The sequence below is a fragment of the Panicum virgatum genome, chromosome 1K (assembly GCF_016808335.1).
Source record: "Panicum virgatum strain AP13 chromosome 1K, P.virgatum_v5, whole genome shotgun sequence".
In the NCBI taxonomy this organism is placed as follows: domain Eukaryota; kingdom Viridiplantae; phylum Streptophyta; class Magnoliopsida; order Poales; family Poaceae; genus Panicum; species Panicum virgatum.
The window spans coordinates 55,424,389-55,494,108 of record NC_053136.1 but is presented as its reverse complement, the minus strand read 5'-3'; the positions used below and the strand labels follow the sequence as shown (position 1 = coordinate 55,494,108).

The 69,720-nt window shown below is 45.7% G+C and overlaps 6 protein-coding genes across 13 annotated transcripts in view; 5 read left to right on the top strand and 1 right to left on the bottom strand.

Annotated features, from left to right (window-relative positions):
* LOC120646095 overlaps positions 1-3,269 on the top strand; it is an 8,137-nt gene extending 4,868 nt beyond the window's left edge. Inside the window, exons 9-16 of one of the 6 annotated variants that reach the window (XM_039922817.1) lie at positions 1-1,050; positions 1,150-1,539; positions 1,752-1,960; positions 2,109-2,185; positions 2,269-2,308; positions 2,398-2,452; positions 2,678-2,747; positions 2,856-3,269. The exon at positions 1-1,050 is cut by the window's left edge and continues 1,232 nt beyond it. The gene's annotated coding sequence lies outside the window, so the exon portion shown is untranslated. Of the gene's footprint in view, positions 1,540-1,751; positions 1,961-2,108; positions 2,186-2,268; positions 2,309-2,394; positions 2,453-2,677; positions 2,748-2,855 lie in introns of all 6 variants that reach the window. The other 5 variants (XM_039922840.1, XM_039922827.1, XM_039922823.1 and 2 more) reach the window with 5 other exon arrangements.
* Positions 3,270-3,321: 52 nt separating this feature from the next.
* Positions 3,322-4,272, bottom strand: LOC120646174 (cytochrome c1 2, heme protein, mitochondrial-like). Its single transcript, XM_039922869.1, has 3 exons — positions 3,995-4,272; positions 3,714-3,924; positions 3,322-3,608 (listed from the first exon to the last, which is right to left on the bottom strand). The coding sequence occupies exons 1-3, from the start codon at positions 4,171-4,173 to the stop codon at positions 3,492-3,494; spliced, it is 507 nt and encodes a 168-aa protein (XP_039778803.1). The 5' UTR covers positions 4,174-4,272; the 3' UTR covers positions 3,322-3,491.
* A 36,458-nt stretch (positions 4,273-40,730) lies between these two features.
* LOC120646073 (very-long-chain aldehyde decarbonylase GL1-6-like) lies at positions 40,731-44,458 on the top strand. Its single transcript, XM_039922795.1, has 7 exons — positions 40,731-40,965; positions 41,180-42,241; positions 42,445-42,552; positions 42,930-43,130; positions 43,240-43,338; positions 43,789-43,962; positions 44,072-44,458. Exons 1-7 carry the CDS (start codon positions 40,906-40,908, stop codon positions 44,249-44,251), a joined length of 1,884 nt encoding a protein of 627 aa, XP_039778729.1. The 5' UTR covers positions 40,731-40,905; the 3' UTR covers positions 44,252-44,458.
* A 384-nt stretch (positions 44,459-44,842) lies between these two features.
* LOC120646067 (phospholipid--sterol O-acyltransferase-like) lies at positions 44,843-52,821 on the top strand. Of its 2 annotated transcripts, none has more exons than XR_005664267.1 (16): positions 44,843-45,136; positions 47,214-47,349; positions 48,202-48,346; positions 48,866-49,035; positions 49,131-49,207; positions 49,594-49,807; positions 49,908-50,082; positions 50,267-50,366; positions 50,465-50,559; positions 51,065-51,116; positions 51,198-51,269; positions 51,441-51,605; positions 51,913-52,017; positions 52,108-52,192; positions 52,265-52,347; positions 52,424-52,821. XR_005664267.1 is itself a non-coding variant. In XM_039922777.1 (16 exons), the coding sequence occupies exons 1-15, from the start codon at positions 44,894-44,896 to the stop codon at positions 52,344-52,346; spliced, it is 1,920 nt and encodes a 639-aa protein (XP_039778711.1). In that variant the 5' UTR covers positions 44,848-44,893; the 3' UTR covers position 52,347; positions 52,424-52,821. The 2 variants fall into 2 exon arrangements, 1 of the variants encoding a protein (XP_039778711.1); XM_039922777.1 differs by having other exon boundaries at positions 44,848-45,136; positions 51,437-51,605.
* A 425-nt stretch (positions 52,822-53,246) lies between these two features.
* LOC120646084 (desumoylating isopeptidase 1-like) lies at positions 53,247-54,713 on the top strand. The gene is made up of 3 exons (XM_039922804.1): positions 53,247-53,502; positions 53,597-53,694; positions 53,782-54,713. The coding sequence occupies exons 1-3, from the start codon at positions 53,494-53,496 to the stop codon at positions 54,461-54,463; spliced, it is 789 nt and encodes a 262-aa protein (XP_039778738.1). The 5' UTR covers positions 53,247-53,493; the 3' UTR covers positions 54,464-54,713.
* Positions 54,714-60,248: 5,535 nt separating this feature from the next.
* On the top strand, positions 60,249-68,563 carry LOC120646051 (transcriptional corepressor LEUNIG_HOMOLOG-like). 2 transcript variants are annotated; one of them, XM_039922761.1, is made up of 18 exons: positions 60,249-60,463; positions 60,637-60,669; positions 60,756-60,853; positions 62,101-62,210; positions 62,293-62,588; positions 62,698-62,773; positions 62,870-62,981; positions 63,566-63,615; positions 63,701-64,003; positions 64,118-64,228; positions 65,274-65,492; positions 65,573-65,714; positions 65,786-65,895; positions 65,996-66,145; positions 66,515-66,670; positions 66,772-66,888; positions 67,109-67,306; positions 68,060-68,563. In XM_039922761.1, exons 2-18 carry the CDS (start codon positions 60,638-60,640, stop codon positions 68,201-68,203), a joined length of 2,424 nt encoding a protein of 807 aa, XP_039778695.1. In that variant the 5' UTR covers positions 60,249-60,463; position 60,637; the 3' UTR covers positions 68,204-68,563. The 2 variants fall into 2 exon arrangements, with proteins under 2 accessions (XP_039778695.1, XP_039778702.1); XM_039922768.1 differs by having other exon boundaries at positions 60,266-60,463; positions 64,130-64,228.
* The last annotated feature ends 1,157 nt before the right edge of the window (positions 68,564-69,720 follow it).

Genomic DNA, 69,720 nt, shown 5'->3' with positions numbered 1-69,720 from the left:
GAATATGTTGTTCAAGTTGCTGCAATATGGGATGGCTGTGGACTATTAGTTTAGTGACCATATAAAACAAGGGTACATGTAGCAGTTCCAGAACCATGGTCCCCGCCCTAGACCTCTAAAAGGAAAAACAATTCATGATTCTTGATGATGGCAATCTAAAGTTTTGCAACACCTCTTCATCGATTCCATTACTTGAAGAAACAAGTAAGCAGTAACCCAGGTGCCAATTCCAGCTTACTCTTCTTGCAGATTTCATGTCTGATTTCTCTCTTCTGATCTCTTTCTTTGATGTTATATTTCCTTGTATTCTTCATGGCATTTACATATATTTTAAGAAACTGCTTTAATAGGTGGATCTTGTTCTAATAAGTTGTTCGACGTATCTTTTCCTTTTGTCTTTATTGTTAAGGAGTGGTTTAACTCCACAGTTCATATCAGATGTTGATAGGAATTGGATCCCTACCAAGGCGTGGGCGCATGTTGTAGGCGTGGGAAGGAGGAGGACGGAGGATGATGCGCGCCCGACGGCTTCTGGGCGCCGTGGTCGCGCAAGGGGGAGGAGGCAGGTGGCGGCTAGGGTTTGGGGGTCTCCCGGCTCCCTGAGGGAAGCCGAGCGATATGATTGCTCTTGCTTAATCCAAACAAAGTATGTTACAGTGTTTATAAAGAAACGAGGTAAATAACTGGGCCAAGCCCATCTAATCTCCTGCGCCTAGCCACTAATGGGCCTCCTCCTGGTGTACTGGACACCGGTCATAACAGATGTGTTCCTCAATCCTTTGCAGTTTGTTCTCTCTTACATCATGATTACAATCTTTAGCTTTCCTGCAGTCACTAGAAGTAATTTTTTTTTCTCTCCAATGATTTTCTTCACAAGATTGATGCAATACATCTCTGCAATTGGCGAATGATATGACTGAAGCTTCACTTCAACAGATTCAACTGATGGGTACTGCATGCAGCCATACATCAACCATGAATAGGCTTTACAATGGAACAGTTCCTCCATGTCTTTCATCAGCTATAATAGTAGCGCAAGCACTCTCAGAGGTGTCATTTCCTAGTTTTCCAGAGCAGAGATCATCTTATGGTGAAAGCGAACTGCCTATTAGTCCTGTCACCTCATTTGGTAATTCTATGGCTGCACAGGACGCCATGTCAACATGTATATTAGCTTCCAACTTCACCTCAGGCCTTCATGCCAACAATAAATCATCAGATGGGAAGCTTTGTTCTGGACCATATGTTACTGAGCCATCTGATCCTGATACTCGATTGTCGTCAACACATTCATCACTCCTGCATATTTCAAGGCCTTTAATGATGGATTTTCCAGAAGTATCTGAACAGATAAGTTCGAATCAAGAACAACTCCAAGGTTTATTTGATTATGTAGCAAGTGCTGATTTTCCCAATCCACAAAACGTGACTGCCTTTGGCCAACAAGTTCAAGCCACCATGACAATCAATCCTATCACTAATGTTGCACTGCAAAATGAGTGGTTTTCATCTAGGAGTTCCATGCAGCATCACAAAAATGTAGGTTCTGCTGAATCTGTGCTGAAAGTATCTGGATATAATAATGTTTTGCTCATTCCATGGCCTGACCATCTCTGGATTTCTTCCTCTCCTTTTTTCTGTTTTCTTTTGCCTGTTCTGCCATGGAACAATAGTGAAATTCATTGTGCAAATTGAATCAGTGGACTTTATCCTGCATGCTGAATGTAGCTAGAAATATTCCTTGTTTGTAGACAGTTGATGCCATAAGTGCAACACGAGCCGCACCTAAAAGTTATCCATACTGCTGTACTCAGAGAAGTACACCAAATCCTGTCCACTGATGAAATTTGCTCTGACAACCTGCCTTCTTCAAATACTGCTCCAAAGTGAAGGATACGCTGGACACCTGAGCTCCACGAGCGGTTTGTTGATGCTATTAACAAGCTGGGTGGGAGCGAAAGTAAGTTGCTAAAGCTTTTTCTTTAAGATTTGTTTTATAGTTATCATACTTTTGTCACTCAAGTGCAAGTCTCAATTTTATCTGTCATATTGCGACTTGTCTTGCCCTTGTTGCCAGATAACTTCATTCTTTTTCTTTGTTCCTGCAGAAGCAACTCCAAAAGCAGTCCAGAAGGTTATGAAGGTCGAAGGATTAACTATATACCATGTAAAAAGTCATCTGCAGGTATTTATTTATTTCTTCACGTTTTCAAAGCTTTTGTACCACACTTCTCCTTTTACTGACAGCCATGTGTTATTGTTCTACAGAAGTACCGTACAGTGCAACGTCAACCTGAATCATCCAATGGTCAGTCTGAAGCGAATAGGATTATGCAGTCAAACTATTATTTTAGGAATTGAATAAATTACAATTTTGCCTTTTATTCTTCCTAGCAGGTGTGCCTGGACGGAGAAGCAGCCAAATGGATGAAGCATCCACTCTGCAGTTAAAGTGAGATGGATTTACTAGCCTTTCCTGCTGTTACAAAGTAGACCATATCTTGTCCTATTTTGTAGACAGTAATGCATAAGATTTCACCTATTTGCCTGCGTGAATGAGTTTTTAGTTACCCTTTTTAGGTCCATGATATATATTTTCAATATGCTACGCACGCCAACTGATAGTGAAGTTCTATGTAAGATTCAGTCAACATATATAATTCTATGCCTACTGCAGAGGCACAGGGAATGTTGAAGGATTGATGGCGCAGATTAGCTTGCAGAAACAACTTCACGAACAACTTGAGGTATGCATATTCTTTAAAAATCAGATGCTAATTAAAAACGAAAATGGAACTCCCACAAGAAAGAGAAGGCATGCAGCTGGGCGCGCACTTATATTTTCCTTTACACAGATCCAAAGAAAGCTGCAGTTGCAAGTAGAGGGACACAGCAAGTACCTTGAAGTGATAATTGCAAAGCAAAGTGAGAGCCTTAAAAAGCTTGGAGCGTTTCCAGGGTTTCAAGATCGATTCCTTCAGGTTTTGGATGACAACAAAGAACGTGAAGAATGGACAGTATGCACACATTCAGCGGAACACAGATAAAATTATTCGCAGCTCACAGGCTGCAGATATCATTGTTGCGGGAAAGGGAGAATCAGAGCCTAGAGTATGTACGAGTCATCATTTTAACTAGTTGCTTTCTTGCTGGAGTATGTATGAGTTGCCTTCGGGACACAGATTTTCACGTTGCTGGAGTATATGGTTCACCCCTTTAACAATTATTATGGTTGTGCTGTAGACAGTGTGAGAGCAAGTTATGGTTCATCGATTACAGAGTCAATCCGGGTTGATCTGCATAGCGTAGACCACAATACAGTTTGACGCGATATGGTTTACTGTTTCTTTCAGTATTAAGACAGGATCCAACACGGTCCCAATGTTATTTTTACACATGACAGTTGCCAGAAATACAAACACACTGCAGCAGAGCACGTAGGTCGCTAGAATGTGGCGGCATTCAGGCTGCCTGGGAATTCCTCGATATCCTCATGTACGGTGCGGCTGAAGGAACTGCAGCCAGACTGGGTTAGGCAGCGGCAGCGCCATCCTCTTCTTCAGCTCTTCGGCGTTGAAGAGGTTGTTGTGGCGCAGCCCTTCCAGCATCTGATTTTGCATGAACAGAACAGAGCAACTTGTATGAGCAATGGAGTGGTAGGTAGCAGCACTAGAGGTACGGTGGTTGGAGGAGAACAGAATATGCCCGTTTACTTTCGTGATGACGGAGAGGTCCGGCGGGCAGGCGCCGCCGTGGAGCGTCGCCGCCGCTGCCGGCTCCGAGCGCGCCGCCTCGTGGACGACCACGATCTCGGCCACCACCTCGCCGCGTCCCGCCGCGGCCTTGGCGAGGCCAGCGTACGGGAGCATGGAGTGGCACGCCGCGCAGTCGTGCTGCATGAACACCTTGTGCCCGCCCCGCGCCCTGCTCGGACAGGAAAGTCGTGAGCAATTAGAACTGGTCAACGGCGAGCCGCCGGTGCAGGTGAGCTTACCCGTCGTGCGGCCACGGGTAGGCCGGGCAGGCGTTGTTGCCCCCGTCGGACGCCGACGCGACGGCTGCGGCGCTGAAGAAGCCGGCGAACGCGCCGACGGCCATGCCGGGGAGCCGGTGGGCGCTCGTGTTCCCCTGCTGCCGCAGGAGCTTGCTCGCGAGGGCCCTCGCCGCAGCCATTGGAGGAGATTCTTCAGTTGCGACACGAGCTGAGCTCCACCTCCAATGGCTGGTGGTCACTGACGCATGTGGTTGGTCTGTGGAAGGCCTGCAGCTGCCGATTAGGGGCCGTTGGCATGTGGGCTGCATTGGCTCGGGCTCTGGATCTGGTGACGTGGACACGGTACCAGCGAGTGATGATCCACGGGAAGCTACACGACGAGGGGGCGGCCTGCCGGGCCTAAAGCGAATGTGAGGCCGACTTGCACTGCTTTGAACTCTTGGCGAGCTCGTGGGCTTATGGGCCGCTGAAGACACGGGCGTACAGAGCCCTGGAGGCCTGGAGGATGAGTATTTACTAGAGCAAACCTTTACTGCCAGGTGCAGGCGTGCAGCTAACGGTGGTTCCGACGGGACGGGCACCCTACTACTTGCAGTGCTGCTCGGATCGTCGCCTGAGGACCTGTGATTTGGTGCACGCAGCACGCTAGCTACAGGTCAGTTCGTCTGCTGCAGCTGCAAGCACACTGCAAGCAAACCGCGGGCGCCGGAGTTTACCGGAAGTACAATGGGCGCGGCGCCGCGCCGCCCACAAACCGCTCTACGCCAGCCGCCGGGCGCCAGCCCGTGCCCGGCCTGCTGCTGCTGCTCGATCGATCGGCATGCGACGACTCGGTCTCTGTGGCTCTGTGCGGCTGCGAGGACCACGCCGCTAGCTGTGCGCTAGCACAGTAGCCTGCCAGCCGCGGTGAGACGGTGAAGCTGCATCGGCCGTGTTTAAACCCCAAATGACAAAACGCAAAATTTTTATAAATCGCTTGTATAGTGTACTAAATGTAGTCAAAAAATAAATCGCATTACACAAATGGACTGTAAATCACGAGACGAATCTAATGAGCCTAATTAGGACATGATTAAACACTAAATTACTACAATAATACTATAATAAACATGCTCTAATATCCTCTAATTAGGCTCATTAGATTCGTCTCATAGTTTACAGACGAGATCTGTAATTAATTTTGTAATTAGTTTACATTTAATATTTCAAATCTTAAAAATTTTATTATAAAAACGTAAAAACATAAAATGCAAAGTAAACTAAACAGACCCGAGTCTTGTCGTGATCAGGATTGATGATGATCCCGAGGCCACGAGGGGCGCGCCCGGAGAGGCGCCGGGCCGGGTCCCGCAGCAGCCCAGGCGGCGAGACAGCGCGCGCAGACCACCACCAGTGGGCTGTGGGGGCGGCCCTGCCGACCTGCCGTGCATGGCCCCAGCGTCCACCTCCCCGGGAGGCAATGCCGTGTCGTCGATCTGCGGCGCGGCCCCTAGCTACCGGCGGCGTCGTACGTCAACCTAGCCCGGGTCCGGCCGCCGATGGCAGCCGCTCTCGATCGGGGACCGCGCGCGATCGAGGGGACCTGTTGATGGATGCTGTAGATATTTTTCGTAGTGTGACGTGCTGCCCAGTAATCGGTACGACGGCTGCTTCAACAGCTCCTAGCTCCACCAGCTTCTTTTTTTTTTTCTTGAAACACCGGCTCCACCAGCTTCTAGCTGTACCAACGGTGATTCTCAAAACAGCTTCTACAGGGGCTCTTTGTTGGGGTTGGAGCCGAAAATTAACTGGTTGACGGAGCGACCTGCAGCTCTCCTTCGGCTCCGGCTTCGACTCCCGGCTCACCTGCAGTACGTAGCGCGGCGGGCATTAGTATGATGCTTCAGAACCCGGAGGATGATGCTCATAATATGCTGACGAAATTCATTCAGCAGCACCGCAGCATGGCAAGAATTGAGCGCATGCATGCATGCATCCGTGCTTGAGCGGATCCAAATTAAAGGCTCGATCGCCCGATCTCTCTCCCCGCGACGTCAACGGACTCCGGCGGCTGCTAGCTGGCTAGCAGGCCGGGTACACACGGTGATGCATGGTCGGGTGGGGTACGGTGCCAGCCGGGGACGGAAGAGTGAGATGAGGCAGTCGGCGCATATATGGACTTAAATTTGTAACACTTGCAGTTACTTTGTGCAAAGTAGCGTGAGTAGAATTATACGTGGGCTCCACATCAAAAGCCGGACTCTGGAATTAAAACTTCGCATTCACACTATAAAAATTTATCGAAATTAACTGAAATTTGTTAGAGATGACTCAGTACAACTAGAAGTTACTCTGTGTAAAGCAGCGTGGCTAGAACTACATGTGGGCTCCACATCAAGAGTTGCGTTCACACTATAAAATTTTATCGAAATTGACTGAAATTTTTGGAGATGAGTCAATATGACTGGCAGATACCCTGTATAAAATATTGTGGCTAGACATATATGTGGCCCCATATCAAATGTAGAGCCACTAAATTTCAATACATAGTAGAACTCATAGATTTTTATGGGTTACCCGCTTGTAATGAGACAGGTTGATTAGAGTTGACAAATTAACTAATTGAATTAGGTGGGGTTGAATAACTAAATATATTAATTTTGAGTTGGGTTAGGGGGACGCAAAACTGGAGCAGCCGGCGGGAGCGGTGCCGCTAGGGATGGCAACGGGTATATACCCGTCGGGTAGTGGCCACCCATACCCGTACCCGTTAGGATTAAATTTTACCCATCGGGTTACCCGTACCCGCATACGGGTAAGAAAATGATTCCATACCCGTACCCGCACGGGTAATTTTTACCCGTCGGGTAACCCACACCCGAAATCATACCTGAGTATTACATATAAATATTAGACATTCACATGAAAAATAAATCATTACAAGCTTCATTTCAACAAGTTAATGGCTCATATGGGTTAACATGAGTTAGAGAGGGTTCAACAATATATATACTAGGAGGGTTTAATTGGATTTGAGCTAAATTCATAGGTCATATGGGCTAAAATGAGTTAGATACTTAGGCTCATTTGTTTTTCCTGCGGGTATTTCTTACCCACGGGTAGGCGGGTATGGGTAGTATAAACCTGCACCCGTACCCGCCATACCCGATGGGTATAGTATTTTGTCCAATAATGTACCCACGGGTAGAAAAATCATTCCATACCCGCCTTCTTATCGGGTAAAAACCGTCGGGTACTCGGATTTCGGGTACCCATTGCCATCCCTAGGTGCCGCTGTGCGCATGTGCGGAAGCAGCCAGACATGCCTTTTCTTTTCGTTTTTATTATATTTTTTGTGCCGCTGTGCGCATGTGCGGAAGCAGCCAGACATGCCTTTTCTTTTCGTTTTTATTATATTTTTTGTGCCTTAATATTTTTCCTTCGTAACTTTTTGTAAATATTTTTGAACAACTTATGAATATAATTTTGTTTCATACAATGTGTGCATACAATTTATGTTTTTTTGCATATATAACTTATGAACAGGAATCTATATGCATAATTTTTGCGGTACAACTTATACACATAATTTTTGTGTCATATAATTTATGCAAATATTTTATACTTTCATGCATAACTTATGAGCAGATTATTTATGCATAAAATTTTTTTGTATATAATTTATTAAAAAATAATTTATGCTGTCATAGTTTGGTTTTATATTTTTCTCGTTTTTTTCAAAATGATAAAAGAGAACCATGTGAATGGACAGTGCCTTTAGCTTGACGAGGTCCTGGGAGTCGGACGGACATGCAGTACGGTGGGAAGTGTGCGCCTGTGCGGACTGTGCCTGGGAGTCGGACGGACATGCAGTACGGTGACCAGGGGCGGAGCAGGATTTGATCATTGGAGGTTAAGCAGTGATTGGGGGTTAATAGTCTTGCCGCATGCTGCCGCTGGAGTAAATTCCACTTTTGATAATGGTGCTATAATGGTGCTACGGGATCATTAGGGGGCCAGGCCCCTGCTCGACCCCCTTGTCTCCGCCCCTGACGGTGAGTTTTGTCTGATCAATCGCCAGAAGTTGTGCTGGCGCGCGGTCGCGAATTAAAAAGCCCGAGCATGAAGGACTAAGAGCAACTCCAGCCCAAGCCCTCGTTTAGGCCCCTACTCTATTTTTTAGAAGTTTATGAGGAATTTCAACTCCAGCAGAACCTCAAATGGGCTCTCATTTTAGATGGGCTCTCAAACTACGGTGGCAGGCCCCTAGGAAAAGGAGGGCCCGATCCTCCCTCCCATCTCTCTCTGCCCTCCCCCGACGCATCACCGCCCCGCCTCGCCGGCGCGCCATCCGCCACCCCGCTGCCCTTGGCCCGGCACTCCTCCACCCCGTCGCCCTCATCCTATCACCTCCCCGCCCCGCCTCGCCGGCGCACCGGATGCCACCCCGCCGGCCTCGGCCCGGCACGCCTCTACCCGGCCGCCGCCTCTCCCTACGGCCGCCGCAGCCGCATTGCCCAGCGCTGGCGACTTGGCGGACCCGGCTGACGAGGACGAGGACGACAGTGTGGCCGCGGCCGGGGCGCAGGTGCAGCGGCGAGATCGGCGAGCCCAGATCCGCGAAGATCTGCCTTCCGGTCTGTTGGCGCTCCTTAAGTACCCATTTTATCCCTTGTTTATCCTTGATAATGGCATGAATTTAATATCAAAATCACTAACTGTCCTAACCCCCGGCATAATTATTGGTCATTTTCACATTTGCACATATATTTTGGAGTAACTTCGTTTTTGAAGGTTTTTGGCCTATTTTGGAGCATGAAATGACGAGGCCCATAATCGAGCGCTAACACGGAGAAAGACGAAGGTCAAAGCCCAAAGGAAGGACCAAAGCCCATGTTGATTCGAAGCCCATTCATACACATCCATTCTTCAAGAGAGCCCAAAGGACCAAGCCCACGAAGATGAGATCAAGATACTTCGGAATTAAGCAAAACAAATGAAGATTTCAGGAAGGATTCCCTATCCTATCTTTTCCTCGAATATATCTCCAAGATAACGATGTCCAAAGGGGAGCAATCGAGAATGACATAAACTCTAGAAGATGCGAGGAGTCTACACGAGAAAGATGAGACCGAGGCGGGCCCGAAAGAGGGTAGGCCGGCCGGCCTAGTCCGTTTCCGAGGCGGTTCGGCCTCCCCTTCGACCGGTGGCTTCGTCGGCTCATAAATAACTTGCACCTTATTCAACTCGCGGCATTCATCCACCCAGAACTCGACGAAAACCTAGGGCCAAGACTGGAGGGAGACAACGGCCGCCGCAAGTCTTCGAAGTTGTCTAGGAGATGGCTTAGGCCGCCCCTAGCCGCCATGGCCTCCCTGCGTGGTTGTGCCATGGCGGAGTTCATGAGCTAGTTGGATTCGTCGATGGTGTGCACACGGCGGTGATGATCCAAACACATCTATTATGTGAGTAATGATAATCATGTCTCTCCTTTTTTATTTCGTTCTTGCCTTGGGTGCGCTTATTCCTAGATCTATTCTCGAGATAGATTGCATGGGGGTGGTCTTGTAGCTATGGTGGCTAGGAGTTCATACCGGATCTACCCAAGGGGGTTCGACACGTCTAGCGTGCTTCAGGGTGCTTTTGTCCAAAGGGAGCGTCGTGACAGGGCGTGGCCTTAGTAGGGGGGTTCTCGAGGGGTTGGATTGGAGGTTTTGATTTAAAGATGCTATTGATTGAGATGCATGATTTATTTGCTCGTTAGCTTGAACTACAACTAGATGACGATAGGCCTAGTCATGTCTTTGGTTTTGCTATGGTTACGCCTATGTTCATGGATGAGATCAACCTTTACACAACACTCATATCTATCAAATGTTTACTCTATATCTGCAATTCATGCTTTATGTTAGGATAGATCCGTTAGATTAGATGGAAAAGATCCGTTAGATTAGATGGAAAACCTTAGATAGTTCTTTGTCGATCCACGGATTGATAAATCTTGGGGGAGTACTCTAAGGGAAAAGCTACCACAATCCGTGCGCTTGCGGTACATAAATTAGGGCGCTAAGGAGCGTCAACACGGCCCGGCGAGACCGGCTTGTCCCTGGCGCCCTCGTCGTCGTGGAGCGCTGTAGCAGCACCGTCCAAATTAAACCGGCTTAAATGCACTAACCATCATCTTAATACTTAATCCAGTTACTGTGCACTTAAAACGGTGTAACCTGATAGGCTGTCGGGTAAAATCCCGATTAAACTACTGTACTCCAGGATCACAATTGCACTTAGACCCGTACGAAGACGAGCACAGGTGTTACCAGCAAACAAAAAAAAAATCTTCAAATTAATTTACAACACAGGTTTTACATAAAAGTCTTAAATACAAACAACAGAGTTTAAACGCACAGCGGAAGTTTAAAACTGAGTTCGAAATACAATACGATAGCTACGACGACGATAAAAGGTGAGCTCCACATCCTGCCCACCGATGTGACGCCAACCTGCCCAATCTTCACGGGGAAGACGGGGCCCACTCGACGGTCCAACCTGGAGGAAGCGGCTGTCCAATCCAGGACGCACAGATCTCCTCGAAGTCCGCAGGGACACAACCTGCTCAGAAGGGTTACAACAACAACCCTGAGTATACTAATACTCAGCAAGGCTTACCCGACTCTGGGTATACTTAGCCCATTACCTAGACATGCAAAGCTTTCTGACTCTGGAGTTCTTTTGCTGAAAAGCTGCTAGAAGTGAATCCTTACTTTCAATATTTTAGCTCCATTTAGTATACCAAGTATTACTAAGTTCGCCTATTCATCTAAAACACACATGGTGGATCAGATTATCTTTTAGCAACTTCCAAACCAGTCTTTTCCATTCCGTTTTTATTCCACTTTCTTACTACGATGTGACAAAGAGATCAAGGCTCTCATAACCGCGAGTCACGGCGAATCGATCCGATTTAACCTTGCAAGGTGGACCTAACTCACACGACACATGTAAGCCCCGTCGGGCCACGCGCGTCAACTGTTTCCACATTACCACGGCATCTGAACTACGCCTGCTAAAACCCAGGTGATGGGCCCCTCGCAGTGAACTCCCGGAGAACCTGGAGGCGGCATCCTATCCAACACCCGCCAACTCCCACGCCCAGCGTAGCATGGCGGAATTCAAATCACCGCTGTAAGGTGGTACACAGCTTACCGGTTTCGACTACCTCCTACTTCCGGTATGTGGTTAGTACTGTTCAATCCTCGATCAGCACTGCCAACAACGGAACGGTCCTCAATCGACACAGGCGGAGATTTCTTTCCATCCATTCTATTCCAAAACCAACTCATTTCCGCCCGGTCTCCATTTCTCTTTACTCAACAATTCATTTCAAGCCAAAACTAAGGGATCAAGATCCTAAACTCGCGAGTGACAGTAATCACTCGACTTCTACCGAAATCCTATTTAGCAAAGCATTTCTATCGACACCTGCATACTAGTATAGGCCCACGGTACCTAGGGAAACATGCATACTATGGTTCCATTCAACTCCTAGAACATAAATGCACAATACTTAAATAAACATTGAATAAATTAAAATAAGGTTATGCTCCGGGGCTTGCCTTGCAGGTCAGCGGGGTTAACAAAGTCTGCTGGAGCGTGCTCAACGGCGTCCTCCTGCTGCGCTCCTGCTCGTGGCTCCTGGACCGGCTCAGCAACTAGCTCGTGGACAGCGTCGTTCGTGGCGTCTACACGAATAAAATATGTCATGCAACAATTAGAACACAGTGCAATGCATGAGCACATAATGCGATGAAACGATTAACTCAAATTAGCTTGAAGTGTTTCCTTTCAAAAACAACTACTGACTTTGCTTAGAGCAGCAAGGATTAAAACCGGAGTTTATTTTGTTAAGGTACACATGCATGAAACAAATTAACTACCACACTAAATAAGGAAAAGAGCATAGCTAGGGCAACTATAAGCAAAACCCTAACTTGCCTACAAGCTCTAGCACAAGAATTTACCAGCTTAACTTGAAAGCAGTAAGCATGCCACCCAAATTTTTCTAACGTTTAAAGATATAGAAACACATTTCCTTTAGCCCTAGAAAAGGAAAAACAAACACTAACAGGTGCACAACCAAGCACATAGGCTAAGCATCTGAAAATTTTACAGTGGATTACACATGCAAGGATAAGGCCACTGCAAATTTTTCATAATTTTTAGAGTTATAGAACAAGTGGTACAAAATAGACTAGGTTAAACACAATTTGAATTTTCACCAGAGCAAAAGTGATAAAAAGCATGCTTAAGTATTTTTCCTCTGAAGAACATGATTTCAGAAATCTAACAAAATTTGTTTGGCATTTTTCGCATTTTTCTATGAATTTCTAAGCAATTATAAACTTTCAGCCGAAAATAAGAAATATAAACTGGAAACAATAAAGTGGGGGCGCTGACAGCCGGGCCCCACTAGTCAGTGGCCCAGCCCGCCCCCTCCTCCTCTGTTTTGCGCTGGGCGGCCAGCGCGGCGGCCAGGCAGCCCGCGGCGGCACGGCACCGGCCCCTGCCGGGGCTGGCCGGCCGGCGACGCGACTGGCCGAGCCGCGGCCGCGGTGCGGGCAGGCGGCGGCCGAGCGGGGCACGCACAGCGCGGCCCAGAGGCACGCGCATGGCGGCCCGCGGCGGCGCCAGGGCAAGGGCGCGCGGCGGCGGCGTTGTTCCGGCCCGGATAGGGCCGGTCGGCGGCGGCGGCGGGCAGCACCCCGTCCAGCGGGTCCCGACGGCCCTAGGGCGCGCGGAGTCGGCGCACGGGGAGGCGCAGAGAGAGCCGGCGGCGGGCGCAGTGGGGCGGCGGCGCGTTCCGTGGTGGCGCGGCGGCGATTCGGCGGCGGCGGCCGCGGATTTGGGTGGGGAAAAGGCCGGTGAGCGAGCGAAGGTCGTAGGGGTGCTCACCGCGGTTCAATTTGAAGCGGAGGATGGCCGGGAGAGGGAGCTCGGCGTAGAGGTCGAAGCTCGGCGACGAACGTCAATGGTGGCCGTGGCGGGGGTGCCTGATTCGGTCGTGGTGGAGCTCCAACGGGCTCGGGGTGAAGTGGAGACGGTGGACGGCAAGGCTGCTGGGCTCTGGGCGCGGCGAATCGAGACGGAGTGGTGAGGGATGGTCGGCGGAACGGACGGCGGCGAGCTCGAGCTCGTGCTCTGCGCAGCAGCTCGGGAAAGGGATAGGGATGGACTGAACGGAAGTTTCCAGGCCAGTGCAAGGTGAAGAGCGGTGTCGGGGCGCGATTGCCGACGCGTGGCGTCGCTCGCCGGCGACCAGACGCCGGTATGGCGTCGGGGCGGCACAGTACGAACACTGGAGAAGCACAGGGAACGCATTTAAGGATTTTGACTCGCTTTTGGTTAACTGAAACTCCAAATTTCATGTAGCAACTTGAAATTTGGCCAAAATAAAAGTGGTAGAGAATTAAAAGATCTACAACTTTCGTTTTGGGCGGAAGTTGATTTGGAGCTCGGATCAAGGACAAAAACGAGATCGAACACAGCTAAGTAGATGTTTATTAAGCGAACGCGATTAGCGTTAACGACGAATTTGAGTCCACGATTAGCGAGTTAATTCAAGATTAACGAGACGATTAACACAGGGGTGTTACAGCCTTCCCCCCTTAAAGGAATCTCGTCCCGAGATTCACGCACGAGAGAATTTAAACAGGCGGAAAGGGTTCGAAGATGTAGTACCTGGATGAGCGTTTAAAAACTCCGGATACTTGGATCTCAGAAATTCCTCCTTCTCCCAAGTAGCTTCATCTTCGGAGTGATTACTCCATTGTACTTTGTAGAATCGGTTGGTTGTGCGACGAGTAACTCGATCCTTGCGATCAATAATCTTGATAGGATGCTCAGAATAAGTGAGATCAGACTCTAATTGAATCGAGTCACTTTCAACAGCTTCCGTCGGAACTCTAAGGCACAGTCTGAGTTGTGACACATGGAAGATGTTATGAACTGCAGAAAGATTCGCTGGAAGATCCAACCGATAAGCCACAGGACCGCATCGTTCCACAATTTGATATGGACTGATGTAGCGGGGAGCTAACTTCCCTTTTATTCCGAATCTTTGCACGCCTTTCCAAGGTGATACTTTTAAATAGACATGGTCACCGACCTTAAAGACGAGCGGATCCCTTCTTTTATCCGCATAGCTCTTCTGTCGAGTTTGTGCAATCTTTAAGTTGGCTTGGATAAGGCGGACTTGTTCATCGGCCTCTTGAACCATGTCGGGCCCAAAGATCGTTCTTTCTCCGATTTCAGACCAATTGAGAGGTGTACGACATCGACGACCATACAGTGCTTCGAATGGTGCCATTTTGATGCTCTCTTGATAACTATTGTTATAAGAGAATTCAGCTAACGACAAGCATTGATCCCATTTCTGTGGATAGGTCAAGACGCAAGCACGGAGCATATCTTCCAAAATTTGATTTATCCTCTCGGTTTGGCCGTCTGTTTGAGGGTGATATGCAGAGCTGCGAATAAGATGCGTTCCCAAGCAAGCATGTAATTGCTCCCAAAAACGAGCAACGAACTGAGTTCCTCGATCGGAAATGATAGTCTTTGGCACACCATGTAAACATAGTATACGATCCATGTACAATTCCGCATATTGCTTGGTCAAGTACGTCGTCTTAACTGGGAGGAAATGTGCCGATTTAGTTAGCCTATCGACCACAACCCAAATAGAGTCATAACCCTTTTGAGTTCGAGGTAAGCCGACGATGAAATCCATACTTATATCTTTCCATTTCCATTCTGGAATATTCAAGGGCTGGAGAGTCCCAGCTGGTCTGAGATGACTGGCTTTAACCCTCCGACAGATATCACACTCCGACACATACTTGGCTATTTCCCTTTTCATCCGAGTCCACCAAAATCGTTGCTTCAGGTCTTGGTACATCTTGTTGCTACCCGGATGAATTGATAGTCGTGAAGTATGGGCTTCATCAAGGATCTGTTTTCTGAGCTCAAAATTCTTAGGCACCATTAATCGGTTCTTGAACCATAACACATTCTTATTATCCTGGTGGAAGCAATTCACTTTAGGGTCTCCTTCTGATAGTCTTCTCTGAATTTCCTTCACCCCCTTATCTTGCTTTTGTGCCGCTATGATTAGATCGCGAAGAGTAGGAGTAAGCTCTAGATGAGCCAATGAGCCATGTGGTACAATGCTTAAATTCAGCTTTTCCATTTCAAAGCAAAGAGATTCGCTTAATGGTATAGCTGAGATGCAATGACAGTGGGCTTTGCGACTTAGCGCATCGGCCACTACATTTGCCTTGCCAGGATGATAATGCACTTCGAGTTCATAATCTTTAATCAACTCAAGCCATCTTCTTTGACGCGTGTTCAAATCAGCTTGAGTGAAAAGGTATTTGAGACTCTTGTGATCCGTATAGATGTTGCATAATGAACCTAAAAGATAGTGTCGCCAGATCTTCAGAGCATGAACCACAGCTGCTAATTCAAGGTCATGCGTGGGATAGTTTTCTTCATGACGCTTGAGTGATCGAGATGCATAAGCAATCACTCGGTTCTCCTGCATCAGAACACAGCCAAGCCCTGTGCCTGAGGCATCACAGTAGACATCGAATGGTTTTGTAGTGTCGGGCTGGGCCAAGATTGGAGCTGAAGTGAGAAGTGTTTTCAATTTCTGGAAAGCTTCCTCACATTGGGCACTCCAATAGAATTTGACACCCTTCTTAAGAAGTTCAGTCATCGGCTTCGCAATTCTGGAGAATTCTGGGATAAACCGTCGATAATACCCAGCTAAACCCAAGAAACTGCGGATTTCAGGAACTGAAGTGGGAGCTTCCCAATCGAGTACATCCTGTACTTTACTGGGATCCACAGAGATGCCCTCAGCAGATATGACGTGACAGAGGAATGGTACTTCCTTCAGCCAGAAGTCACACTTGCTGAATTTGGCATAAAGCTTGTGCTCTCTCAGACGCTGAAGTACTGTGTGAAGATGATGAGCGTGTTCTTCCTCATTCTTGGAGTAGATCAAGATGTCATCAATGAAGACCACGACGAACTTGTCTAACTCCGGCATGAATATCGAATTCATGAGGTACATGAAATATGCTGGAGCATTGGTTAATCCAAAGGACATCACCAAATACTCGTATAACCCATAACGAGTAGAGAAGGCTGTTTTTGGTATATCCACCGGTCTGATTTTGATTTGATGATAACCAGATCGTAGATCTATTTTTGAGAATACCTTAGCTCCGGCTAGTTGATCAAAAAGAATATCAATACGAGGAAGTGGATATTTGTTTTTGATGGTGACTGCATTCAGCGGTCGATAATCCACACATAGCCTCAGTCCGTGATCTTTCTTCTTTACGAACAGAGCCGGGCAACCCCAAGGTGAGGTGCTCGGTCGGATATAGCCTTTATCCAGCAACTCTTGTAACTGGATTTTTAATTCAGCTAACTCACTGGGAGTCATTCTATATGGCCTTCGAGATATGGGCGCTGTGCCAGGCTGTAACTCAATGACAAACTCAATATCCCGATCGGGAGGCATGCCAGGCAAGTCCTCCGGAAACACATCGGGGTATTCACAAACCACCGGAATTATTTCTAGAACTTTCCCCTCCAGATGGTATATGACAGTGGCTGGAATTGCATGCTGGGAAAGATGATTGTCCATAGAACCATACATGGAAGAGTTGAACTAAAGAATACGAGAAGAGGTATTGATGATAACGCCATGCTTCTTCATCCAATTCATTCCAAGTATGATATCTATCCCTTGACTTGGAAGAATAATGGGAGTGAGTGGAAAATTTTTCCCACCCAAGGTAAGGGGAACATTTCGAACTACTTGGCCAGCATTTAACCGGGTGCCAGGTGTCTGAATAATGTAGGGTCTCTCTAGGCATGTTACTTGTAAGTGAAGTCGTGCCACACATGCTTCACTGATAAAATTATGAGATGCTCCAGAATCAAATAGCACAGTAATAGGGCAGTGATTAACGGAGAACGTACCCGCCATCACTTGGGTGCCCTCCGGAACTTCCTCCAGAGTAGTGTAGTTCACACGACCAGTCTTGGCAGGTACAACCTTCTTTTTCTGATCCTTCTGGCTAGAACCTTGACTCAGCGCAGGAGTCTTGTAGTTATTCTGCCGAGGTGGCAGACGACAGTCACGCGCAAAGTGCCCCAGGTTACCACAATTATAACAGGGGTAGTTGTTGGGGCGTGGAGCTTGTAGTATTAGGGGCCTCTGCTGCTGTGTCGGGAAACGAGGTACCCACGGTTGCTGTTGCTGGGGTGGCCTAGCGACCCAACGGCCCTGCTGTGGAGGACGGTTTGAAGCCTGCTGATTCCCGGTCTGAACCAACTTGTACCTCTGGGGTGCATTGCTGGAGGATCCAGCAGGTGCTTTTCTCTTCTTATCAGCTTTGTGTGCCAGTGTGGCATCTTCCTGAGTGATAGCTTTATTAACCAGATCGGTAAAGTTGTTGCAAGTAGTGAGAGCCAGTTTGTCCTGGAGCTTTGTACTAAGTCCCCTTCTAAAGCAATCTTGTTTCTTCTCATCAGTGTCCACATGAAAACCACCATACTGGGATAGCTGGTTAAAGGTCTGGGCATATTGGAGCACAGTGTTGGTCCCTTGCTTCAGGGCTAGGAACTCTGCCATCTTTCGCCTCATTAAGCTCGTAGGGATGTGGTGAGCTTTAAACGCTGCCACAAACTCATCCCAAGTGAGACGTGTACCAGCGGGAAGGAGAGCCTTGTAATTGACCCACCATATTTTCGCAGGTCCTCGCAGCTGTTGCGCTGCAAAGGCGGCTTTGTCCATCTCTGTGCAGTTGAGGATGCTGAACTTATCCTCAATGGTGTGAATCCAGGCATCAGCCTCAAGGGGATCATCGGCCTTATAGAACAGAGGTGGCTGGGTGGCCAGAAAACCGACATAGTCAGTTTCTGCGGGTGCTAGCGGGGGAGCATGTCGACCTCTGCCGGCATTGACTTGGGCTCGCACCAGTTGCCTTATCAACTCCGTCTGCTCGTTGCGGTCTGCGATAAGAGCTGCAACAGCTTGAGCCAAAGAGGGAGGTTGTTGGGGCAGTGCCTCGTGATTGTCATTGTCATGGTTATCACCCATCTGCAAAATAATCATTCCCCTGGTTAGCCATTCCGCTGCTAGGACTAATTCATGCAATTTAAAGAATGTGCATATATAATATGAACACACGGCATGAATCCTTCCCCTCGCGATATGGTTCACCAAGGGAAGATAAATTTACTTGCTTCGGTTGAAACCGTCTCAACTCAACAATTTCCGTCCAAAGTAGTTCTAACGTATACAAAACTAAACATCGCTCACAAATTTTCAGTTTTGAAGACGATCAAAGCGCAACTCAAAGCTGAAATTCCACACACTGACAGAAAAGCTCATCACGGGAGTAAAATTTACATTAAGCAGCCACGCTGCTTCAGCTGGAACAAGGTTCAGTACAAACCAAGCCGTGCTACGGCAACAAACTAACATGGGAGAAGGGTTCACAAACGACCCTACAACACACCACTACGGGGTCTTACACGACCCGGCTACACACCACACTAGCGGGGGGTTATCCTACATGACTCGAACTACTGAGCCACAAAAGAATTCTCAACCCAAGGTTAGCCTAGAGCACTATGTTGGTGATCCTACCCAACTATCCTACAGTTAGGCTACACTGCAAGGGGAGAATCAACACTATCCATCCACGTCCTCACGGAGTCCCAGGTCCCGACTCGACTCCAGACACTCCCTCGATCTCCTCAGGGTCCTCCTCCTCTTCTTCCTCTTCTTCTGGCTCCTCCTCGGCTGCCTCGGCCTCCATCTCAGCTGCTGCCTGCACCTGAGCCTGAGCGTCCTCAATCCACTCCTGGGCCTGCTGAAGCTGCCCCTCAAGGTGCTGCACCATCTGAGTCCTGTTCTCCAGCTCCTCTTGCAACTCCTGAATCCTGATCTTCCTCGCTCTGGACTTGGCCTTCAGGGTCTTGATCTTGTCCTGGGTACCAATCATGTGCTGCTCATGGAGGTGAGCCTCTCGAGCCTTGCTCCTGCATATTGCATTTTCCTCACGAAGCTGCTCATACATGTTGCTCAAAGCTGAGGAGTAGCTGAACGAGAGTGCTGTCCTGACATTGTAGTCGGGCATCATGTAGTTCAGGTTGCGGTTCACCCGATCTGTATAGGCCTGAGTAGTCTCATCCCTCAGAGGAAACACACTGTAAGGAGTATCTATCACCTCTGCATTATGCTTCTCTGAGAACTCCTCAATAGCCTTCCTAGCTGCAATCTCCCAGGAGTCTGCCAGCTTCCTACCATAGACAGTGAGCTGCCACGAGTCCCATTCCAAGCGAGCGGGGCAAGCAGGAATCTTCACGATCATCTGACAGCGCTCGGTGCCCAGCAAGCTAGACTCGTGTCCGGAGTACTGTGGGGGCTCAGTGTAGTCAAACGCCCTGAGCATCTGCCACAGCAGACGAGGAAAGTGGCCGGTGTGGAGGGCACTGGAATGCGCCCAACCCTCAGCGTCCACGATCACGTGCGTGAAGCTAGCCATCTATAAGAACACATAGCGCTAACGTAAGTCACAGTTTTCAAAAGAACAAATTTAATTTGGCAACGCAACACAAATAAATTTTTAAGAACACATAGTAAAAACATGGTGATCCAAATAAATTTTTGTGAAGCGCAACCGAAGGTAACAAAACAAACCCACAACTCAGGAATGCAAGATGCAAGATGCATGCCACGTTCTAGCGTTTCTCACCCAAACAAGTACCAATATATGGTATACGAGAACAATCGGTGGCACAATTACGTACTCTCCCTATATATAGACTAGTCGTTCCTACGATCAAGGATTTTATAACGCGCTTACGTGGTTAGTTTCCTGCAGAAGAACACAGAGACAGATATAAATATTCATTTCTGGACCCTTCGTGCCAGCACACACGAACGGCCCCCATGTGTCCTACGCCACACGGGTAACGCATATGCAGTTTCCCACATATTCACACATACATTACCATCCACTATAGAGATGGCACCCAGACGTTCGACGCTGAATGGGCAGCGCTGCATACGTCATAACAACGTATTCACTTCCCGTACACTCGCCTTACGGGACATCCAAGGGTAGACGTGTCCCAAGGGTCACGGTCATGGCCAACCGCATGACAGGTTTACATCTCGTAACATTGCCTTACGAAATGGCCGTGATCACAATCACACGGCATGAAATCCGCATTCCATATCAGGCGGCAGATAGCGACAGGCTCATTTGAATTGAGCCTTATCACCTCCTCGTATGCTCATCATACGGGACCCGCGCACGTATGAAACACGTGGGCTATTCTAAGGACTACTAGAATGCTTACCTTGCTTACCTCAACGTAGGTGCGTCGTTACAGAAGTAAGGTTTAACAAAAAGTAAAAGCTGAAAGTGCTGGAATAAAATAGATACTTAGTTGCCACCTAACTTATATAACATAATTAGGGCATACAAACTATCTATTCTATTCCTTAGCGCATCTAGCATCAACTTTTCGAAAAACCCGAAATCGTTGCAAGGTAATCACCCCAGTGCAATTTAGAGCTCTGATGCCAGCTGTAGCAGCACCGTCCAAATTAAACCGGCTTAAATGCACTAACCATCATCTTAATACTTAATCCAGTTACTGTGCACTTAAAACGGTGTAACCTGACAGGCTGTCGGGTAAAATCCCGATTAAACTACTGTACTCCAGGATCACAATTGCACTTAGACCCGTACGAAGACGAGCACAGGTGTTACCAGCAAACAAAAAAAAATCTTCAAATTAATTTACAACACAGGTTTTACATAAAAGTCTTAAATACAAACAACAGAGTTTAAACGCACAGCGGAAGTTTAAAACTGAGTTCGAAATACAATACGATAGCTACGACGACGATAAAAGGTGAGCTCCACATCCTGCCCACCGATGTGACGCCAACCTGCCCAATCTTCACGGGGAAGACGGGGCCCACTCGACGGTCCAACCTGGAGGAAGCGGCTGTCCAATCCAGGACGCACAGATCTCCTCGAAGTCCGCAGGGACACAACCTGCTCAGAAGGGTTACAACAACAACCCTGAGTATACTAATACTCAGCAAGGCTTACCCGATTCTGGGTATACTTAGCCCATTACCTAGACATGCAAAGCTTTCTGGCTCTGGAGTTCTTTTGCTGAAAAGCTGCTAGAAGTGAATCCTTACTTTCAATATTTTAGCTCCATTTAGTATACCAAGTATTACTAAGTTCGCCTATTCATCTAAAACACACATGGTGGATCAGATTATCTTTTAGCAACTTCCAAACCAGTCTTTTCCATTCCGTTTTTATTCCACTTTCTTACTACGATGTGACAAAGAGATCAAGGCTCTCATAACCGCGAGTCACGGCGAATCGATCCGATTTAACCTTGCAAGGTGGACCTAACTCACACGACACATGTAAGCCCCGTCGGGCCACGCGCGTCAACTGTTTCCACATTACCACGGCATCTGAACTACGCCTGCTAAAACCCAGGTGATGGGCCCCTCGCAGTGAACTCCCGGAGAACCTGGAGGCGGCATCCTATCCAACACCCGCCAACTCCCACGCCCAGCGTAGCATGGCGGAATTCAAATCACCGCTGTAAGGTGGTACACAGCTTACCGGTTTCGACTACCTCCTACTTCCGGTATGTGGTTAGTACTGTTCAATCCTCGATCAGCACTGCCAACAACGGAACGGTCCTCAATCGACACAGGCGGAGATTTCTTTCCATCCATTCTATTCCAAAACCAACTCATTTCCGCCCGGTCTCCATTTCTCTTTACTCAACAATTCATTTCAAGCCAAAACTAAGGGATCAAGATCCTAAACTCGCGAGTGACAGTAATCACTCGACTTCTACCGAAATCCTATTTAGCAAAGCATTTCTATCGACACCTGCATACTAGTATAGGCCCACGGTACCTAGGGAAACATGCATACTATGGTTCCATTCAACTCCTAGAACATAAATGCACAATACTTAAATAAACATTGAATAAATTAAAATAAGGTTATGCTCCGGGGCTTGCCTTGCAGGTCAGCGGGGTTAACAAAGTCTGCTGGAGCGTGCTCAACGGCGTCCTCCTGCTGCGCTCCTGCTCGTGGCTCCTGGACCGGCTCAGCAACTAGCTCGTGGACAGCGTCGTTCGTGGCGTCTACACGAATAAAATATGTCATGCAACAATTAGAACACAGTGCAATGCATGAGCACATAATGCGATGAAACGATTAACTCAAATTAGCCTGAAGTGTTTCCTTTCAAAAACAACTACTGACTTTGCTTAGAGCAGCAAGGATTAAAACCGGAGTTTATTTTGTTAAGGTACACATGCATGAAACAAATTAACTACCACACTAAATAAGGAAAAGAGCATAGCTAGGGCAACTATAAGCAAAACCCTAACTTGCCTACAAGCTCTAGCACAAGAATTTACCAGCTTAACTTGAAAGCAGTAAGCATGCCACCCAAATTTTTCTAACGTTTAAAGATATAGAAACACATTTCCTTTAGCCCTAGAAAAGGAAAAACAAACACTAACAGGTGCACAACCAAGCACATAGGCTAAGCATCTGAAAATTTTACAGTGGATTACACATGCAAGGATAAGGCCACTGCAAATTTTTCATAATTTTTAGAGTTATAGAACAAGTGGTACAAAATAGACTAGGTTAAACACAATTTGAATTTTCACCAGAGCAAAACTGATAAAAAGCATGCTTAAGTATTTTTCCTCTGAAGAACATGATTTTAAAAATCTAACAAAATTTGTTTGGCATTTTTCGCATTTTTCTATGAATTTCTAAGCAATTATAAACTTTCAGCCGAAAATAAGAAATATAAACTGGAAACAATAAAAGGGGGGGGGCTGACAGCCGGGCCCCACTAGTCAGTGGCCCAGCCCGCCCCCTCCTCCTCTGTTTTGCGCTGGGCGGCCGGCGCGGCGGCCAGGCAGCCCGCGGCGGCACGGCACCGGCCCCTGCCGGGGCTGCCCGGCCGGCGACGCGACTGGCCGAGCCGCGGCCGCGGTGCGGGCAGGCGACGGCCGAGCGGGGCACGCACAGCGCGGCCCAGAGGCACACGCATGGCGGCCCGCGGCGGCGCCAGGGCAAGGGCGCGCGGCGGCGGCGTTGTTCCGGCCCGGATAGGGCCGGTCGGCGGCGGCGGCGGGCGGCACCCCATCCAGCGGGTCCCGACGGCCCTAGGGCGCGCGGAGTCGGCGCACGGGGAGGCGCAGAGAGAGCCGGCGGCGGGCGCCGTGGGGCGGCGGCGCGTTCCGTGGCGGCGCGGCGGCGATTCGGCGGCGGCGGCCGCGGATTTGGGTGGGGAAAAGGCCGGTGAGCGAGAGAAGGTCGTAGGGGTGCTCACCGCGGTTCAATTTGAAGCGGAGGATGGCCGGGAGAGGGAGCTCGGCGTAGAGGTCGAAGCTCGGCGACGAACGTCAATGGTGGCTGTGGCGGGGGTGCCTGATTCGGTCGTGGTGGAGCTCCAACGGGCTCGGGGTGAAGTGGAGACGGTGGACGGCAAGGCTGCTGGGCTCTGGGCGCGGCGAATCGAGACGGAGTGGTGAGGGATGGTCGGCGGAACGGACGGCGGCGAGCTCGAGCTCGTGCTCTGCGCAGCAGCTCGGGAAAAGGATAGGGATGGACTGAACGGAAGCTTCCAGGCCAGTGCAAGGTGAAGGGCGGTGTCGGGGCGCGATTGCCGACGCGTGGCGTCGCTCGCCGGCGACCAGACGCCGGTATGGCGTCGGGGCGGCACAGTACGAACACTGGAGAAGCACAGTGAACGCATTTAAGGATTTTGACTCGCTTTTGGTTAACTGAAACTCCAAATTTCATGTAGCAACTTGAAATTTGGCCAAAATAAAAGTGGTAGAGAATTAAAAGATCTACAACTTTCGTTTTGGGCGGAAGTTGATTTGGAGCTCGGATCAAGGACAAAAACGAGATCGAACACAGCTAAGTAGATGTTTACTAAGCGAACGCGATTAGCGTTAACGACGAATTTGAGTCCACGATTAGCGAGTTAATTCAAGATTAACGAGACGATTAACACAGGGGTGTTACAAGCGCGAGTGCCGTAACGCGCAGGTGCATCCGGTCAGCCTTGGCCATCCCCGGAGCTCGGCCATAGCGCATCGGCCGACACGAGCAGCAGAATGGAGCAGCCACCTCCTCCTCCACACGAGAGCATCTCCAGCTGGCATCTTCCTAATCTCATGGAGCAGAGGTCTTCCGGATCTCATGGAGGCACCTCCGGCGGTGTGCGCCCACCACTGCCAACGGCGGGTACCCCGGCGAAGGCCCATCGTCAAACCTTCGTCGTGCCAGCTTCACTCCCTACTGCCAATCCTTCCAACTCCGGCCTTCCTCGTCGCCAAGAAGTGCACAACTCCGGCTTTCCTCGTCGCCAAGAAGTGCCCAACTCCTGCCTTCCTCGCCACCACGAACTGCTCTATCCTGGTGGTGCTCCTCGACACAACCCTCTCACGGCGACCTTCACAGAACCTGCTTCATCACCACCCGGTGCCACCACCTGCTGGGACACCCGCAGCACGTCATCACCCCCAGCGCTGATGGAATACGATGCCGCCGGCACCTCGGAGCCGATCTTTGATTCGACACTGGACTGCTCGGCAGATGTATGTATATTCCTCAATTTTTTGCTTAGTTATTTCATGCTACTTCATATATCTGAATAAATGTGCCATTGGAATATGTTAATCCAAGTCCCTGACCCAGGATGATCCTTGCACAAAATTCAGTGAGTACTGATCAACCAACCACCCATTGAATTGATATTTTTTACCTATGTTGTTTTAGTCGATACTTGCACAAATTGATCCTTGCACAAACTGGCCTGATGGTGATATGTATTAACCATTCAAGCTAACAATATTATCATTTCTAGAATATACATCTTCTGATACCTATGTTGTTTTAGTCGAATTGCACTGAAAGAAAAAAAATTACCCCCTTTCACTAACTTTTCTTTTGATAATCAGTGAAGTTAATGAAAGTGCATTTGGCCCCCTATGTTGGTTTTGGTGTTAATGACACGCACAATTAAGGAGCTAATGCATTTATCAAGTGATGAGCAGGTTCAAAAATCATTGAAATGAGAAAGAGCATGTAACAGCATCACATTCGCTAACGAGACGGTGTTTTGAGCTCCATGGAAAATCTTTTATGAATTTCTATTTTGAATTTGAGTATAGGAAACACCGTACTATTAAGAGGGATGCGAAAAGATGGCCTAGAGATGCAAAAGTGCTTAACTGCATGTAAAAGATATGTTAAAGAAGTTTGACATGGCCGATGCAAAGCCCATCAAGACACTCATGGCGCTAAATGGTCATCTTGATCTAAATGAAGAAGGAAAGACGGTTGATCAAAAGGTATATCGCTCCATAATAGGCTCCCTCCTTTATCTTTGTGCATCTAGGCCCGATATCATACTTAGTGTGTGCATGTGTGCAAGATTTCAAGCCAATCCTAAGGAATGTCATTTAATGGCTGTTAAGAGAATTTTGAGGTACCTAGTACACACTCCTAACCTTGGCTTGTGGTATCCCAAAGGCTCCACTTTCGATCTACTTGGCTATTCCGATTCGGATTATGCCGGTTGCAAAGTAGATAGAAAGAGTACAACGGGAATGTGTCAATTTCTTGGTCGTTCTCTAGTATCTTGGAGTTCAAAGAAACAAAATTTGGTTGCTTTATCCACCGCTGAGGCGGAATATATTGCAGCGGGTGCTTGTTGTGCCCAACTCTTGTGGATGAAGCAAACCTTGAGTGACTTCGGTTGTGAATTTAGTAAGATTTCACTCTTGTGTGACAATGAGAGTGCCATCAAGCTAGCTAACAATCCGGTGCAACACTCTAGAACAAAGCACATAGATATAAGACATCATTTCTTAAAGGATCATGAGGCAAAGGGAGATATCGCTCTACGTCATGTGAGCACCGAACGACAACTTGCCGATATTTTCACTAAGCCACTAGATGAGCAAAGGTTTTGTGCTTTGAGGAGTGAACTAAATATCTTGGATTCTCGTAACTTGGCTTGACTTATTGCATACACTTGCTTGTTGCCTAGATAGGATAAAAAGAATTTATTTGTGTGAGTCATTTTGAAAAAAAAAATTGGATTTTGATATTTGGATCAAGGCTTGATTCTTGTGATCATGGTTATGTATTGTTGTTTGTGGCTGATCACTGTGAATCAAGTTATCTTATATGTCTACAAGCTAATTCTATCAAAAACTCCAAATCACTCCTACCGAGATGGCTTTGTCGGGGACTCTCCTTTTTGGTGCTTGATGCCAAAGGGGGAGAGAGTTCACCATGGCCATGGGACGGCTTCATAGTTTATCTATCTCATCGGGATCTATCTATGTTAGGCTTGTAGTTGATGAACTTTTATCTATCCTAGTTTGTGGACCTTATTCCTAGCTTGTGGACATGTAAGACTTGTGTTATGGTTGTGATTTGTGTGGTGATGTGCCAAGTGAGACTTTAAATTTGTAAGACTTATTTGTGCTAGTGTGTTGTAGAACTTAATGCTTATGTGATGCTCATGATGCTGGTGGTGTAATGTTATCTTCACTTTGTTGGTTGATACATCATGTCATATGCATCACGGATTTATACTTGACACTTGCACTTCACAAATGCATGGATATAGAGGGGGGGGGGGCTCTTGCAAAAATTTGTGCAAATGGCATTTGAGGCCATTTTTTAGAATTTCATGATCAATGCACAAATTAAGGGGGAGCTCAACTATGTCTTTGGATTTAAATGATTATTTGAATATCTTATGAAGCCTTAATTGTGTTGTCATCAATCACCAAAAAGGGGGAGATTGAAAGTGCATTTGGCCCCCTATGTTGGTTTTGGTGTTAATGACACGCACAATTAAGGAGCTAATGCATTTATCAAGTGATGAGCAGGTTCAAAAATCATTGAAATGGGAAAGAGCATGTAACGGCGTCATATTCGCTAATGAGACGGTGTTTTGAGCTCCATGGAAGATCTTTTATGAATTTCTATTTTGAATTTGAGTATAGGAAACACCGTACTATTAAGAGGGATGCGAAAAGATGGCCTGGAGATGCAAAAGTGCTTAACTGCAATGCTAATTATCCTTGAGAGACACTTTGCACAAACTTGAGCACTTAATCCTATTTTTTCTGTAGGGGCCGGATGTTCCTTCAAGGATTGTCGGAAGTTCCTACCCCCATGTCACACCCGGTTTTAAGAACAAAATCGAATGCATAACTATATGTATGCCAGGATCAAGTTTCATACATATAGAGACATTATAAGTGAATAATCAGTAACAGTATCACGAAAAAGAGAAACTAAAACAATTAAAACACTATCAGAGTTATACAGCTTATCCTGGAAACGGAGGCTTCAAACTTCACAGGCAAGCAACTGGGGGTTGCGTACGCCTAGAACTCAGCATCATCTTCAAAATACTTCTCACACCTTCTCCTTCTGAGCAGCTGTAAGTAAGGGTGAGTACACTTATGGTTGGTACTCAGCAAGGCCACAAGAAATAACCAGAAAATAATTTAAATCCATCTTTAAATTTATTAATCATGTGAGGGTCCAAGCCGCTCTTTACCGTGAGCACGGCTAACCGGTTAGTTTTAACTCTGCAGAGGTTGTACACTTTCACCACAATTCGCGTAAAAGTTCCGAAGAACTTTGAACCCAACCACGCATATGTGCTGATCAGGCACAATACCACACTTTCGAGGTGTGATTGCATAGGGACGCTACGAGGCCTTTACAAAGAATCCCTATATGTATGTGTTGGTCCCTGCCGTGCGGTCCCTCAGAAGACGCAGCTTCCTTCACCCGCTCCACAACACAAACTCATAACCATCAAGCGGAACAACCCCAACACAACATATAGTTCATCTAATTACTTAGCCAAGACCAGAGCCATATAGTATTGTGGTTGTACGGTTTTCTTGGGTGGTTCTCCATGTTCCAATTAAATCATATCATAATACTCTTGTAAATAAGCATAGACAGAAAGATGGTTAGGGTCACTTGCCTTTCTCAAACGAAAAGCTACTCTTACTGCTCTTCAGCTTTTGCTCACTTGGAACTCTTGGTCTTCAATCTTCAAACAGCGATCCTTCTACTCGGAGTAATCAACGAGCAAACATACAAAGCAAACAAAAAGATACAACTAAGAACATTACACCATAACAAAAGAAAGGCTTTAAAAGAATGCGCTAAAGGATAGAGCTCGCTACTACGGTTACGAGAGCTCAAGAAATGCGGAAAACGGAACTAAAACGGCGATTCTATGGGATAAACGGTGACTCAGGGATCTAATCATGATTAACTATAGAGTTAAGAGCTAGCGGAAAAGATTTGTAAGACATAGAAAACTATGCTCACAGAGGATAACACGGTCATAAAGCTATCGCACACCATGCAAGGATCACATCAGCGCGAGAATCGATGAAAACGGAGTTAAAACGTGAAAGGTATGGCTAAAACAGTGCACCAGGGACTTGTTTGTGAGAGGTTTGAACTTCCAGGGGCTAGCTTTAAAGAAACCAGGGACTTAAATGAGATTAAACCTAAACTATAGGGGCTAGCATGCAAAAACTCGAGCTCTGGACGGTGGGTTCAAATTTATAAAAGCGTAGGGGCTAAAACAGAAATAAAAGGACTTAAACAGAATTATTTTTGAACAGATCAGGACGGCGGGTTGATTTTGAGAAAATCGAGGGGTCTTTTTGCAAAACGTCTAGGGTTGACCGGTATCCAGGACATTGACTCGGTTTTGGATCTAATCTCATCCGTTGGATTGGGATCGGGCGGCCAGGGATCGATCGGGCGAGCGGGCGGCAGCGCTGGGCGAGCGGGCGGCGAGGCGTGGCGGCGGCGCGCGGCGGCGGGTCACCGGAGTTGGTGTTCTAGGCGCCTCAGGCTCGATTTGGCTCGGGACCAGGATGGGGAGCACGAGTACGCCACGACGAACTCAATTTGGGTAGCGGCGCGGGCTAGAACGGGCGTGGTGGATCTCGCGGCGGCGCATGGCGAAGGGACGGCGACGGCGAGCGGTTCCAGGCGGAGCAGAGTGAGAAGGAGGGGGAGAACGAGCCTGCGGGCTCCACTACCTCGGCGCGAAGCTCCTGGGAGGCTTGAAGTCGACAGGGAGCGGAGGAAACGGCGGCGTCACGGAGCTCCAAGCGAGTCCAATAATGGCGGCGGCCGCGGCTAGGGTTGTGCGAGGACTAGAAGGCGGCAGCTCGATTCGATAGGGTTCAGGGGGGTGCGGCGCCTTAAATAGGGGTGGAGCCGGGCTCCTTGGCGTGCGGGCCAAGACCGCGGGGCGGCGGCGCGTGATTGGGCCGGACTCCTTGAGTTGGAGTCCCGCTCGGACGGGAGGAAGGAGAAGCCCCCCGACGGGCGGGCCCCACGCGGCAGAGAGAGGAGAGGGGGAAGGGGTGGCGAAGCAGGCCGGGCTGCAGTTTGGGCCGGGAAGGTGGAGCTGGGCCGGGGAGAGGGAATTGGGCTGGCGGGATTGGGCTGCGCAGGGAGGAAAAGAAAGAAAAAGATGGGTTGTGCTGAAAACGGGTTAGAGGGAAGAGAGAAGTTTTTGCTTTTCTTTTCTTTTTGAAATAAAGGGATTCAAACACATTCAATTCAAATTTAAATTCAGGAGAATTCAAACTTGAGTTGAACAACAAGCAATGGAATAATGCATTGCGGCATGCATGCAACACAAAAGAACAACCTTATTTAATTTTTTGAAAACAACCAATTATTTTAGTATTTACATGATAAATTCCCTGTGAAGAAAATAAATATTGAGAAAATTTTAAAATTATGAGAAAATTATTGTTTTATTTTTAATTTTAATCACATCCTGAAATTTTAATTTTAATCACATCCTGAAATCCAAAAATTTCAGGGTGTGACACCCCATCGGAACTTTCTTGAAAGTTCCTACAAGAGGTGCTCGGCCAGCTGATTTATTTTTATAGAAAGTTCCGACGAGGTTGTAGGAAGTTCCGATAAGTGCATAACAGCTCTGTAACTGCTAGTTTTGGGGGCTCGGGTATAAATACCCCTTCACCCCCTCCTTCATTTGCTGCTGCCTCCACGAACACAACACACTCTAGAGCTTCCAAAACTTCTCCCTAATCCTTCCAAGAGCTAAACTTTGTGAGGATTCGAGCTAGGGCTTGGGTGAGAGCAAGATTTGAGCTTGAGCCATTGACTTGTGTGAGCAGCCCTCTCAGTCTCATGAGCACTTGAAGCATCTCCAACCGTTGATTCGCGTTTGTTACTCTTGAAGCTTGCTTCTAGACGGTTAGGAGTCGCCCGTGGAGCGTCCTCTCGTGTGTGTGCGCCCCGGGAAGTTTGTACAACAACATCTCATAGTAAGTGACCTTGGACTTGAGAGGTGATCTCGCCCTTGGGGAGGAGCATAGGGATTCTTGAGTGTCGACTCTTGAATTCTTACTTAACGGAGACGTAGCACCTTTGGGTGTGAATTTCGGGAAACAAATCGAGTGTCTCTTGTTCTTATTGTTCTTAACTTTTTCTTGTTGACTTTGAGCTTGTTTTGTCCCGATCTATTTTTGTGGAGTGTTCTTTTGTGGGAGATCACTTGCAGGTTGCTCTAGGACCTATTGGCAAACTTTTGATTCAAACACTTTTTCCAGGTTCATCTAAAAACATGTAATTCGTTCAAATTCTTACCATTGTCGGAAGTTCCTATACAATTGTAGGAAGTTCCTATCCATCGAAACTTCCTACAAAGGTATCGGAACTTCCTTCAGACAAATCCGCTGCGAAGAATTTTTTAGGTTTTTTTACAGGTTCGCCTATTCACCCACACTCTAGGCATTACCTAGATCCTTTCAGTTAATTACCATACATCTTGTGGATTTACATTCAGTATATCATCGAGCCTGATCCAAATTCATTGCATATTGCTTCTTAACCTGTGATAGTTGGCTTGATTAATTGGATTTAAGTGTTAACAGTAGCTAAATTCACACAAGAATTGTACTTCGGAAGGAATCTGGAACAATTGTATTTTTTTTCTCTGATTGTGCCATTGCCAGATGGATAAGAGGTATCTTTGCTTTGTATCCCATGGAAGCGCTGTAGTGCACTGTGAAATTTACTATGTTTAGAACTGCATCCTGTTTTGGAAATTGTGAGTCTCCAGCATGTACCTTGGAACTGTTAAATAACTATACCATTGCTAGCTTTATCAAATTACAGTGTTGTGGAAGTTTATCAAATTTCACTTGGCAGATGCTTAAAGCAGGAGTACTTGTATTCAGATTTTTATTGCATGTCTCTTGTGGTTTGCGGGATCCAAGGGGCTCAAATTCACATTACTACATAGATCTGATGACCCATGATGTGGATGACGATTTGAAAATTTCGATGAAGCCAGATGCCACTCCAAATAGTGGTGGGAAAGGAGCATCCAAGCGGGGCAGCAGCTACAGTCAAGAAGAAGATATCCAACTTTGCAAGTCTTGGATCAGTATCAGCAATGACGCTATCGTAGAGACTGACCAGTCAGACAAAACGTACTGGGAGAGGATCACCGCACATTTCCACAACTTCAGGGGCTTCCACTCCGATCGGACTGCTAATTCTCTCGAGCATCGCTGAGGGGTCATAATAAAGGAGTGCATGAGATTCCCAGCGTACTATGAGGAAGTTAGGCGGCGTCACCCAAGCAGCGTGCCTTATCAAGAACATGTAGTTACTCGTACATTTGTTCTTTCATTTAGTTCTTTGTTATTGGTACATATAACTAACCATCCATTGATCTTTGTTGCAGATCTTGGAAGCACAAGCAAGATATGCCAAAGCTTCACAGGGAAAAAGCTTCGCATACTTCCATTGCTGGCTCAAGGTGAGACATACAAAAAAGTTCGCAAAAGTTGACAAGAGGCCAAGTAAGTCAAAAGAGATCAACCTCTCGGTAGGAACTCAACAAGGTGACGGAACCCAATCTCCTGTGAAGAAAGCCCGACCTCTGGGGCAAAAGCAGTCCAAAATTCAGTGTGTGTGAACAGGTTTAGTGTGTTCAGTTTGTGAATGTGAACAGGCACTGGAACTGGAATGCAGGCGCATAGTGCTCAGTTTCTACATGTGAACAGGTACTGTAAACTGCAATGTGAACATGTTCTTTCTTGTGCATCTGGAAATTCAGAAGAGGAATTTCAGAAAAGTTCCCTTGGTCAACTTAACTGATAATAACAAGGAAAAGTTCCTAGAGAGTTCTGGATAGAATACATGCATCTAAACCGAAATTTCAAAAATCAGCCATTTATACAAAATTGAAACTTCAGAACTCGGCAAAATGATAAACAATCTGCAACATTACAGTGAACAATCCACTGTTCATACACATTAATTTATAAATTACATGGGAACTACAAGCACTATAACTTGCCCATAGAAACTACCTAGCAATATATCTTGCCCATAGATGTTCTGCTAGATCATCACGAAGTCGCTCATGTGACAACCTGTCCTCAATTTCTTCGTGTATCTTGAGGAAGTCATTTAGAAGAAGAGGATCACGATGCTCGAAGTTCTTGGGCTTCAACACACGGATACCGTTCGGCTCTTGATGGTAGTTAAAATCGTCGGGCTCCTCACGCTCATCTTCAACTATCATTCCATAACCTTGCAGGGCCCCACACCATTGCGAATCGAGATTAGAGTACCCCAAAAGCCCTCTCGACGTCTTTTCTCACTGCTTGTTGTGCTCTTGTGAAGTAGATTTTCTTGTTCCCCTCGGCAATATAGTAACCAATGTTGTACTTGTTTCCATTGATAATGTATTCCAATTCCGGTGCTGTCCCGGAACTCAGACTCTGGAAAAGTGGAGAACGGCGAAGCACATTAACATCATTGAGAGAACCAGGAAGCCCAAAAAAGGCGTGCCAAATCCATAAATCTTGAGATGCAACAGCCTCAAGAATCATGGTCAGCCCATCCTTATGCCCTGTGTATGCGCCTCTCCAAGCAGTTGGGCACTTGTCCCACTTCCAGTGCATACAGTCAATGGAGCCAAGCATGCCTGACCACCCTCTTGCATGATTAATGGCCATCAATCTAGCTGTGTCCTCGGCATTGGGGGCCCTCAGGTATTGTTCATTGAAAACTTCAACGACAGCTTTCGCAAAATGTTTTAGGCACTTGATGATGGTGCTCTCTCCCAGCCTCACGTAGTCATCCAAAAAATCAGCCGAAACACCATAGGCAAGCATCCGAACGGTAGCAATGGACTTCTGGATTGGAGAACCCCCAAGAGCTCCAACGGCATTGGGCTTCTGACGGAAGTAGTCATCGTGAGACTCCACTGCAGCAACGATCCGCAGGAAGAGAGACTTGGACATCCGGAACCTCCTTCTGAAATGCTTGTTGTTGTATATGCACAGGTCCGCGAAGTAGTCCCGGAATATACCATCATTACCCCCCAAGATGCCCCTCTGCACGCTGTGACGACCAGGCAAAGATCCACGAAAGTTTTTCTTCCGCTTGTTACTCTTTGAGCCCTCAATAAGACCAGCAAGAATTAGGATGTCATCATCATCAGATTCGTCGTCTTCATCCCACTGCTAATGAAGACTTTTTCCAAACCTTGACATCTGCCATAGAAACAAAACACATAAGTTATACACATAGCTTGTACCAACAGAAATTAGACAATTGCAAGAAATTAGTAAATAACATTGCACCAACAGAATATATGACACAATATTACTGTAATAAGCTTCTATAATGCAAATATTAACAGACACATATTATGCTTCTGCATATTCTTTTCTTTTTGTTGGCAATGATAAACAGTATGATATACAATTTCTTGGGTATCAATCAATCAAATGGAACTGTAGTGCATGGAACACCATGACCTTTCAACACAAACCCTGAACAAACTGATTAATGTTGAGTTACAGGGCCACCAGGGCCATAGCCTCAGGCATAGTGAGTTTATTTGAGAATGAAGATATAGACAGCAAGGGCAGTAATCAACTGTCAATGAGCACGGTTCACATCAAATCGAGGAAGCACACTGTCTGTAGAGGAGTAAGAACTCCTAATGCAAGAGACCTGCTTTTGGTGTGTTCAAATAATGAGAACTATGTCATCAGACAGAGGCATCCAATATCAAGAAGATATTCGTGGATTACTTATTTATGTGCTTACTTCAGTGAAAAGTACAAGGCATTTTCTTTCTAAAAAATGAAAGTACAAGGCGTCATCTGCACTTAAAAAGAAGAAGCAAAATCACCTTGTTATCGATGTCATGGACTGACAGCTTAACGGTTTACAAGAAGACGCAATGCATCGTAGACTACTTGTGTAGTGGATGACGAGTCTCGTGGGGGCCTGCGGCGGTGCTGCCGCTGCTGCTTGCGCCTGCGGCGGGCTCGACGGTCCAGCGCGGGGGCAGGCGGCGGCGGCGCTGCTGCTTTGCGCCTGCGGCAGGGTCGGCGGCCGAGGGACGGGCAAGGTGTCGGGGGCGGCGGGCTCGGTGGCCGGGTGACGGCAACGATGGGCAAGGCGTCGGGGGCCAGGCTCGGCGACCGGGGACGGCGCGACGGGAAGACGTGGGGCCGCCGAGCTTGGCGGCCGCGGGTCAGCCAAGCGGTCGGGGGAGAACGAGGACTATCAGGTTGCCAGCAGGTCCCACATATTTGCAGGCCGAAATTTGAGAGGTCCATTGGAGTTGGGCTCTGATTTAGACCCTCAATTTTTACCGATGGACTCCTATTTAGCGAAATAGAGAGCTGATTTTGAGAGACCCATTGGAGATGCTCTAATAGCGGATATTTTCCCGGGGACTGATGATGATATATATGATATGCATGTGTGCTATACATATATATCCTTCTGTAACGTTGCGTTGCGTCTAATAACCAGGACAGGACAGGGTACATACGTAGCTCATGATTGTGGCCATCTATCGTCGGTGTGCGTCTCCCCTCGTATGCATGATGATGCACTAAGACAGGACTACACATGCATGCATGATGCATCTGCCGTCAGCTGTCGGCGAAGAACAAAGCTAAGGTGGCTATAGTCGTCGGAGGTACGGTGTATACACGTGATCATGCAATGCAGCACATGCATCTATCTATCTCGTCTATGAATAATGATTTTTTTTTTGAAAAGCGTCTATGCATGAATAATGATGAGGATCGGATTGCATGTATATATATATATATACTTCATCGTTCTAAAATATTAGTCGTTTTAGTTTTCTAGGTGTATACGACTGTTTGCATCGTGCATGTGGTTTTGCAGTTCGTGTTGACAATACACATCGTATCTTTTAATTGTCCTCCCTCCGTTCTAAATTATAGGTCGTTTGACTTTTTTGACATCGAATTTGATCACTCGTCTTATTCAAAAAATTTGTGCAAACATAGTCAAATTTAAATCACTCTTGAAGAACTTGTATTGATAAAGCAATCTACAACAAAAAAAGTGATGTTTTGCATAAATTTTTGAATAAGACGAGTGGTCAAACTTGAGGTTGAAAAAGTCAAAACGACCTATAATTTGGAACGGAGGGAGTATGTTGTTTTGACTTTTCTAGATTCGTATATTTTGCTATGTATTTAGACATATGTTATATCTAAATGCATAGCAAATACTATAAATTTTAAAAAAAAACTGAAATGATCTGCATTTTAAAATAGAGAGAATAGCTCCTATTCTTTTATAGCATTTGCTACAAAGTGATGCAAACATGCATGCGTGCATAGCCTTTGGCTGGATCGGACGTCGTCGATGGCCCCGGCAGGGTCACGCTAAGCTGGTCTCCGCGATTTGATGATGGCCAACAATTTAATCAGTGTGAATGCAGGAAAGCAGGGAGCAGCTTCCGATCCGGCCGATAGATCTCATGGGCGGCGATGATGGATACGGAGTTACGGACAAGAGACAAGGTGCATGGTTCCTTTGGGAGAAAATTAAAGCTAGCTGTGCCCGTTTGCGCTGACGAGAGGCCACACAGGGGTAGATCAGCAGATTAACGCCGTCGTCGTACGCGCTGCTCGATCTGGCAGCAAAGCTGAGTAGGTAGCAGCTCTGCAGCTAGCATTAATTTCATATCGCCGTTCGTTTGCATGCAGGATCTCACCTGTCTATAGACGATTAGACGTACATATATCTTGGAGTTGATCCTGTGCTTTAGATTAAAATTTGTACGATCTGCACGAGATGAGATTAGTTTGCACATAATATATTTCCTATCTAGTAACTATGGTAGTCCACATCCCTGCTGAACAGGGGCGGGGCCGCTATTGATGCATGGTATTCAACTGTTGAATACCCAAAATTTTGTAAACAAAAAATATATATATAGTATACAATATATATATATATATATGTATAAAAAATAGAAAATAAGAGTATCTATAAAAAGATTCTTAAATCCTAGTCTCTAACTTTTCTACGTATTTTTATATTCTAGTCTCTAACTCTCTATATATCCTTACGTAGATGGTCATCCTAAATATTACTTCGTCATATATATATATATATATATATATATATATATATATATATATATATATTATCGTGCACCTACGGCAGTTTCCATATACCAGATATCCTATTGTTTGAACTTCGACATATTAGAAAACGTGACTCACGAGTTTGAAGGATGGAGGTCTATGATCCGGTTTTAAAATGGCAAGTATTTTGGGATAGGATATGTGGATTTTTATTTTCAGATCTGAGAACGGAGAAAAATGATTTAGGATAGATGTTGATACCTTGAGGGATTGGTTTTAGAGAACTTTTGGAGTGAGATTTTCCACTAAAAATACTAAATTCGTAATTAGAATAGTATTTAGGGTGTATCTTGGAGATGATCTAATATCACAAAATAGACTTTCCAATCTCATGTTGCTTCTTGGGCTCAAATGGCCTACTTCTCCTCCTCTAAGTCCAACCGCGACTCCCAACTGCCACCGACTACAGGTCCTAGCTCTCTATCCATCCCGATTCCAATTCTCCTTCCCACGTAGCCGTGTTTTTTCCGCTTCCGATCAACGGCAGCAAACTCTAACGGTACGGCAGGCAACGACTGCCTGTGTTAGACGCGAGCGGCCTGCGGCTTTGGAAACTGCGCAACGCACATTGGCGGTTAAATTTTTTTTTACCCTTTGAAAATGTTGAATACCCAAATTCTAAATCTTGGGCCCGCCCCTACCGCTGAATGGCGATCCATATAGCGATCGGATACTATTAGTATTTCAGAATTCAGATGCGTTCTTTTGGCCAAAGCAAGGTCGAGAAAGAACAGCTTGTGAGATGTATACCAGTGATCCCTCAGCTCCCGTCCGTGCACGCATGCAATGCAACACCTACCGTTATACTGAAATATCTAGCGGCGGCCGCGGGCGCCATTACTGCTACTATGATATTGGAGGTCGGAAACAATGCTATATAAGTTCCGAATACAGATGGGGAAACGGGTAAGGAGTAATGGCCCGAGCAGAAATCAGGTCTGAAGCAGGCAACGCCTCTGTCTATAGCTAGCACTAGCAGGGGCCTGCTGTCTGCATGCATGCACACGCCCCCAAAAGCTCTGGTGAATGCCCTGCTGCATAGGGCTGGACGAAAAACTCGTAGCTCGGTAATTCGCTCGACTCGTTCGTTAATGGTTCGGTTCGAGCTCGACTCGTTTTATAATAAACCAGCTCGTTTTATAACAAGTCAGAGCTGGCTCGCGAGCTGCTCGCGAGCCATAATAAGCCAAGTTAACATCCCTTGATAGCTCATTTCAGTCCAATTCTGAAATTGTGGACTTACCGTTATGTGTAATTGTGGAATTGTAGATCAATTGATGGATGTATTTATGTTCTCTAGTGTTAAAATTATAAGTATTTTGTGCTTGTTGCTCACTTGCTTTTATAATTTCTCTATATGTGTTTTTATGATTTGGCTCGCGAGCCAAACGAGCTGGCTCGAGCTTTTTAACGAGCCGAGCCGAACTGGTCTGCAGGCTAGTTTGTATAACGAGCCGAACCGAGCCAATATGCTAACAAACCGAGCTATAACGAGTCGAGCTGTAACAAGCCAAGCTGCTGGCTCGTTATCCAGCCTTACTGCTGCATGCTTCTCCCTCCCATTCCCCTCCAGCATCGACATCGTTTTGGACACGATCTCGAGCGCGTACGTACACCAAGGGGCTTAGCCTGCTATTGGTGCAGTTCGCGTCATGTCAAATGCACCCAAAATTATTACTATATACTTATGTACCCAACTTTACCATATCTAAATAAAACCCATTTAGACCAATCCAAACACATTCAACATCAAAACCCACCCCATAAATCATTTCAACCTATATCACTAGTAGATCTACACCGCGTGTGCATGCATTGGTCAAACACTGGCAGCGAGTAGTAGTAGTAACATGCAGCTGCCACTACTATACCGAGTCATTATCTGGTACTCCATCAGTTCCAAATTGTAAGACATTTTAATAATCTTAGAGAGTCAAAAATTTTATATTTGACTAAATTTATATAATAGAATAATGATATTTAATATATAAACTAAGTACTGTTAAATGATATTTAATATATAAACTAGGTACGGTTAGATTCTTTATATTTCTCTCTATAATCTTGATCAAATTTGAAATTGCTTTAACTCTCCAAGATTTTTGGGATGTCTTATAATTTGGAACGGAGTGAGTATCTGGTTTTGAATTCTACAGCTGCCAACTATACCAAGGCTGTGTTTAGTTCACGAAAAGGTATGTATTTTGATACTGTAGCATATTTCGTTGTTATTTGACAAATAATGTCCAATCATGGACTAATTAGGCTTAAAAGATCCATCTCGTGCTAATCAGTTAGACTGTGTAGTTAGTTATTTTTTCCAATGACATTTAATACTTTATGCATGTGTCTAACGATTCGATGTGACGGGTATTGTAGAAAAATTTTTGAGAACTAAACCGGACCTTAGTACGTCCATGCATGTGCCAATGTAGCTACAATTATTCCTAGCTCGTTCGATCATATGAGGAACTGTACGTAGACCCATGCTGCCATACAAAAGACGTATTATTATAATTATATGTAAATATATTTATATCACCTCATTATGGAAAATATTCATTCGGTGCAAACTATGAAATGAGCGAAATCCAATAATAGGCCGAGATGGGCGGACTACTGCTATTCGCACATGGCCCCACGTGGTATACCAAAGATCGAGCCATCCGATGATGACAGAGGTCGTGTGGGCGTGGGTCACGTCGGACCATCTCCAAGCATGTAGGGCCCACGTGCCACGTCGGACCATCTGCACTTGCTTTGCTAGCTTAGCTGCTTGCATGTCCTACTGGAGTGTCGTCGCTGTCTGTCACGATGTGCTCGCATGCACTGCAAGTCTTGTCTCTTTTTTTTTGAAAAAATCTAAATTATTACTCTCAACTATAGCTAAAGTCTGGATAACCGCTTGAACTATAACTTAGTTCATTTTACTCCCTAAACTATATCATTTGATTCAAATTAACCCCTAATGTAATTTGTCTTTTTCATTTCTTTATGTATATGTGGAGTTTTAAGTTGAAATTTTATAACACAATAGTACACACCATAATACATGGTAGAAAAATAAATTATAATTTTTGTCACTATATTTTGATAGCTTAGGATATTTAATAATAAATTCATCTTTGGAGTTCAAAATTATATGAAAACTATTGGAGAAAAATTATAATTTTTTTCCTAAATATGCATTGTGATGTACACTACTACCCTGTAAAATTTGAAATTAAAATTTAACTTGTGTATGGAGAAACAAAAAAGAGAAATAATGTTATGGGGTAAAATAAACTAAATAACATAGTTTAGAGGATAAATTATTGAACCAAGTTATAATTAAAGAGTTATTCAGACTTTGACTATAGTTAATGGGAGTAAATTAGACCTTTTTTTCAATAAAGGAGATGCCATGCCATGCCAATAGGCATTTTTTTTGGCAACAGGGGGCATGCATGGTGCCATGCGGCCCATGCCATGCCAATTTGGCAATGGACACCCACGCTAGCTGGTAGGAGCTAGTACGCGCGTGACACTGTCCGGCATGATTTGGGACGCAACGAACAGAGAGATCCAGTCATCCGGAGATGAAGAGAAGACGTATAGAGTGTGAACCCCTAGGCAGTGCACCATGCGTCACCATTCGTATCGTCTTGATACAAGCGTGCTGCACATGCATTAAACGTGCAACGACAATGGGCCAGAGAGCGGATGGGGAAAATAAAACTAACCGATGAAGATGCATGCGCGCCACGGTCGTACGTGCCAGGAATGACGACAACGTATAATTAACCAGGTTATCAGTTCTCCCTTTCTAATAATATATATATTAACCCAAATTCGGCACAATTATCAAGTACTTCCATTATATGTTTAAACTGTATAATGTATTAGTAGATTCATCATCAAATATATTTCCTTAATTACTAGACATGTCTTGTGTTATAAATGTTATCAATATCTTTCTATGCAAATTTGATGAAATATAAACTTGATCCGCGCGCCCGGGACAAAGCTAGGTTTGTGTACGCCCAGTCCTTTGCCACCTTATTTCCTTCGTCGCCTATATAAAGCCAGCAATGGACATACCCGTGCCAGTGCCAATCCCACATACCTCTCGCATCCAGCCAGCTTTCTGATCGAAAGAGCAGGAGGCTGCTCGCTATACTCCTACTCGCTAGGGAGAGGAGCGAGAGCAAGGAGGATGGCCACGAGACCTGGCCCCCTCAGCCGCTGGCCATGGCAAGATCTTGGAAACTACAAGGTAAATATATAGTACAGTGCATTTATTTTAATTTGCTCTAGTTATTCTGCTGCCCATCGCATGCAAATTAAATCCTCCAAATCGAATGATGAATGTCACCATGCATGACAATCTCAAGAGAAGAACAAAGAAACTTGTTGCTGTAACTGTAGTCGACGATGCCTGCTCTGCTAAATAATGCCTGAAACTACATTACGCGCGCGTACCTGTGCAGTACGCGGTGGTGGCTCCATGGGCGGCGCGCAGCACGTACAGGTTCTTGACGGCGAGCGGCAGCGATGACCAGAGGAGGGACCTGCTCGGCTTCGCCGTGCTGCCGGTGCTCCTCCTCCGCCTCCTCTACAGCCAGGTGTGGATCAGCGTCTCCCGCCACCAGACGGCGAGGAGCAAGCACCGGATCGTGAGCAAGAGCCTGGACTTCGAGCAGGTGGACCGGGAGAGGAGCTGGGACGACCAGATCCTCCTGACGGCGCTGCTCTTCTACGTGGTGAACGCGGCGGCGCCGGCGGCGCAGGGGCTGCCGTGGTGGAACTCCAAGGGCCTGGTGGTGGCGGCGCTGCTGCACGCGGGGCCAGTGGAGTTCCTCTACTACTGGCTCCACCGCGCGCTGCACCACCACTACCTGTACGCCCGGTACCACTCGCACCACCACGCGTCCATCGTGACGGAGCCCATCACCTCCGTCATCCACCCCTTCGCGGAGGAGGTGGTCTACTTCGCCCTCTTCGCCATCCCGCTGCTCACCATGGTGGCCACCGGCACCGGCTCCGTCGTGGTGGCCAACGGATACCTCATCTACATCGACTTCATGAACTACCTCGGCCACTGCAACTTCGAGCTCGTCCCCAAGATGCTCTTCGACGTCTTGCCTCCACTCAAGTACCTCATGTACACGCCATCGTTCCACTCTCTGCACCACACGCAGTTCCGCACCAACTACTCCCTCTTCATGCCGCTCTACGACTACCTGTACGGGACGCTGGACAAGTCGAGCGACGACCTGTACGAGCGCACGCTGCACGGCCGGGAGGAGGCGCCCGACGTCGTCCACCTCACGCACCTCACCACGCCGGACTCCGTCCTCCACCTCCGCCTCGGCTTCGCCTCCCTCGCCGCTGCGCCGCTCGCCGCCCCCTTCGCCACCAGGCTGCGCCTCCGAGCGGCGGCCCCGCTGGCCAAGCTCACCTCGCTCCTCGGGAGCACCTTCAGGGCCGAGGCCAACAGGCTCCACAACCTCAACATCGAGACATGGGTCGTCCCAAGATACACATCCCAGGTACGGCGGATCCTACTCCGTAGTATATACTTAATTGGCACCATACATACTGATAATAATGCAGCCTGCCTTTTCCTTATTATTAAAAGGAATGCAATGTGTATGCAATGGAATGCGATAGTGTTTTTTTTTTTCAGTTCAATGCAAAATAAAAGGATGGTCTTTTAATTCCCCCTCTCCTTTTGGGTGCCAATGCCATGCAGTATTTGTCGAAGGATGGTTTGTATTCGATCGGGCGCTTGATTGAGAAGGCCGTGGCCGATGCAGAAGCAAGTGGCGCCAGGGTGCTAACGCTCGGTCTACTGAATCAGGTCCTCCATGCACGCACACCTCTCTTGATTACCTACTACTCCGTCCTACGTGCCATTTTAATTGCCTTCAATGTTTCTAGTATAAAGTCTGAAAGTTGCAGGCCGTAGCAGTAGCCCACCCAGAGCAGCAGTGTGCATTCAACTCTTTGCAACCACCCATCCTCAATGCCGCTCTGCCTCCTCTTGAATTGGCGTACTACTAGTTTCAGTCTCTGACGATGTGAATTTTCACTGGCCGTAAAAAAATAATGCTACTAGCTGTGAATCTGCAGTGCCAAAATTAATGAAGATTATAGTAATCAGTACGGTTATTCTTCAGAGCGAAGAAGGACAGGACGGAAATGGTGCTAATAGCAGCAGCAGCTTTGTCTGTGCAGGCGAACGAGTTGAACCGGAACGGAGAGCTATATGTCATCAGGAAACCTAACCTGAAGACCAAGATCGTCGATGGGACCAGCTTGGCCGTCGCCGCCGTGGTCCACATGATCCCTCCAGGCACGAAGGACGTGCTCCTCCTGGGAGACGCGAACAAGGTCGCCACCGTGTTGGCTTCGGCTCTCTGCGAACGGGAAATTCTGGTACCAGAGAAACACTCTCTCTGACTGTAACAATGATCCTTCAATTTGCGCTGTTTTATAGTTTGTCATGCATGACGCTAATGATCGATCGGTCTTTTGGTCGAAGCAGGTTCAGATGGTGGACAAGGATCTGTATGACTGCCTGACGCAGGAGCTGCGCCCAGAGCTGCACAAGCACCTGCTTGTTTCTAGCAGTTACACCAGCAAGGTAACTAGCTACATCTTTTTTTTAAACCTTGCTCTACGGTTGTGGAGTAGTTAGGCCTTGTTTGGCTCCAGGACTTTTTTCAGAAGTCCCTATCACATCAAAAGGAATTTTACTATTTTATAGTATTAAATAAAATCTGTTTATAAATGTTTTTTGACAGCCGAGTGCTTTTTCGCGAGACAAATCTAATGAGCCTAATTAATTCATAATTTGCTACAGTGATGCTACAGTAACCATTCGCTAATAGATTAAGATACCTCATTAGATTCGTCTCGCAGTTTAGTCCCAGGGTTCTGCAGTTAGTTTTATAATTAATATTTATTTAATACTTCTAAATACTAAAAAGTCCCTAGGACTTTTTTGAAGTCTCTGTTTCTAAACACCCCCTTACTATCACAGCTCCTGTCCTAGCATGTCCAGTACAGTAGTAACTCGGATCTGGCACTGCAGGTGTGGCTTGTTGGTGACAAGCTGAGGGATCAAGAGCAGAGGAAGGCCCAGGCCGGCGTCCACTTGGTGCCCTACTCACAGTTCCCTCCCAACGCGATGCGCGAGGACTGCGTCTACCACAGCACCCCCGCGCTGGTGGTGCCGGACTTGTTCGAGAACCTCCATGCCTGCGAGGTGCGTTCGTGAACGCCATTTCTTTGGTTGCTTGCCATTAGCGTTGCTTGCCTGGTTGCATACGGGCGCTAATTAACCTGTTTGTTCGCTCACACACGCGTGGTCGCAGAACTGGCTGCCGCGGAGGGTGATGAGCGCGTGGCGCGCGGCGGGCATCGTGCACGCGCTGGAGAAGTGGGACGCGCACGAGTGCGGCGCCAGGGTCACCGGCGTCGACAAGGCCTGGCGCGCCGCGCTGGCCCACGGCTTCCGCCCCTACGACCGCCATGGCGCCGCCGTCGCCAAGTGATAGGATCGCAGGAGGCATGGAGCTCCGATCCCGGCGGTGCCATGCCAACGACGAAATTATTAAAGCATGTTGGATTGTTCTCTGTGTTGCTGATCGATGATGAAGTGGTTGTAGCGTAATGCGTGGCTTGAGGTGTGTTGGTTTCTTCTACTGGAAAATGGAATGAGCAATATTCCGATAAAAAATGCCTCTGATTGAACACCCTAATCGAGAGGGTTCAATCCTCTGAGAGGGTTCAACCCTAATATTCCGTGCTAGTACTACATGGCAAAGGGTGCATTCCGGCCCAAGGCTAAAATTTCTGGGCAAACAAATACTTGGGCCAGGCCCAAGAGCGCGTCGGGCCCACTGCCCTAACGGAATCACACACACGTGGCTCGCCCGTGTGGCCCCGAACTGGCAGTCCCACTCTGACTTGTCCCGGTTGGAGTTTTGACCCATCCTCCTCGGGAAGGAGACAAGATAGATCGACCTACACCATCGGTTCGGCATCGGACGGTTCTGGACGCTCCTTCGGGTCCAGCACGCCTCGACGCTCCTCCGGGTCTCCAACCTCAAGTTGCCCAAACGCCGTCCCCTTCAACCCACGCGCTGGACGCGCACCGGCCATTCCAACCGGAACAGCCAACGAACCGGACCGTGATGCCTCGACGGCGGCGCCCACGCGGCGACCTCGCCGTCGCGGCGGCGCTGGCGGCGCTGGCCCTGGCGGCCGTGGTGGCGGAAGGAGGCGACGGCGGCGCGGTGTTTGATTACCGGAAGCTGTCGGGGATAATCATCCCGGGGTTCGCGTCGACGCAGCTGCGCGCGTGGTCGGTTCTGGACTGTCCCTACTCGCCTTTCGACTTCAACCCGCTCGACTCCGTCTGGCTCGACACCGCCAAGGTCGGTATCCATGTGCTGCATGATCTCGTCTACCCGTCTCGTAATACCTCATTTCTGCTTTGCTGGTGCTAGTTACTGTTGTGATTCAGGGATTGGTATTTCTGTTTCTACTGGTTCCATTAATAGGTTTGAATTATTTGTCTGTTCGCGTGACGTAGGTATACTCATACACGGGTCCACGACGAGTAGCCCAGGCAATTGCTTGTTTCCATGCTCTCCCTTTTTAGTGATCGTCTATTTATAGATTTGGAGACGGGACGATTTTCTGTTGGGATAGACTGGCACTGTACCAACAACACATCTTACTTTCTCTGGAAATGAATACCCAACGAACAATTTCGGAACTCCTTTGGTTTGTCAGATACCACAGGTTCAGAACCAGCAAGTAAATCTGGGGAAGAGGTTGAGCACATGGAAGTGTGACCATCTGTCATCAGGTTGGAAAACAATTCTAATCAACTTATGCTTGTCTAGTGTTCCTTTGTATATATAATATGGATCTATCTCCTTTATGAGGGAAATTACCTGCAACTAGATACAGGGTGATCAAGATTTTTCTGGCAAGGGACTAGCAAGGAACTGAAGCATCATATCGTGAAATGGGAGATTTGAGCAGACCAAAAGATTTTGGTAGGCTGTCTTTCATGGATGTCAGAGGCTCAGAGCTATGAATGTTTGCTTAGGGCCAAGTGGATAGACAGATTAGAGAGGGAAGATAATAGCATATGCTGTGAACTGTTGAGGAGAGAGTATCTAGGTTGCTTCTCAATTCTGGAGAGGTATACTTGAAGTTGAGAGAGCTATGGAAGTCAGTACTGGAGTGCAAACCAGATTTTGGGAGGATACTTGGCTGGGTAATTGCACCTTAAAAGTTGAGTTTTATCGGCTATTCCAGATCTGCTATGTCCCAAATGTGTCAATTGACAAGGTGTAGTTTTGGGGTGTTAGCAAATTAATTTCAGAAGAGCTTAGGGGCAAGAAGGCATGGCTTAGTGGTTGAGGCTTCAGCATTTTGTTGAGCCCTGTGGTCATCAACCAGGGTAGAGATATTGGTAGTTGTGCTTTAAAAAATCAGGCAAATATCCCACCGAATCACTCCATTGATTCATGTCCTTCCGTGGGGTTAAAGACCGACAAATGATAGGAATGCGGAAGTGTAGAGTACATTTGAAGATTCAAATCTTTTTGTGGATTGTCATTTAAGACAGAATTCAATCAGCTATGCAGCCTATGAAGGAAGTGGTCTCGTGGCAAGTTATGTGGTCAACCAGGGTCACACATTATATTGTTTTCCAATGTTCAATTGCAAGGTTTCTAGGGGCTTGTTTGGGCACTTTGAAAGACCAGGAACAACAGGGTATTCAGTGACAGGCTTTTGACTTCTCCTGGTGTAGTCGTCCACAATATGCTTGCCTATCTGAACCACTGGAAGATGCTGGTAAAGGCAAAAGAAATGTGAATAGAAGAGCTTATCTACAAGCTGGTGGAGGGGGTGGGTGCCGTGGCACGACCCCAGACCGTGCATTCGTGTTGCTGGAGCACAGTAATAGCCAACTTTTTGCCCTGGTTCTGTTAATCCTTTTGTTAGTGTCCAGATTAGTGTTACCTTAGCCAAGTTTGGTCGGTAATGAGGGTCGAGAGAGCTGGCCGCATGTTAGAAACTTTGAAGTTCAGTTGTGCTCCATGTAGTTTTTACTTTTGTACTGTAATGTTAGCTGGAATCCCGAGCAAGTGATCACTCTAGACTGCTCCGTTACACTTTCTAATTAAGTTGGGCGTGTGGACAAAAAAACAGTAACTGCTTGAACTCATCCTCTTTTTCCAACAGAAAAAAACCCTTAACTTGAGCAGGTGCGAACAGTTTCTCTAGTAACTATTCAGTACTCTCTTTAGTCTCTAATGCCTGTATGCTACCATGAATGCTCTGTTTGTCCCAAACTAGGTCAGAGCCTAACAGGCTTTGTGATGATTGCCAAGTTTAAAAGAATTTTTTGTGTGGTGTATAAAGGCTAAATTTCTCCGCTTCTATGAATAGGTATCCTAACCACTTGGTTTTGATATGTTTAATATGGTGCAGCTTTTCTCTGCTGTAAATTGCTGGCTTAAGTGCATGCTGCTTGAACCCTATAATCAGACAGACCATCCGGAGTGCAAGTCAAGGCCTGATAGTGGTCTTTCTGCAATTACAGAGTTAGACCCTGGTTATATAACAGGTAAACTTATACCTTATCTATTTTCCTTAGCAGTGACTTCGCAACTTCTAGCCGTAAGTTATAGAAGTCATCTGTTATGCAATAATCTGTAGTTTTGTCGTAAAAAGAACAAAAAACTCAACTAACTTAGGAGGAATTAGGTGTCTTTTTAATTGAGAAGAAATAGTCACCTAAATTCGCCTCGACAACTTGGCTGGTCTGGACATATACATCCACATCCTCATCAATTAAGCAGCTTATATCATAAGTCAGGCTAATCCGTGTTGAGTAAAATGAAGTTTATGTTTACATCTTTCATTTGACATCTTTTTTTGCAAGTTTTGAACTAAGGTGTCTGAGACAATAACAGAAAACATGGCATCTGTTTTTTTACATGAGACCGTCAAACCAATGGCCATAGGAGGTACACCAAAGTATTGGCCACTATTGAATCACATCCTAGCTTCTGGTGTAAGCTAAAGAACTGGAATTAATTTGTGCAAGCACAACCATCTACTGCTGTAATTGTTCTTACTAAATCATATACAGACGATATTATACAAATTGAACAGCCAGAGTGATGTTCCTGCCTTTTAGGATAGTTTTTGAAGATGGGATTCTTTCAAGTTTGCAGACATGTTTCTTTCTTTGAAAATAATTTATGTGCATCTGTTTCCGAATAGCAACTTCCTGTATTTAACTTTGACATTGGCATTGTATTTTAAATTTTAGGAAGAGTCCTGTTAGAAAGGCCACATTCAGTACTCATGTTTGTTAGCACATTGTGAAGCTATCCATCTCATTCATTCATGAAAAAATAGGTGAAGGAAAAAACACCTTATACTGATACGTTTTTATTGGGCAAGGTTTCAGGTCCTCTCTCTTCAGTATGGAAAGAATGGGTCAAATGGTGTGTAGAGTTTGGCATTGAAGCTAATGCAATTATCGCTGTTCCTTATGATTGGAGACTGCCACCATCAATGCTTGAGGAGAGAGATCTGTACTTTCACAAATTAAAGTTTGTAACACTTGCCTCAACTTGCTATGAAGCAACCAAATTCCTCACTGCTGATAGTGTCTAGATCTTGAGGTGTTTCGAAAGTGTATGATTAGATTACAGTCATTAATATTGTTTTAGTTGCCTTGTATTTTTTTTCTTCTTCTAGCATTGATGTGATCACTTCTGAACTAAATCTAAATACATGATATCGTACTTTCTTTATTGGCCTAATCAATTTTAAAAGGTCTCAAGCCAACCTCGGACTTAGTTGTTGTTGGTACAAGGTGTACTGCATTTCATGTGTTTGCAACCTATGTGACCAACTGCTAAACTATTAGCTTTGTTTGCTAAACTATTAGCTTTGATTTGTAGTTTTTATTTTGTCGTATCTTGTCTTAGTTTTATTAAAGCAAAAATGGTCTTCCTTAACAATGGAGAAGAACTCATGCTGAGCATAGATGTATGGTGTCGGGGGAATTCATTGTTGCACGAGGATAGAACGGAGTATGTGATCCTCATACATTCCTTTTGATGCAGGTTAACTTTTGAAATTGCTTTGAAACTCCGAGGAGGTCCATCTTTGGTATTTGCTCATTCAATGGGAAATAATGTGTTCCGCTACTTTTTGGAGTGGTTGAAACTAGAAATTGCTCCCAAGCACTATATCAAGTGGCTTGACGAACATATACATGCATATTTTGCAGTTGGTATGTCAGTTAAATGGAATATTAAATTTGTTGTTACCATACAATACATTATTTTTATCCACTTGTCCTCAACCTTTCCAGTTTTGTGTTTTTAGGTGCTCCTCTTCTTGGCTCTACTGAAGCAGTTAGAGCTGCTCTTTCTGGAGCAACTTTTGGTCTTCCAGTCAGTGAGGTCAGTCATCCACCCTGTTATAATTTATTAGTTCCCCATCATTAAATGCCTGTTCTTCTACCACAGGTTTAACATATTTTTTCTTCTACAACATAGTATTGACTTTATGGTTTTATAGCTGACTCTTAATATTACGGCAACAATTTTTCTTCCTGTTCTTCTTCCCTGCATCTGCAGCTCATAGTATAAAATTATGCTCCTAGATGTTCACATGAAGTATATTATTTGTTACCTTTCATCATTCCACTTAATGTTTCACTAGACAGAGTAAGAGTCCAATTGTGTTCAGAGTTAATTATCACAAATGTCCACTTAGCTTGCCACAGTTCTTGTTGCAAGGTCTCTATTTTTATTTATTTTTTATAATTACTGTACATTGTTTTCAGGGCACAGCACGATTGATGTTTAATGCATTTGATTCATCTTTATGGCTTTTGCCATTCTCAAAATATTGCAAAGCTGATAATGTTTACTGGAAGCATTTTTTTGAGGGAAAGGGAGGTTCTCCCTACAGACAACAATGCGATGAAGCTGAATATATTTCAGACTACTCTGGATGGCCCACAGATCTCGTCAATATTGAGGTTCCTTCAGTTCGAGGTTCTCTGTAATAATCGTTTGATTTCTTGATGTGGTGTTTAAGATTTTACTTGCACTAAGTAGGTTAACATTTTTCCCCTTTCCTTGTTTTTCATCACAGATATGGGGGCATACCCATCCATTACGGACATAACGGAGGACATAACATCAAGCATGGAGTGCGGAAAGCCAACTCTCCTGTCATTTTCTGCCAGAGAAGTTTCAGATGGCACCTTGTTCAAAACAATAGAGGATTATGACCCTCAAAGCAAGGCACTTGTTTATCAGCTTGAGAAGTAAGTCTACATTTTTTTTTTGGGGTCTTGATCGATTCCTTTTACGAACCGAGCGAGCATGCATCCTTCCCCCTGTCTTGCAAGTGAAGGTTAGGCATGTACCAACTAGACAAATTCTTGATTTGAATCATTAGGTGGTAACTGCGAGTCTAATACCTTTCATCTTGATCTGTTTTGATATCAGGTACTATCAGGGCGATCCAGTTCTGAATCCTCTCACACCCTGGGAAAGACCTCCAATTAAGAATGTATTTTGCATTTACGGGATTGATTCAAAGACTGAGGTACGCTTGCGATATATATATTCATAGTAAACTGTCCCACTTTATGTCGCTTCAGATTACAGTGTCATTCCTTAACTCTTTTCTTTTTTATCAAGCAGGTAGGGTATTACTTTGCACCAAGTGGCAAACCATATCCAGACAACTGGATAATAACAGATATTATTTTTGAGTTTGAAGGGTCCCTAATTTCAAGGCAGGTTTCATGTAACTTGATTTTGAGAAATCTTTAGTATCATTTAGTCTCATACCCATCATGGTTCTGTCAATGGCTGATTCTGCATGGTAAATTTGCTCAAGATATCTAATTGTAATTTGTTTCATCTAGAGTATCCAAATGGTTCTTCTATACATTTATTAATTCTGAAGATAAATTGAACATTTAGTCAGGCTATTGCTACTTGAGGAAAAAAGGATTTCCATTCACTCACTAATTGGTATCACGAAGTTTCCATATTTAACTTTTGCCTAGAGTGAGGGATCAAAAAGAACATTGTTGTTTTGTCTCCTTTTTTTTCCCTTTGAAACAGAGGGATTTAGTATTTTTTTTCAGATGATATTTTCGTAGCTTTTATTTTCTAGATAGCACCCACAATTCTTATTTTTGTACTATCACAACATTCATGGCACTAATTTTGATCTACATAGATATTTAATTATTTAACTTACAACACCCTTGTATCATTATTTGTTCTTACCAGATCAGGTAATTCTGTTTCTGGAAAGCCTAACAATTCCAGTGGTGATGGAACGGTATGTATTGCCAAATAAAACTCTTAATTCATGTCAACCTAAACCAGTTAATTAAGCAAATGAATAGATGTTTCATGGCAGGTATCCTACAACTCCCTCTCATGGTGCAAGAATTGGCTTGGACCAAAAGTGAACATAACAAGGACTCCGCAGGTATTTTATTTTCTTCCTTATTGGTGTGAGTGACTCACTATGTTGAACTTTGTGGCCTGTCTATTTGTATATTCGCCTTTGGTTAATTGAACTGTTATAGACTCTTATCTTGTGGTATATCACAACATTAAGTTGCCTTCGTTAACTATCCTCTTCTCCTTTTGAAGGCAGAGCATGATGGATCTGATTTGCAAGCAATTATGAATGTCGATCACCATCATGGCCAGGACATACTACCAAACATGACGAGGGCTCCGCACGTGAAGTACATAACATATTATGAGGATGCGGAAAGTCTTCCAGGATGGAGAACAGCGGTCTGGGAGCTCGATAAAGGTGCAAATCTAGTATTCTTTCTATTATTTTATATAGCTGTAGCACTTTTCCCCGTACCTGTCATTCTGCATTGCAATGCTGCAAGGGAGTCCCTTAGGAAGTTTTGTGCTTCTTCATTTTACCATATAAGGCATATTTACATTTTACAGGGGCTCAGGCATATGTTCTTTTTGTGTGCAGTATTGCTTTACATTTTACACATGCTCAGGCATATGTTCTTTTTGTGTGCGGTGTTGCCTTATTCTCCCTAACTTTCTTTCTTTCCACATTCATTGAGGAACACTGATATACAATTTATTTTTGACAGCAAATCACAGGAATATTGTTAGGATGCCAGTACTAATGCGTGAGCTGTGGCTTGAAATGTGGCATGACATGCATCCTGATTCAAAATCAAAATTTGTGACAAAAGGTTTGCTTCAATTTGAACTCCCCAAACAGCATAGTCGCTCCCTGGTTTGAGACTCAGCTTTCCAAATCACTAACGGAGGTGTATTAACAGCTTTCCGAGGTCCACTGAGAAACGAAGACTGCCGCTGGGACTACGGAAAGGCTCGGTGTGGCTTTCCGGAACACTGCGAATACAGGTCTGCATACAGTTTTTCTTTATTTCCTTTCAATTTGGGCGAAGCGCCCTTTTTAACTGACTGTAAATCCAGGTATGTATTTGGTGATGTGCATCTGGGAATGAGCTGCAGACTGAAAAATACATCAACTAACCTCCTTCAACAGTATCTCTGAAGTATGTGCATCGCCCTCATTCCATTTTGCTCTTGTTGATGGGAACTGCACCTGACATTTTCTAGTGACATCTGCAGGTGTTTTGGGCCAAGTAATATTGTGGTTTGTTGTGGCTGCATGGGAATGATATTTGATTTCCCATTTTGATTTGCGAATGACAATACTCGGTAGGGTAGAAAATTAGAGCCTAGCAAAACAGGTCAATTCTTGGTGTTGTGATGGTTTTGGTACACTTAATCTTTGAAGCAGACATGCAAGCTGAAACCACACGTTCCCCTAACTAATTTTGGTTGAAGATGGAAGTCGTCGTTCTGAGGAGTGTATAGTTTTGATCTTGTTTTCAGCCCATGTAGAAGCCATTTGCAGTACCAGTACTTTCGGCGTCCTGGAGGTGCCATGAGATCACACTGGTGTGTATTGTATTGTAAACACGTACTATCTGGGAAATCAAGCAGTTGCGAATTGACTCTTACAAGGAAGGCGCTCTAGATGCGCGGACACATCACATCTGCTACCGCGTGAAGCTCCTCTTCCGCGTCTTCTGTTCGGTTGTACGGGTTCGTATTCTGCGTGCATCGCGTGTGCATTCGAAGCGAGCACGAGTTAGACCGACGCGCAGTCTCGCACTTTCGCACACAAAAAGACAACAATTCTAAGCACCCATCTGAAAACGGTGTCACGTCATCGCGATTGTACTAAATCCTTTCTCCAGAAGCACGAGCACAACTCCAGCAGTGCGATCGCCAACCACGCGTCGGGGTCGGATTCGAGCCCTCCCCATTCCAAGATCCCCGCCCTCTCCGTTCCCACGCTTGGAATCCTCCCCGAAAGCTCCCTGCCCGCCCCGCTGGTCCGCCCGATCCTCATCCAACGGCCCGCGAGATCCCAACCCACAGACCTCCCACTTCCCCGCGAGCGGGAGCTGGAACCAGTCCCGTTCCTTCTCCAACAGCCTCGCCTGGAAACCAGACGGCTCCAGAAGCTTCCTCCATTAATCTAACCGCGTTGCTTTATTTATCGAGCGCCTCGCCTGCCCCGTCCGGCTCGCCAGATCCACGCGTGTTGTCCGGTGCAGCTGCGTTTGTTGACCCCGACGCTCGGAGGGATTTGCGAGTTTTCCGATTTCGGTCTGCACGGAGATCTGCTAATGGCGGAGGTAAGCCCCGTTCAATTGCTCGATTCACTCGCTGCTGGGTACCACGCGGAATCATGGATAGATATCTGATGGCGGTGGTCGTTAATGGCGGCAGGAGGGGCACAAGGTCACGCTCAACGTGTACGACCTGAGCAACGGCCTCGCGCGGCAGCTCTCCACCTCCTTCCTCGGCAAGCCCATCGAGGCCATCTGGTGAGCCCGCCGCTTCCCCCCTCCATCCCTCGAATCGGATCTGAGCCTTTCTGCCGGTGTCTGACCGTTTCCGTCGCGATTCAACAGGCACACCGGCGTGGTGGTGTACGGGAACGAGTACTTCTTCGGCGGCGGGATCCAGTCGACGCCGGCGGGCTCGACGCCGTACGGGCGGCCGCTGCGGGTGGTGGAGCTGGGGGTCACGCACCTCCCGCGCGAGGTGTTTGAGGACTACCTCCGCGACATCGCGCCGCGCTACACGGCCGAGACGTACCGCCTCCTCACCCACAACTGCAACAACTTCAGCAACGAGGTCGCGCAGTTCCTCGTTGGCGCCGGCATCCCCGACTACATCCTCAACCTCCCCGCCGAGGTCATGTCCAGCCCCATGGGCCCGCTCATCATGCCCATGATCCAGAACCTCGAGTCCACGCTGCGGAACAACGCCGCGCCGCAGGCCACGCAGTTCGTGCCCACGCCCGCCTCCGTCTCCGTGCCGGAGCCCGAGAAGGCCGCTGCGACTCCTAGCTCCGCCGCCACCAAGCCGGAAGAGACCGCGCCGGCAGAGAAGGTTTCGAAGGAAGCTGCCGCTCCTGCTCCTACAGCTGACCCGCTCGGGAGCGCGAGGGGGAAGGTGCAGGAGGAGGTGATGAGGGAGTTCGCGGCCATCATGGCGAGCGGGACGCTGCGGGCCAGCGAGGCGGCGGCGCTGGCGATGCGCCGTGTCATGGAGCGCCACGGCGACGCCGCCACCCTGCAGCAGGGCTAGGCGGCGATGCGCTAGGCAGCATTTTGGCTTGTGGGCGTATCGCAGCTCCTTGAGAATTTGTCAACTGCATGCTGCTGCTGCCTCCGTACGAAGAATGAAGATTGAAATTATCGTGTTGCCTGTCTAAGATTAATTCGGTTGTTAATTGCGACCGGACTTTGCCGCCCTTCCGATGGGTGGTTAATTTGACAAGATCCGTTAATTTTATGTTATGCGAATGTCTGATCCATGCATGTTTTCTACTACCAACCAGTCCGACTATTCTCGTTTGTTGTTTCTATTAATTTAAACTATGACACCTATATGTGTATTTGTTACTTATGCATTATGTATAGAAGTTGTTTGAAACTCTAGTTGCATGAACCCTACTATATATATTTGTTACTTATGCATTATGTTTAGGAGTTGTTTGAAACCCTAGTTGCATGAACCCTAGGAGTCCTTGAGTTGTACTAGTATGTATTGGGCGATAGAAATGTTATGCTAGATAGGGTTCGGTAGAAGTCGAGTAATTCTTAGTTCCTCGCGAGATATAGGATAGTTTTATGTTTCTAGATATGAGTTACTAATTATGGATGAAAGTCTTGGAATGAAAGAAAGAATAGTATTTGAGACCGGGCGGGAGAAGTGTACTTCCGCCTGTGTCGGTTAAGGACCGAGCCGTTGTTGGTCCTGCTGATCATGTTCGAACTGTATTAACTGCATGCCGGGAGTAGGAGGTAGTCGAAACCAGTAAGACTAGTATTGCTTCGCTTCGAAAGTACAGAACTTTATCACCACCCTTTAGGGCGAGTCGAGTAGTCGCGGAGAAACGGGATGCATATGTTTACTTTTGGTGGTCTCTCGTTGAGCTCGGCTGACTATATGAAGGTGGGGCGGTTCTGTAGTTCGAGGTGGGGAGGGGAAGGGTTGGTGCGTGAGGTCCAACGGGGCATACGCGTGTCGTGTTGGTTAAGTCCACCTTGCAAGGTTAAATCGAATCGATTCGCCGTCAGTCGCTCTCGGATATAAGCACCTTGGTCACTGCGTCGCAGCGTAGTGTTGTGATGGAAAAATAGTTATACATATGTCGATGAACATATGAATTATTATTTATTGTTTCACTATGTTGCTCTAGATTTGGTTATGCAAATATTAGACTATGTTAATTTATATAGAACTTGAGCTAAAATATGGAAAGTGAGGAATAACTTTAGTCGTTGTTTTCTGCAAAATAACCACCAGCCAAAAGCCTTGCATGTCTAGATATGTGGGTTAAGATATACCCACTGGTCGGGTAAGCCTTACTGAGTATTAGTATACTCAGGGTTTATTGCCACAATTATTTCAGGACATGCAGACGTAGACTTCTGTCCCTGCTACGTCAAGTTCATCCGCCGGGATGCAGAGAGATGGGAGGTTGTGGAGCCAGATGTTTAGTTAGGTACCTTCCGAGGTTATTCTTTTGGTAGTTGTATGCCCTTTTCTCTATTCGAACTCTAAATTTCGGTATTGTAAAGTTTACAAACTATGGATGTATTCAAATGAGTGTGTTAAATTTAAGGTAGAAGTGCATGTATATTTTGTTGTATTTTCAAATATATGTCGTGCTTGTACCATCTGCGCCCACCTTCGCGTGGGACTATCGGTGATGTTTCGATCGGGACGTGGGTTGAGAAATTATCGCAAAATTAAGCCGTTAAGCTAATGAATCTGATGTGTTCAAATGACGGTCATTATGTTTAATTAAAATTTTAATTTATCAGTTCCGTCACAGACACCTCCGTCGGGGTGCGACGGCGGCGGCGCAACTGGACGGGGCACCAGGTTGCCGGCGGAGCTATGCGCGGGGGAGCGGGGGCTCGATGTACGCGTATAGATGGCCATTCGGGCGGCCCGGCCCGGCCCTGGCACGGGTCCGCCCTGGCCCGCTCTTTACCGGGCCGTGCCTAGCCCGGCCCTATAACCTAACGGGCCGTGCCGTGCTAGCCCACGGGATCCCCTGACGGCCCAGGCACGAGCCCACGGGCCACTTCGTGCCGGGCCAGCCCGAGACAGCCCGGCCCAACAGCGGATCTCGGGCCGCCTGAAGCCCATCGAGGAGCAGACAACAGAGGCGACGACCGACGAGGCGGCGGCGGCAGCCGGCGGGGGAGATGAGGAAGCGGCAGCCGGGCTCTGCGGATCCGAAGAGGCAGCGGCCGGCGAGGCGTCCGGCGGTTCGGAGGGGAGGAGGTGGCGGCCGGCGCCACGGATCTGAGGAGCTGCGGCCATCCGGTGGTTCGGAGATGAGGAGGCGACGGCCGGCGCCGCGGATCCGAGGAGGCGGAGGCCGGCGAGGCGGAGAGGAAGAGGCGGCGGCCGACGCCGCGGATCCGAGGGGCGGCGGCCGGAGAGGAAGAGGTGGCGGCCGACGCCGCGGATCCGAGGGGCGGCGGCCGGAGAGCAAGAGTCGCAGGGGCGGCGGTCGGAGAGGAAGAGGGCAAGGACGAGGAGCAGCGGCAGGCCAGGCGGAGACGAGGAGGCGGCGCTGCGGCGTCCGGCGGGGCGGAGACGAGGCGCGGCGGCCACCGCCGGCGCTCGGGGCTCGGGGGACGGGGGGAGGCGTGGGGCGCTGCGCTGGGGGAGGGGGGTGGCGCTCGCTGGGCGGACGTTGTGACCAGGTAAGTGGGCCGCTAGGGTTTGCAGCCTGGGAGTGGGGGGAGTTGTGTGGGCTGGGCGGCTGGGCTGGTTAGATTTTAGAGTTAGCGGGCCAACTACGGGCCGGCCAGCAACTTCCATGCCGGGCCGTGCCAGCCCACGGGCGGGGGGTGCGGCCCAAGCCCGGGCACGGGTAGCGGGCCAGGCTAGCCCGGGCACGGTTTGGACCGGGCCGTGCCGTGCTTGGGCCGGGCCAAAATCGCCGTGCTTGGGCCGGGCCTATGGGCTTCGGGCTGCATGGCCATCTATATGTACGCGCAGGGGACCTCGCCCGGGTTGGCGGCGCTGGTGCGTCGGCAATTTTTTTTTGATGGGAAGCGATGTGGGTGCCCTAACTTGGGGACGCATGGCAACGTTGCGTGTGGGCCCCATCTGGCAAGGAAAGTCCCATCTAGCACAATTGCAGCTCGTTTAGTTTCCTAGCACATCTCAGGGTTTTAAAATCCGGGTGACAGGTAACCGCCGGCCTCCGATTCTGGTATATCGGTCCGGTTTGACCGGTTACCGGTCGGAACTGGACAAATTCAAATTTAAATTTAAACTTCCCAGTTCAACCGGTTCCTACAGGTATACCGGCCGGTTTGACTGGTAATCGGTCAAATTCAATTTTTTTCTTTTTTGGTTAAAATTCAAATGCCCGCAAAGTATACTAAATAAATATTTGTATAACATATTTTAGTCTAAATGAGCCCTCCAACCCTCTTTTGTACTATTTTTACATTGTATTTGTATACTTTTGTATGCACGTTTTTTTGTTTAACTTCAAATCCCCGCAAACTATACTAAATGAACGAATTTTTGAGAAAATTTGACACCATTAGATTTGTTGCATCTTGAAGTATTTTTAAGAATTTTTTGAGAATTTTTCATTTTTTTGAATTCAAAATTTAAATTTTGAATTTGGACCGGTTTCATACCGGACCAAACCGGAACCGGTCCGGACCGGTTTGACCGGTAACCGGTCAAACCGGACCGATTACCGACGGTTTGGTGAACCCTGGGTGTGCTAGCGCCCTAACTAAACAGGGCCTCAGGATAAATCAAAAATGCTCATCTGCTTTCGAGTTGATCAAATTCAAATTTAGAATAAATTTATTTTAGGATGAAGGAAGTAGGCTATAAGAGCATCTCCAGCAGTTTGGCAAATCGAGTTGCCATCTTTGATTTTTGGCAAAAATGTTAAAAATACTCCTCCAACAGCTTAGCAAAAGACTTGGCAATTTTTTGGCAACTTGGGAAAAACCAGCCCTCCAGCGTGTAAATATGGCAAACTCTAAGAGCATCTCCAAGAGTTTGCCATATTTTACTTGGCATATCTTGTGTTTTGCCAACTTCTAAAAAGATATGCCAAGTAAAAAAAGAGCTTATCTCCAACAATTTGGCATAATTCACTTGCCAAATCAAGATCTAACTTACATCAAGAACCTTGAGAGAGAAACAAAATTATATTTATGCCCTTCCACCTCTTGAAAACTTAAATCAGGAACCCTTCTCTGTTATTTATTTCTTTTTTCACCCTCCCACCTGACTAGAAATCACGATGCCAACCGCGCGCCGCGCGTGTATATTTACGCGCTGGAAGCTGGTTTTTCCCAAGTTGCCAAAAATTGCCAAGTCTTTTGCCAAACTGTTGGAGGAATATTTTTAATGTTTTTGCCAAAAATCAAATATGGCAACTCGATTTGCCAAACTGCTGGAGATGCTCTAAGAAAGCGACGTGGGATATTGCTACCCTAGGCAAGGCAGGACGTTAACATCACCAATCAGGGCCATAAAAACTACCAGTACCAACCCGATCAACCGCGACAGCTTGCCTAGAGAAAAACTAGTCGCCTGACTAGTGTTCACCAATCACCCACCGAAAAGTGGTACCGAAGGACGTGTTCTCTGTTCGCAGGAAAAAAAATAAAAAAATGGACCGGTCTGTATAGTAAAAAGTTTCCCCACCCGTGAGCTGTGCCGTAAGCTAACTGCCGAGGCAACATTGTTAAAAGTACAGTAAGAATGAATCTGAAGAAATACAAGAAATTCTTAATCCAGTTAGAAATTTCAAGTATACAATAGTTGTGATATTATTTGCTATACTACTCTTTAAACCTACTTCCTCCATTCTAAAAAGAATGCAACTCTCTGAAGTCAAATGATTTTAAATTTTATTAAAATTGTATAGTAAATTAATGACATTTAAATCTCTAACTAGATTTAGTATAAAAATATATTATTATTAATCTAATGGTATCTATTTTTTAATATGAATATGAATATTATTTTATATAATTTGATCAAATTTAAAATTTGTTGAATCTTTAGAAGGTGAGAGTTGCATTTTTTAGAGGGCTAGAGAAGTATTTGCTTACAGTATCATGTTGTCTGATGTCAAAGTTATGTTATCTGATGTCAAAGTTAGATTGTATGCTCGATTTGAAATGCTTACCAGTTTAAGCGTCCACACGGTGATACTAGCACACAGGAAAAGTAACAAGGTGCTGGGCTTGGAGGAATACAAAACGTGCGAGACATCGTCACTGTGAAAGGTCACCAGCTCACCCCATCTTTCACGAATCCCGTGGCAAACAGCAGCCATCCCACCACCCTTGCCACTGACGGACATGTCATCTCCTCCCTTCACGTGACTGGTCAGACTGCGTGTTTGGTGTTTTGCTTGTGCACCAGCAGTATCGGTAGTCCGAGCCTACTCCTTCGGCTCCGAACCTCTATATGCCAAATCGCAGTTTGGCTCTTATATTTTTAGAGTATCACGAGCACTCTTCCTCTTCAAATCTAGTAAGTTCCAAAAACATTACAGATTATTTCAGAGACCTCAACTTTGTAGCAAATGCTATAAAAGAATAAGAGCTAATGTGTTTTATTTTTGGCATGACCATGCTGGTAATATTTGTTGGCAAGTTATTCTTGTGATTTTGAAAAATGGCTGTGTTTCATATTCGAACAACTACAATCGTCCTGAAAATAAGTGTCGTGGAATTGATTTTCAACCAAATGAGATATGGTCTGAAATTTATGGCTTTGCTGCAGGCTCGGCGTGATCTCAGTCACGCTCGGATCGAGCTCGGCTCGAGATGCTAAAACGTACTACTCGAGCTTGGAGTGGCAGGCAGGCTCGCTCGAGCTCGGCTCGTTGACAGCCCCTCCCCCTCAGGCTCATCTCTGTTTCTTCCCCCTTCCGGCCTTTCCCTTCCCTCTGTGGCTCTGTCTCTCTCCTCGTCTTCCTTTCAGGGCGGCGAAGCCGACGACTGGGCGGGCGGCGGCGCCATTCGTCCCGCTTCGCCCGGCCCCTTGCCGGCGACGAGCATCCACCAGGTATGCCCGCCCCCTCTTTTCCCTTCCGCTGTGTGAAACGGAGCCCCCCAAACCCTAACAAAGCTATTTGTATTCGGATCTGACTCAGCTACCTTATATTATTCACTAACTTGAATTGTTTGCGAAAACTGTCGGGTTCACACCCATGTCCTATGCTGGATCCAACAATGCAGAATGGCGCAGAGCAACTGGGAAGCGGATAAGATGTGAGCGATTTTGAAGTGTTTTCCCGTTGGTTTATTCGACTTTTTCCCGTTCGATTGTGATTGATCGATTCGTGCTTGTGGTGCAGGCTTGACGTGTATATCTATGACTATTTGCTCAAGAGGAACCTGCAAACGACGGCGAAGGCCTTCATGGCAGAGGGGAAGGTTGCTGCTGATCCAGTCGGTAATCATCATCTCCTTCGCTTCTGTTGATTTGCCCTTTCGCATTTGTGCTGGTTTACGTTTTGATTACGACAAGAGTTTACTTATTGGCTGGGTGTTAATTCGAATTTTGAAGTATAGTGGCAGTTTTTGAGCTTAACTAGGTGCTTCGGTATGGAAGTTTATTTTCTATTTTATTTTTTGGCTGAATTAGAGCACGTGATACTCTTCTGAATTGATCTATAGATTGGTTTTCGGCCAAATAGGGTTATATATTGTAAAATTCGAAGGGGGCTGGATAGTTTTGACTTTCTAGGCTATTTGGGCAGAGAAGTTCTAAATTAATAATATGGTGGTTTCGAGACTGAAGAGGAGTTGTTGAAGACTGAGATGGGCGCATAACATCGGGAGAAACCACTTGATTTTATTTTCCTGTCTAGGCACATGATGGTTGTAGTTTAGTTGTTATTGAGACGATTTACGGCGGGCTATGACATATTTGCATGGTCGTGCACATGAATTTGATGGATTCAGGAATTGATGCATCCTCTGATGTAACTAACTTTCTGTTATGTTGCCAACAGTGCTCTAGTTGAAATTTAATAATTTTAGAATTCCAAATGCAATAGTGCATTTTATATCTGCTACTCCTTTTTTTTTGCCTTGAAGCATATAAATTTAGAAAATAGCTCACATCTGTACTTGTGAAGTGCATGGGGTTGTTGTATGGATGGATCACAGATGCATGCAAAGCAGAAGCTGCATGAGTAGTGTTCATATATCAAACATGATGCATCTGTATAGTTCCTACTCACCAATAAGCTATTAGTGATGATTTGCTAAATGCTGCTGCTATTTTTATCCAGTGCCATCCAATTGAATTCTCTCAAACATGCTATGTTTTGCTCAAGTCTTTTTTTAGAAGGTTCAAATGGTTCAGTAATTACTTTATCGCTTGCTCCTTGAGTGGGTGAAACCTTACATGGTAATTGGCAGTACAGAGAGATTCAAGAGAGTGTAATATGATATACCCAAATAACTATGTTTGAACTTTGAAGTTTGGATAGGAGGGCATGCAAATGAGCAATCCATGTGCCCAAATGATTGAGCTATAGGCTATGAGTTGCTACTGCTACTCTTTTTTTATGCTCTTTCGTGGCCTTTGTTGGGTTTCTTCACCAGCTTACCTATCTTGCTTTGGGTCTAAAAGACTTTGTAGCCTACTTGAAGTATCATTATGTCATACTTGACTTGTGAAGTGCAATGCAGCAATTGATGCTCCTGGAGGGTTTCTCTTTGAGTGGTGGTCTGTCTTTTGGGATATATTCATAGCAAGGACGAATGAGAAGCATTCTGAAGTTGCAGCGGCATACCTAGAGGTAGCTTGGGATTGCTTAAATTACAATGTGCATCTGTTATTGTTTTGATCTCATTGATTGTAAATCTCTGTTGGAAATATAGGCACAACAAATAAAAGCAAGAGAGCACCAGCAGCAGATGCAGATGCAGCAATTGCAACTTATGCAGCAAAGACATGCTCAACTTCAGCGTACTAATGCAAGCCATCCTTCACTTAATGGTCCAATAAATGCTTTAAACTCTGATGGCATTTTGGGGCCATCAACAGCCAGTGTTTTAGCCGCCAAGATGTATGAAGAGCGCTTGAAGCACCCACATTCAATGGACTCTGAGGGATCACAGCTTCTTGATGCTAGCAGAATGGCTCTTCTGAAGTCAGCTGCAACAAACCATGCAGGGTGATCCACGAACCCCCATTTTTCTCTTATGCACTTCTACAAAAGGAAAAAAAAGAGGATAACTGATATGTTTGCGGTACTCACACAACTTACCATGTTGTGGAATTAGGCAATTAGTTCCGGGGACTCCTGGAAATGTGTCTACAACGCTGCAGCAAATCCAGGCTCGGAATCAGCAAACAATTGTGGGTTATTGGTTACACCTTGTTTATTCAGTTTACAAGTTCTTCCACTAGTTCACTAAATGTATGCGCTGATAACTTGAGTGTTCTTTCTAACAGGATATTAAGAGCGAAGGTAACATGGGAGTACCTCAGAGATCTTTGCCCATGGATCCATCATCCTTATATGGACAAGGAATAATTCAGCCTAAACCTGGATTGAGTGGTGCAGGTGAGCCCTCTCCCCTGGTTGTTGCGAGTTCCACTTTTGTTGCTAAAGCAAGCACTCTGATATACAGGCACCTTATTTAGAACACCTGGCCTTTATTGCTGCAGTCACAAATGATGGAATAAGTGACATTTTGGACATCAACATGGTCCCCCAAATGTAGCATTGAGCACTAGTTTCTATCCCCCAAATCAGCAATCCACATGCCTGCTGAACCATGCCCCTCTTACAATCTTACTATCACTGATATATCGTTTTTTCCTTTTTACCTTTTCTTTATCCTCTCTTCTGGCTTTTGTTGTGTTTCGTCTCTAGCCTACCCCAACTTCCTTGGGAGTTGGGACTAAAAGTTGTTTTTGTTGTTGTGTTATTTACTTTTGACAGCTTAATTTGCAATACCAGTATAATGTTGTAACAGACGTATATTTTGGCAAGTGGTAAATAACTGCAATGTTTTTCTTTTGATTTATTGGGGACTCTCTTGTTTATATAATTTTTCAAGTTTTTTTTAGGGGATCTTGTGTATATAATGTGAAGCATTCATTTCAAGATTATCATACATCTGAGATACCTTCTCTTTTCAACAGGACTGAACCAAGGTGTGAGCGGTTTACCATTGAAAGGCTGGCCATTAACTGTAAGCTCTGCAGCAGCAGCAACAAAAAAAAATTCACCCATGTCTCCATTTTGAATCTGACCACCTATGAATACCCATCTTACAGGGAATTGATCAATTGCGGCCTAATCTAGGTGCTCAAATGCAGAAGCCATTTCTTTCAACACAGTCACAGTTCCAACTTATGTCACCACAGCAGCAGCAGCAATACTTAGCACAGGCCCAAGCGCAAGGGAACCTTGGAAACTCAACTAATTATGGGGATATTGATCCCCGTAGACTTACAGCGCTGACCAGGAGTGGGTTGAATGGTAAAGATGGACAACCTGCTGGAACTGATGTGTGTATTAGTTCCCCTATGCAATCCAGTTCACCCAAAGTCAGACCAGACCAAGAGTATCTCATGAAGGTCGGATTGCTTTAGATGTGTGCTTTCATTGAGTTTGTCTTTTGAATCTGTACATTTTCTGGCTCTAGTTTGTCAGGATCTCACAATATCTGAAAAAGTATTCACATGCACCAGACATCTTCACAGCAACCGCAGGAACAGCTTCAGCAGCAGCAGAACCAACAGCAGCAGCAGCAGCAGCAGCAGCAGCAGCAGCAGCAGAGCCAGCAGCAACAAATGCAGCAGGTACTGGCAGTGACAGTATGCTCAACCTATGTATTTTATGTTCTATTCTTGGTGGTTAACTCACATGTGGTCTTCTCCCCTCATGCATCTACTGCTGCACTTCTATCAACAAATTCGAACTTATTGTGAAACACTTAGATATAGACTTATAGAGTGCCAGTGGAATTAAGAAGTTTATCTGAGAATGACTTAAAAGAACACTAGATGGTGCTGTCTGTGATGTGCATTTTACCATTGTTCTCAAAACGGGGGAGGTTCCATGAGTGTACTATGGTCTTCTTCGGAAATTCCATGGTTCTTATTCTAAAAACTCATCAAGCTGCATAGCAGAAGGCAAAAAAAAAAGTAAGGGAACAATAAAACATAAGTAGAAGAAAAGAAGCATTTGTTCTGATTTCCAAAGACTCCAGATTGGTCGATCCTAATTTAAGGCACCATGCTAGAATGGTATACCAGGGTCCATGTAGTCATGGGCCTTATTGGTGCAATTATCCTTCTGTACCATTTGCTCCTTAAAGCAATCACATAATGCGTGCCTGCCTAGCTCGAAATTTGACCCAGCTCCCACATAGTATGTGCGAAATATATAGAATGACACGCTTTTTGTCAGCCTCCATTAGTTAAGTGGCATATTGTAGTATTATGGGTATAGCAGACAATATCCCTTGGATGTAACAGCATGAACCGGACATGCAGGCACTATTCAGTTATGCTGAATATTGGCTTCTTTTTATACATCGGAGGCCAGTTTGGAGAACACGATATGTAAATTTGCATACTGTAACAAAGAATTTGTTTCTTTAACAAGTGCATATACTCTATAATCCTTGGAAAAGTATTTCACTTTTACATTATGGTTCCTTGGAAAAGTATTTCACTTTTACATTATGGTTCCTTGGAAAAGTATTTCACTCAGATAGTCAGATATTGTCCGTTTATTTGTTTCAATTGCGAGTTATTGCAATTTTGGTTCTTATTAAGAAACGATATGGTTGCCATTTATCTTATATATGCTCCATATTCTGTAATTATTTGTTATTTCCAGAACAATAGAAAACGAAAGCAGACTACATCATCAGGACCAGCAAATAGTACTGGTACAGGAAACACTGTGGGTCCTTCAACCAATTCCCCACCATCTACACCATCCACACATACCCCTGGGGATGGACTTGGAATGGCTGGTAATATGCGCCACGTTCCTAAGAACTTGATGATGTATGGTGCAGATGGAACTGGACTTGCATCCTCTTCAAATCAAATGGTTAGAGCTTTTACTCATAATTTAAAGTATACCTCCATATGTAAACAATCTTTATATGATATGATTGCTCTATGTGACAGGATGATCTTGAACAGTTTGGTGATGTGGGCTCTTTGGATGATAATGTTGAATCCTTCTTATCCAACGACGATGGAGATGCAAGGGATATTTTTGCTGCACTCAAAAGAAGTCCTGCAGAGCCTAACCCGACCACTTCGAAAGGTAATATTTTATATTTGTGATGTTCTTGATTGTTTTTGCAAACATCAAATGACATGCCCTTTTGTTTCTAGGTTTTACTTTCAGTGAAGTTAATTGTTGGCGCACAAGCAACAGCAAAGTTGTTTGCTGCCACTTCTCTTCAGATGGCAAGATTTTGGCTAGCGCTGGACATGAAAAGAAGGTAAAACTCTCATGCAATTATGATTTTGGTTCCATTAGAAGTTGCACATTTTTTGGAACCTCTGATGTTCTGAGACTGCTGTGCTTTATTTTTACTGTAGGCTGTACTTTGGAACATGGAAAATTTCCAGACACAGTATACATCAGAAGAGCATGGCCTTATTATTACTGATGTCCGTTTCAGGCCAAACACTAATCAGCTGGCAACATCATCTTTCGATAGAACTATTAAACTTTGGAATGCTGCAGATGTAAGTTACTTGTACTTGATAGGTTTATGGATATTGTGCTGTACTGCTATTATTCCTCCTATAGCAGCATTACAATTATGCGTATACTCTCTGTACACTAGTACAGATGTAGATGTTTGAGTATTAGTGGATGCCGTAATGTGATCACAACTAATCCATATTGTCCCCATGGCACTAAAGGTAACAAGGTACAACCATGTCATGAATGAATTGGCATATAAATATTTTTTCTGCTATGAACATCTTAGGTCAATGCACCAATATAATGGGTAAAATATGCTATCTGTGTTACTTGCTTTGCCTTGAATCTTACGTTTTTGTTTGCACTTGCATGTGGTACAGTATTGCTTATGCTAAAATGTTTTGCAGCCTGGATTCTCTTTGCACACCTTCACCGGGCATAGCTTCCAGGTCACATCATTAGATTTCCATCCAAAGAAAACAGATCTTCTGTGCTCTTGTGATGGCAATGGTGAAATACGATACTGGAATGTGACCCAGCTTACGTGTATGCGTGCCATAAAGGTTGTCGATATTCCTTCCACCCTTTGAAGTTTCCTGAATGAGTGTTTGAAAAAAAGAGTATGAATTAGTAGCTCACAGGTTTGTCTGACTGTCTTGTACAGGGTGGTACTGCTCAAGTTCGGTTTCAACCTAATGCTGGACAATATTTAGCCGCAGCTGCTGAAAACGTGGTTTCCATATTTGATATTGAGACGCATGGGAAAAAATACACTCTGCAGGTTCTGTTCTTGAATACCAGCATATCATCTCTTTCTTTTGTTCAAAAAGTTCCCTTGCTACATTTTCCTTCACTAGAACCCTGCACATGCACATCTCAAATTCCTCGACATACTGTTGGCATTACTGAATTAAGTCCCCCCCCCCCCTCTGTTTTGGAGTAGTGAAGCTCCTATCTTTTTTCTATGATGTGAAACTGAAGTACTTGATTTGTAATCTCAGGGTCATAACACCGATGTGCAATCAGTGTGCTGGGATAACAGCGGTGAATTTATTGCCTCGGTCAGTCAGGACCTAGTTAAGGTTTGGTCAATATCATCAGGAGAGTGCATTCATGAGCTTAGCTCCAATGGAAACAAGTTCCACTCCTGTGTGTTCCACCCGAGCTATACCAATCTCTTGGTTATTGGAGGCTACCAGGTAATTGTGACTATTGAACCTAGCCATCACTACAAAACAACCTTTTTGAGGAATTATGTCATTGTGTGTTTGTACTGCTAAACTTGTGTCTCCTAGCTGTGTTAGTTATTTACCTCGTCTCTGTTGACAAGAATATATAGTCCAATACTCTTGGTGCTGGATGTTTATTCCTAATCCCTTTGATCACAAATTTGTAAGATGTTTTAGATTCGGGTACAAGAACAAAGGAGTTGAGGTGTACGGACCATCCTGACCTCAATTGATCCTATTTAAAGTGCACTTGGGAAACAAGACATGGAAAAGTAGTTAATGATAGAATTGATGAAGGATAAAACTGGAACCAATGATGTAAACTTACCTAGAAATTTTAGAGTGATGTACATTTATCAAATTGTGAATAAATTTAAACGACATATTGAGAGGGAGTGTTGATCAATGAGATGCAATCAGAAGCTTCTTAATGATAGAAGTGATGTAGGGTAAAACTGGAACAAATGAGGTGTAATTGCCAAGAAATCTTAGAATGGCATACACTTGTCAGGTAGTGTAGGCGTTGAAACAACATATTCAGAGGGAGTGTTAACAACAAGATGCAATTAGAATCTTGTTAGTGCACCCTATATTGTCCAGTTTTGTTACCGATACCACTTTTCCCTTCTCAAGGGTCAAGGGGCATAGTCTGCAATGTACTCATGTCACATGTCTCTTTAACATATTTTTGGAAGTTTTCTCTCTAAAATTCTGATCATGCAGTCTCTGGAGGTATGGAACATGGTGAAGAACCAGAGCCTGACAGTACAAGCTCATGAAGGTCTAATTGCCGCGCTGGCACAGTCACCAGTCACAGGGATGGTAGCTTCTGCAAGCCATGACCACTCCGTCAAAGTGTGGAAATAACAAAAACAACAAAAATAATGAATCTAGGTAGCTTTTTTCTTAACCCGGAAATTGATTTCTCGGATAGAGGTGCGGGTGAGCTTGGTGTTGCGGGCTGTGGAGTTCTGCTCAGGCAAATAAGAGTAGTAGTAGCAGCAGCAGCTGGTTGCCTGTCACGGTTGAGCTGTTTAAGTACTTAGTGCAGCGAGTTTGTGGATGTGTTGTATTTATCCTGATAGGTCGTTTGTGTAGCTCAGAAACAAACAAAAAAAAGAATAGAACTTTGGCTGAAAGGTGGCCTCCTGTTCTATTTTTATTTATGCTGTATCATATGTAACTTTTATATGTTTCAATTGGAACTCGCTGCAATTGGCCTCTTAACGGTTGGTTGGGAATTTGCAGTTTTTTGCTGTTGTAGTGTTTGTGTCTGATCTAGGCTGTGTTTAGTTGACTCTCGTAAAGTTTTTGAAATGACATCTTTCTACATTTGAAGTACTAAACATAGATTAATCATAAAAATAATTACAGAACTCGTCTGTAAATCGCGAGACGAATTTAATGAGTCTAATTAATCTGTCATTAGAGGTTGTTTACTGTAGTATTACTGTAGCAATTTAGTGTCTAATTATAGCCTAATTAGGTTCATTAGATTCGTCTCGCGATTTACAGGCAGCAATCGCAATGTGTTTTTTTATTTCATCTAGATTTAAGTCTAGGTGTTGGAAAAAAATTTGGAATTTTGATTTTTTGGAACTAAACCCTACTGCTGCAATGCGTACCCGCAGAATGCAATATCTTTTGCCGGAACCACGACACACTGGGCCGGTTGTAACAGTAAAAATTTCGCGAAAAGGGAATTTTGTATGTATGGAGTACTAAATGTAGTCTATTTGTAAAACTTTTTTAGAGATGGATGCAACTTTGCGAGCCGAATCTAATAAGCCTAATTAATACATGATTAGATACAGTAATGCTACAGTGACCATGCTCTAATCATTGTCGAATCATGCGGTCAAAGACCTCATTAGGTACAAAATTGCTACAGTACCCATGGTTGTGGAGGTGCTTTTATAATTAGACTTAATTTAATACCTCTAATTAGTGGTCAAAATTGCAAAAAATTTCCATCAAAATTTTTTCACCCCTAACCAAACACAGCCCTGAGTAAGGACGATATTTTGGGAAAGAAAATGCCGATTGCAAATTTAATGCGTGATGAATGGAAAGTATCGATCGTCTAATTTTTACTAAGAAAAAAAGAGGAAAAATTGCTGCCATGCTGTATGAGGTAAACACGCAATTTAGAACTTGCTTCAGCGGACAGAATGAACGATTTAGTTATCCTGTGTTTTCGCTTAGTATTTATTCGTTCAGGTTGCTAAAATCGTGGTGATTAATGAAAAACATCTCAGACTTTTAAGATCGGATATGACAGCACCTCAAAATTGGGCGAGGAAGATAGAAATGGATAGAGACGATGAGACAAATCTGGGCATTTATAATTTAATAAAAATGACAGCTAGGATTGTAATGCTGGC

Bases quoted from the DNA above. Each gene is read 5' to 3' on its own strand.
- LOC120646084 (XM_039922804.1), top strand. The intron at 53,695-53,781 runs GTGAGCCCGCCG...GCGATTCAACAG, and splicing joins AAGCCCATCGAGGCCATCTG to GCACACCGGCGTGGTGGTGT.
- LOC120646067 (XM_039922777.1), top strand. From the start codon at position 44,894: ATGCCTCGACGGCGGCGCCCACGCGGCGACCTCGCCGTCGCGGCGGCG. The intron at 48,347-48,865 runs GTTTGTAACACT...CTTTTGATGCAG, and splicing joins CTGTACTTTCACAAATTAAA to GTTAACTTTTGAAATTGCTT. The intron at 51,606-51,912 runs GTGCAAATCTAG...TATTTTTGACAG, and splicing joins GGTCTGGGAGCTCGATAAAG to CAAATCACAGGAATATTGTT.
- LOC120646051 (XM_039922761.1), top strand. From the start codon at position 60,638: ATGGCGCAGAGCAACTGGGAAGCGGATAAGAT. The intron at 62,774-62,869 runs GTGGGTTATTGG...TCTTTCTAACAG, and splicing joins CTCGGAATCAGCAAACAATT to GATATTAAGAGCGAAGGTAA. The intron at 64,004-64,117 runs GTCGGATTGCTT...CACATGCACCAG, and splicing joins ACCAAGAGTATCTCATGAAG to ACATCTTCACAGCAACCGCA.
- LOC120646174 (XM_039922869.1), bottom strand. From the start codon at position 4,173: ATGGCTGCGGCGAGGGCCCTCGCGAGCAAGCTCCTGCGGCAGCAGGGG. The intron at 3,925-3,994 runs GTAAGCTCACCT...CTGTCCGAGCAG, and splicing joins TACCCGTGGCCGCACGACGG to GGCGCGGGGCGGGCACAAGG. The intron at 3,609-3,713 runs GTAAACGGGCAT...ATGCAAAATCAG, and splicing joins ACCTCTCCGTCATCACGAAA to ATGCTGGAAGGGCTGCGCCA.
- LOC120646073 (XM_039922795.1), top strand. From the start codon at position 40,906: ATGGCCACGAGACCTGGCCCCCTCAGCCGCTGGCCATGGCAAGATCTT. The intron at 40,966-41,179 runs GTAAATATATAG...GTACCTGTGCAG, and splicing joins AAGATCTTGGAAACTACAAG to TACGCGGTGGTGGCTCCATG. The intron at 42,242-42,444 runs GTACGGCGGATC...AATGCCATGCAG, and splicing joins TCCCAAGATACACATCCCAG to TATTTGTCGAAGGATGGTTT.